The sequence below is a fragment of the Salvelinus namaycush genome, chromosome 3, assembly GCF_016432855.1.
Source record: "Salvelinus namaycush isolate Seneca chromosome 3, SaNama_1.0, whole genome shotgun sequence".
Lineage (NCBI taxonomy): Eukaryota > Metazoa > Chordata > Actinopteri > Salmoniformes > Salmonidae > Salvelinus > Salvelinus namaycush.
The window spans coordinates 4,121,405-4,193,493 of NC_052309.1; positions in this window are offsets into that span (position 1 = coordinate 4,121,405).

The following is a 72,089-nucleotide window of genomic DNA, read 5'->3' on the forward strand; positions in this document are numbered from 1 at the left end:
GACGTTGCTCTTTTATCCAATAGTTCCTCCCGGCTGTATGTCATAAAACTTAAGATTTCCAGTAACAGTGTAAGAAATAATACATAAAAAAACAAAATAGTGCATAGTTTCCTAAGAACGCGAAGCGAGGCGTCCATCTCTGTCGGCGCCGGATGTATTCTCACGTCCAGTTTCTTGTTTCTGGTCTATCTTCTCTTGTATTTCAACATTTGACACTTTCCGTTTCTCTGTGGACTTTATCCTTCGAAAAACTAAATAAACTTACATTTGAGAACGTGGCTTATAAAGTTTCTTCACAAATTTCCACATTTGCCTGTCAGAACTTCTTAGTAACCATGTATTTAGAATAAATACACTAATTACATATGATCATGGATGTAGAATAGCAAATATATACTTGTCATTTTTTTTGCCAAGCAAGTAGAAACCTGCAAAATAACTTACAATTTTGACAACACTTGTTATTCTTAGATTTAACAACACTCAATAAAACATGCCAGCCAGAAAGCTATTTTATTAAATGATCAGTAAAAGAAAGATGAATCATGCTGCTAAACCATTAGCTTGAAACATTAAAAAGAAATCATGAACATGTTACAGCTAAAGCATTGTTTAGTTGAATGAAGCAAAAGTTATTGTGTGACATTTTTTTACGAGTTTAATTTGTTTTAACCTGTCTAGCCCCTGGGTTCCGCTAGCGGAACCCCCCCCACATTCCACTGAAAAGGCAGCGAGCGAAATTCAAAAATATTTTTTAGAAATATTTAACTTTCACACATTAACAAGTCCAATACAGCAAATGAAAGATAAACATCTTGTGAATCCAGCCAACACGTCCGATTTTTTTAATGTTTTACAGCGAAAACACCACGTATATTTATGTTAGCTCACCACCAAATCCAAAAAAGCACAGACATTTCTTTCACAGCACAGGTAGCTTTCACAAAACCCCCAAATAGAGATATAATTAATCACTAACCTTTGAAATTCTTCATCAGATGAGTCATATAACATCATGTTACACAATACATTTATGTTTTGTTCGATAATGTGCATATATATATATATAAAAAATCGCAGTTTACATTGGCGCGTTACGTGCAGTAATGTTTTGATTCCAAAACATATGGTGATTTTGCAGAAATACTCATAATAAACATTGATAAAAGATGCAAGTGTTATTCACATAATTAAAGATAAACGTATCCTCTATGCAACCGCTGTGTCAGATTTCAAAATAAACTTTACGGAAAAAGATTAATCTGAGAACGGCGTTTAGAGCACAATCCAGCCAAAGAAATAGTCGCCATTTTGGCGTCAACAAAAGCTACAAAAACACTATAAATATGCACTTACCTTCGAATAACTTCATCAGAAGGCACTCCCAGGATTCCCAGATCGACAATAAATGACTGAAAAGTTCCATTAAGCCCATCATTTAGCCACTTGTTGTTAGCATGTTCAGCCCAGGAATCCATTTTCATGACGCACGAACAATCCCTCCAGACAAAAACTCAAAAAGTTCCGTTACAGGTCGTAGAAACAGGTCAAATGATGTTTGCAATCCATATTTAGTATGTGTTTTACATTAATCATCAATAAGGATCCAACCGGAGAATTTCATTGTCTGAAGAAAGAGCATTGGAACGAGAGCACTCTCTCTCCCTCACGCGCAAAACCAGACTGAGATTTCTGACGACCACTCACTAAAACAGCTCCTATTAGCCCCTCCTTTATAGTAGAATCATAAGACTAAAATCTAAAGATGGTGACATCTAGTGGAAGCCCTAGGCAGTGTTTGTTCAGTCATATCTAGAAAATCGAGTTCTCATTTCCTGTTTTGACCTCTTCTCAGGTTTTTGTCTGCCAAATGAGTTCTGTTATACTTACAGAAATAATTCAAACAGTTTTAGAAACTTCAGAGTGTTTTCTATACAATAGTAATAATAATATGCATGTATTACCTTCTAGGACAGAGTAGGAGGAAATTTCGTTTGGGCACGCAATTTGTTCAAAGTCGAAATGCTGCCCCCTATCCCGATGAAGTTTTAAGCACTATTGAGCAACCACAGTAATATACCGAGCAAGGTCATTCTATTTTTTTAGAGGGGAAATTAGGGGTTAAGAATGGCTACCACACTGAGGTGCTTTTAGTTTTTTGTACCTCGCATAATTTTGCATGCAAATGAATATGAAAACCAGTCACAACAGCAGCTTGGCATTTATTGAGATGACTCATGTACTGAAGGCAGCTCTGCAGAGTGGTCTCTAGCTGGCACAGCCACAAAGTCATAACATCTCATTTGAAACCTAACCTTAACCCTACTCTTAACCACACTGCTAACCCTAGTGCTTAACCTTAACCTTAAATTAAGACCAAAATGCTCATTTTCGTTTTCATGAATTTTTACAATTATTGCCAATTTTGACTTTGCAGTTGGCCTTTCTAGAGGAAACCGCTCAGTTTTGCCTAACCTTAACCTTAAATTAGACCAAAAAGACCATTTTCGTTTTCATGAATTTTTACAATATCGTCAATTTTGACTTTACCCTTCTAGCAGAAATCGCTCAGTTATGCCTCCAGGGCAAAACTCATGCCAGTAAACGTTAACCTGCGTCAGAACATGACAAAGAACAGCCACACCTACAGTATACCCATACGGCTGTACTTCTGTATGCAACACCACATACTCCTGTTGTTCAGTGTGTTTTCTTGCTAGAAGACTGTGTCAAGTAGCACAGAATATACATTTGCTGAACCTTGCCTTTATGTGGTAAGTATCAACATATTTTTGTTTAAACGTTTCACACATTTCACGATCAACTCTCAGTTGATCAATGTGGACTCATTTAAAGGAAAGACATGAATTAACTTCAATTTCCTCATGCAAAAGGTTTTTGAAAGAAACTGCTTAGAAATGCCTGAAATACCTTAGGACTGCTTTCAGAGTAAAAAAACGAATCAGTCATTTTTAAGAGATACGCAACTTTATGTAATGTGAGTATAAAAAGATATATTTGTTTTATATAAGTAGCAACATTAATTAAATTATCTTTGTTTAGGGTTAAGCTTGGGCTAAATTGATTCAGATTTGGATTAATACCTTACAAGGTGAAAATTAAATGCAAAAATTCCTGCAAATTAGATAACCAAAATTGAGTAATGTAAGAGATTTGCAAACTTTGGTTGCATTCGTAAATTCATTCTAGAGTGTCAGAGTGCGCTCTGGGCGTTTGTAAATTTAGAGCGTTGTCAGATTGTCTGTTTGTAAATTCAGAGCATTTTGCTCTCTGAGTGTTGGAATAGGGTTGATCCGAGTGTTTTGACCTCATAACGGCAGTCAAGCACACAAGCTAACTGGCTAAAGTTGGCTAGCTTGTTAGCTACTTATAGACACAAATAAGAACATTTTACTCGCCCTTGTAGAGCTGCTAGGGTGTTTTCATGTTATCAAGAGGGTTCGTGACTGCAACTGTGTTACTGGCAACAATTTAATTCAGTTTTATAGCAGATGTTTACTTATACCTGTCATAACAACGAAGTTTAGGTTGTTCGTAAATTCTTCAATTATTCTGCGCTCTGGCACTCAAACCAGTAGATTGCCAGTGTGAATTTACGAACGCCCACTTTATGTAATGTGACTATAAACATAATTTTGTGTTTCAAAGTGGCTGTATGAATTAGGGTTTAACTTGGATAAAATTGAATGCAGATTTTGATTAATATCTTGTTAAGTGATAATTCAATGCTAAAGTTATTGCAAATGACATATGGAAAAGTGATGAATGTTTTACAGATATTACAAAGCTGTTCTACTATAGAAATACATCTCCTCTGTACTGGTGCGTTGGTGAAACATACGATATATATACATATTTTTTATGGCCAAATCACCTTTAAGTAACGTCGAACCAAATATTGAGTTGATATCATTTGATATCAGTGGATTTCAGGTGATTTGGGGATCATAATTTTTTTTCACAGTTGCTAAATTACTGTTTTTTCCAGGCCCATACTTTCAGGGTGAGGAATCAACAAAAAATTAAATACTGAAGTTCCCCTTAAAACAATTTCATATGTTAGCTTAGTAGCTTTTGTAGTACTCAATGGTACCGATATTTGCATTTTCACTCTTCATGTCGAAATACTCCTAAAGTATCAAATAATTTATTTATATATTAGCGAAAATGCTAATATAGGTACCATTGACTTGTATTGGATTTGTGACACAAATACTACAAACATAGCATTTGAAACAGGGGCCAGGTAAGCAAAACCAAAGCATGGGTTGCTGTCGTACCTTTTCCATAAACTGCTTACAGGGTAAGGAAACCAATATGTCAATTTGTAATTTGGGTGAAGTATCCTTTAGCATTAAGGGGGATTCTAAAACAAATAAAAGCACATCTATGTAGAAACAGCACCATCTAGTGGTCAGAACCTGGTAATATCAGCATGTAGGATAGGACACCAACTTACCAACTTCAATGACTCATTTCTCTAAACAGTGGGAAAAAAACATCACAACATTTCTGAGAACACATAGTGGTTTCCAGGAAATGGGTCTCCCTAGTGAGGGAGGTGATTCTTGTGTGTCTCTAGCTGAGACCTGGGCAGAGATATGTGATGTAGTGTGTCCTCTGCAGGTTGGCCCAATACCCCTAGTATTAGCGAGTGCAACAATATTAGCCGGCTAGTTATTCGGTTTCAAAACAACACTATAAGTCAGTTTGCCCAAATACTTATGACTTCTTCAAATGGATGGACTAGATACATAATTTGCTTTCATTTCTTAACTGTAAAACGTATTATGTGAAGGCTTGCAAATTTGACTAATCAAAGCAGTATTACAATATGACCGCACAAAACTGTCCAATCATCGCACTACAAAAAGAGGCCTCATAATTGTAAGCACACGCTGACTACTTCCTGCTGACCCCTTGCCAGGTCCCCCTCGCAAAAAAAAGGACAACTAAATGTAATTTTTCTGAGACCTATAGACTACTGTTGAATGTCTGAAAGTCTAAGGAGTTTGATAAAACATTGTCCAAACACATCCATAAATCGATTACTGATTTAGAGGATTAACCAATCTTCTTTTATTGTTTTCTTAAAGGGGAAGTTCAGTATTTTACAAAATAATGGGCCAGGATTTTTTGATTTTTTTGGCGAAGAAAAGAAAATACCCTTGAAAGAGGCGGTTTGGAAGAGATGGAGGATGCAGAGTAAATCTGTTTTTTCCTAGAAGGGATAAAGCTTTTGTCAAAAATATATTTTTCTTAGCAGGTTAGGAGGAGTAGGTTAAGGTTGGGAAAAGGGTTAGGGCAGGGGTGAAACTAATTTCATGGAGGGCCTCCGTGGAGGGAGTTTTATACGTGGTGTATTAGGAAAATTATCTGCAACAAGACTGATCACGTTAATCTCTCTCTCTCTCTCTCTCTCTCTCTCTCTCTCTCTCTCTCTCTCTCTCTCTCTCTCTCTCTCTCTCTCTCTCTCTCTCTCTCTCTCTCTCTCTCTCTCTCTCTCTCTCTCTCTCTCTCTCTCTCTCTCTCTCTCTCTGTCTCTCTCTCTGTCTCTCTCTCTCTCTCTGTCTGTCTCTCTGTCTCTCATTTTAACAGTATAAGACAAATGATGCTTCATGTGTTGTCATGTCAAATAATCCTGCATGTTCAATAATATGAGAAGATAAGTAGTAGAATCATGATTTGTTTTTAAAGAAAATCAAAGTAGAATGCAGGTCTAGATTGCAAATCTATTGGTGTAAAAACAATGATAGACTTGCATTCAGATGAACAGTTTACTCATGTGAGAATAAATATGTCTGTGCGTCTAACTACTCTTTGAAATTTGATGTGATAAATTCCTGCTAACATCCTACAATAACAAAATGGTTGGGATTCACAAGAACATGAGCACTTGATTTTCTCTTGAAAATGAAGCTTAAATACTGTATGGCATGTGCTTTTGTTGTTTTAATAAATCATCATGTTAACCTTTATAGTTCCACTTACATCTTTTGGAATAAAGGTAACGGGATATTTCCGACCACACATATGTGAACTGTACTATGCTTCTCTCCCTTCATAGTGACGTCTCATGGCATCATTTGATTTCGTCAGAGACAAATTAACTGAGTGGAACCACAGGGACTTGATTCAGAGGTTTGAAGGTGAAGACATTTGTGATGTATTATTATACATTGTATAATACATTGTGTAATAATACAATTATTTATTGACTGATTTGATTAAAATAATGTATGTATTGTGCATTGTATTATTATAAATGAAAGTAAAGATATCACCTCAATTGTAAACATGTATGTTTATTTGTTAATTTGATACAGTCATTCTTATTGTCTGATATTAATATGCCTAAAATGCATGTTTCCTGATTTTCAGATGAAGAAATTGATGAAGAAGGTTTCCTCTCCCTTGAGGAGACTGACCTCATGAAGTTGATCCCAAAAGCAGGACCAAGGTGTAGATTTAGAAAAAAACACAACAAATATCTGAAGGTACTTTACAATTTATCAGTACTGCATCAGTAGTGCAGAATAAACAGTTTGCATTTAGTTCTCAGCTGTGACATTGTACTCTAACATGTCCACTGTACTGGCATATATTTTCAGTTTACAAATGTCTTAGAATAACAGGAGATTTTGTGTTCCATTTTGTGTTACACATGTAGGATCTTAATTTGAGTCAGTTTGCAACAGCAGGAAAGTAATCCTATCGCAACAAGAAATGTGAATTATTGTGTGATTTATAAATAATGGGCATTTTTGTAGGGGTTGATACATTTTCGAAAGGGAAAATCAAATGTGAAATTTCAAAGTGGAAATTACAAACTTCAGAAGCTTTTTTAAACCTCAAATGCACTACACGTTTTAAATGTCCTGCATTGCAGAATGGAATGCCTGACTGAAATACGGAACAAATCGACCTTTGTTGTAAATTAGTGGTGTTGGAATTTTTAAAATAAAATGCGGGTCATGATTGTTTGGTTGCGGGATGTGGGACAAAAGGCCAACATGCGGGACTGTCCGGAATAATCCGGGACATGTGGTCACCCTAACTGAGAGTCATCTAATGTTTTTTAACTCCAGAAACGGCAGCGACACAATGATGATATGAACATTCAAGAGGCCACGTCGTTGTCAGCCACCATTAAGGTCTCCAAGAGTTCCTCAGGAAATGTACCATCTTTACCGTCCTATATACCCATTTACTGTACATGAAACTGTACTGTACTGTACACTAGCCCTAAAGTACAATAATTAACTAAACCAAATGCATAGTTTTTTATTTAGATCAGCATACAGACCTTTATATTTGTCACCCTACAACCCAACACGGCTTCTGTCTCCAGGTTACTGGTGAGATGGTCAATGAAGAGCCTCGTCAAAAAAACATCCTAAAACCTCTCAGAAATCAACCTCCTAAATGCTCAGAGACTGAAAGGTAAGCAACACATCATTCCTTTATTCATCACTGACTACATACTGTATATTGCCCCGTTGGCGTGGACAAAATGACAATTGTTGTGACTGTCACCAGGTCATTGGATACACATTTTGGTACACTTGAAGGAAGTGTGCCCACAACGGACATGTTTGGAGTGGGAGAAACAGTGTATGACCATGTGAGTAAAATCTATAACTCATGTGTCTGTGGTCACAATTAAGGCAGTGCTCAGTGGTGATCCCAAGGCATCACCTCTTGGGACATTTCATGCCATTTAACAGACATGGACTATCATACACTAGGATTAGTATAACAGAGCACTCCAGAGGGACTAAGATAATAACAATGAAATGCATTTATCAAGCGTTTTATATTTCAGTCATTTGGCAGACACTCTTATGCAGAGCGACTTACAGGAGCAATTAGGGACACGGTCCTCGCTCAAGGACAAGTGCTTCTTCACCTAGTCGGCTTGGGGTTTCAAACCAGCAACTGTTCGGTTAATCGCCCAACACTCTTAACCGCTAGGCTACCTGCCACTTTCTCATAGTCGCAACACTATACAACATAGCAAACATCTACTGTCATCTAATCTATAAACAACATCAGTCAAAGGTTATCAGTGAAAACAACATTCAGGAAGAGACTAAAATTATTCAAGAAAATGCGTCTCAAACTAAGGCAATTATGATAAGTTTTGTGGAATGATTCCTTTAATAACCTGTTGATTATCTATATGTTTTTCAGAGTGAACCCTCAACCAGTAAGAAACCCTCTCTTCAAGTGAATATTTCAGGTGAAAAGCACAGATGTTTCAGATTTACACATACAGAAAAACAACACAAAAATACCAGTTTTAGAAGATGACAATGCGAAACATCTAAAGTGATATATATATATATTTAAATCACTTAGTAAATCATAAGTCGTACTATTGAATTATATATACTACCCCTTTGTACCGTTTATCATAAGCATGCAGTAAGTAGACAATCTGAAATGCTTTTTCACCGACTGATGCAAATCATTTGCATAACATCATTGGCTATAACGAGATTGGAAGATCTGTTACTGCTGCTGGATGGTTTGTGTATTCATTAATAAAATATGTTTCCAATTGTTTCCAGGCAAAAGAAAATCTGATGAGACCGATGCAAATAAGCAAACAAAGAAACATCAACGTGGTGCCGCAGTCAGAATAACTGAAACACTTGGTAGGTGGATGATGGTGTTGATATGAACCACAATCATTTGAACCCTTTACAGTTGTGGGAATTGACCTCCATGCCTAGGGCTAAACTGAAATGTTCTTACAGAAGAAATATGGAAAGCAGATGCATAACCATGGTAGCAATTAAAAGGGAACAGTTTGGAGATGATGGGAAAGGTATAGACTAAAGGTGATAACATCACAGTACACTTGACACATGACTGAATCCAAACATTACACTGATAGATTTTTGGTGCATTTTATATTTACTGTACTTTTTGCTGCATTTATTGATAATGAAATATAAAATATAATCTGGATACATTTAGTAACATGACAAGAATAATTTGGGGTAGGGACAACATAAGACAAAAAACATTACAAGGCTTTGAGTGAGAGGACTAACTGGCATCTCCATAAAACTTCTCCGGGATCGGTGTCCCTTCCACGGGACGGTTGAGCTAATGTAGGCTAATGCGATTAGCATGAGGTTGTAAGTAACAAGAACATTTCCCAGAACATAGACATATCTGATATTGGCAGAAAGCTTAAATTCTTGTTAATCTAACTGCACTGTCCAATTTACAGTTGCTATTGCAGTGAAAGAATACCATGCTATTGTTTGAGGAGAGAGCACAATTTTGAACATGAAAAGTTATTCACATTTGGGCAGTCTTGATTCAGAAGTTTGAACAGAAATGCAATGGTTCATTGGATCAGTCTTAAACTTTGCACATACACTGATGCCATCTAGTGGCCAAAATATCAAGTGCACCTGGGCTGGAATAATACATTATGGCCTTTCTCTTGCATTTCAAAGATGATGGTACAAAAAAATACAAAAGAACGGTTGTTTTTTTCTTTGTATTATCTTTTACCAGATCTATTGTGTTACATTCTCCTACATTCCTTTCACATTTCCATAAACGGCAAAGTGTTTCCTTTCAAATGGTACCAAGAATATGTATATCCTTGCTTCAGGGCCAGAGCGACAGGCAGTTAGATTTGGGTATGTCATTTTAGGCGAAAATTGAAAATAAGGGGTAATCCTTAATCCTACAGTTGACTGTAATTTTTCAGATGTTTTCAGACCTCAAAAGTGGTGTTATAGAGTCCAGTGCTCTACTCTTGTAGCCATCTCTCTAACAGTAATAAATGTATGGTTATTTCAGTGGAGTACTCCTTTAACTCAACACATAATGTAAAAACATCAGCACACAACAACATTTTATCTCAGTTTTTGATATAGTAGATCTGAATGCCACTGTGCATTCCTCTCATTATTTCCCTGTAATATCCTTTCCATCTTTATAAACACATGTTGACACAACAAGATTATAGCTGGTTGGTGACCTGTGTTTAACTCTGCCAGAAATTGAAACCAAGACAGAGGTGAAGAAGATCATGCAACGTGTCGAAAGCAAACTTGATGATCTGCCTTCTACGAAACTCATTGACTTCCTCAGGTAAGCATTTTTAAATGTGAAGAGAAAACACATGGAGAAAGACTCATACAGGCCACTAAATTGCTTTAATTGTTTTCGTTTTTCATTTCTAACAGAGGTAAAATCCAAACATTGGAGAAAGACAAAAAAGAGATAGTGGGTGTTTTTGGGAAGACTGGAGCTGGTAAGAGCTTCTTGATTAACACCATCTTGGGTGAGAAGAAACTGCTGCCCTCTGGAAACCAAGGGGCGTGCACCTCGGTCATGATTCAGGTGGAGGCCAATATGACAGACTCTAAATACATCGCGGAGATTGAGTTTATCACAGAGAAGGTAATAGCACCTGTTTTATCACAATGTTTTGAAAGTGGTGTCATGATAAATAGTACAATTAATGGAAGGCTTCTTTGAAACATATCAAGGTAACTAAAACTTAGATCTGAATCAAAGTCCGTCATTGACCCAATATACACCTTGTATTAAAAGAAACAACAATATAAGAAACAACAATACAATGCACCTTAACATCATTGCACACCACGGCACATGTTTGGGGGGAGGGGGTTCCTGGTAGAAGCGCTGGTCCCCTTACATTTTTATTCCAGGTTGCACATCAAAATATTTCAGGGCATATCCGATGGTTTGCTGTGCCATTCAGTCATGAAGATGTCTTAAATTCAAGGGAAAAGTGAGATCCGAACACAGTGCAGACACAATCCGTCCAAATTGCAAGCGTTTTAGTACCAGGTGTAATTGCAAGTAATACCAGGTGTAATTGCAAGTAATACCAGGTGTAATTGCAAGTAATACCAGGTGTAATTGCAAGCGTTTTAATACCAGGTGTAATTGTAAATAAATGCAAGGCCAGAGTTCAGAATGTAATCCTATCCCAGCTGTTTGGATAGGGATAATGCAAGGTGTAAATTGGGTCAGAGTGTACAGTTTCTTATATGTGTTTTGGATGCTCAATTGAGTGTGTTCCAGGTGTTATACAATAGATACTGTAGATAGATTAGTAGTAGGTCACAAATAGACACTACACTTTCACTTCCACACCTCATCCCTAGGCGCAGTAGCAACCGTGTCCAGGTGATGTTCCAGGCTTGTCGATTGACTCATGGGCATGCCAATCTAATTAGCATAATAAAAAACACATCAACATCTGTCTGTTTAAGCTAAAGATATCTGGTTTTGTGCATGGGCTGCGTCTCAATCCACCACATCCGCCGATGTCGACCTTCCGCATCTTCGGTGGAAGGAGGCAGAGCTACATCAGTGTTTTTCAGACCAGAAGACATTCTGAAAATAAGACATCTAGCATTTATGCTAAAAACTCGGGGGTGTTCTCTGGTTTGCTCTACGACCACCACAAGATTCACGGGACTCATCTGAAGTCAGTACAGTGAAGGTGCCAACTTCGGTCTGTAGAGTCGAAAGGGTTTAGGCTACAAATTAATATGACCCCACCATCGAAAGCTGAGACTATCATGAACACATACAACATATACAACGACACCCACAAGCTTTACAAGACTTGTCTGAAGGTAACCCGGTACTGGTTTAAAAAATTTATGGAAGTAAGTTTTGTTGCAAATATATTTCATATATATATATATATATACACTACCGGTCAAAAGTTTCAGAACACCTACTCAGTCATTGATTTTTCTAAAATGCTAATATTTTCTACATTGTAGAATAATAGTGAACACATCAAAACTATGAAATAACACATATGGAATCATGTAGTAACCAAAAGAGTGTTAAACAAATCAAAATATATTTCAGATTTGAGATTCTTCAAATAGCCACACTTTGCTTTGATGACAGCTTTGCACACTCTTGACATTCTCTCAACCAGCTTCATGAGGTAGTTGAAATGCATTTTAATTAACAGGTGTGCCTTCTTAGAAGTTAATAATGTGGAACTTCTTTCCTTCTTAATGCGTTTGAGCCAATCAGTTGTGTTGTGACAAGGTATGGGGAGGTATACAGAAGATAGCCCTATTTGGTTAAGAGACTAAGTCCATATTATGGCAAGAACAGCTCAAATAAGCAAGAGAAACGACAGTCCATCAGTACTTTAAGACATGAAGGTCAGTCAATACGGAAAATGTCAAGGACTTTTCAAGATTCTTCAAGTGCAGTCGCAAAAACCATCAAGCGCTATAATGAAACTGTCTCTCATGAGGAACGCCAAAGGAATGGAAGACCCAGAGTTATCTCTGCTGCAGAGGATACGTTCATTAGAGTTACCAACCTCAGAAATTGCAGCCCAAGTAAATGCTTCACAGAGTTCAAGTAACAGACACATCTCAACATCTGTTCAGAGGAGACTGTGTAAATCAGGCCTTCATGGTCGAATTGCTGCAAAGAAACCAGTACAAAAGGACACCAATAATAAGAAGAGACTTGCTTGGGCCAAGAAACACGAGCAATGGACATTAGACAGGTGTAATTTTGTCCTTTGGTCTGGAGTCCAGATTAGATTTTTGTTGGTCTTTGTGAGACTCGATGTGGGTGAACGAATGATCTCCGAATGTGTATTTCCCACCGTAAAGCATGGAGGAGGTGTTATGGTGTGCGGGTGCATTGCTGGTGACACTGTCTGTGATTTATTTAAAATTCAAGGCACACTTAAGCAGCATGGCTACCACAGCATTCTGCAATGATATGCCATCCCATCTGGTGTGGGCTTTGTGGGACGATCATTTGTTTTTCAACAGGGCAAAGACCCATCTCCAGGCTGTGTAAGGGCTATTTTACCAACAAGGAGAGTGATGGAGTGCTGCATCAGATGATCTCGCTTCCACAACCCCCTGACCTCAACCAAATTGAGATGGTTTGGGATGAGTCAGACCGCAGAGTGAAGGAAAACAGCCAACAGCATATGTGGGAACTCTTCAAGACTGTTTGAAACTCATTCCAGATGAAGCTGGTTGAGAGAATGCCAAGAGTGTGCAAAGCTGTCATCAAGGCAAAGGATGGCTATTTGAAGAATCTCAAATATATATATATAGGTGTCCTAAAATTCAACATCAAATAGCTAATTGACCTATGGTATGACCATCTACAACAATTCCATATGGCCTTGGACCCCTAGACATTGCAGTGCTAGTGTAGCGTTAGAAGTAGGCTGGCTAGGTTGTTTCGTAACACAAAGAGATACAGTATGTATTACACATTTGTTGTGGTTTGACATTTTTATTAGGAATGGAAAGAGGAGCTATGGTCCATCTTCAGAGACAGACCTTATGAGGATGGAAATGATGAAGACCAGGAAAGGGATGATGATGATGATGACGATGATGAAAAGATATCAGCTTTGTATGGAAAAGATGGACGTGGGGCAACCTTAGAAGAATTAATGGACAGGAAGCACTTCAGAGAAATTCCAGAGTTTCGTTTATCAGTGAAGAAAATATTTCTATGTGATACAGTAAGTGACATTGTCATGCTAGTTCACTTCCGTGAAGATTTTGTGCTTTTGTAAAAAAAAATATTTTGGTTAAAAAAACATTTTAGGTAGGCAACCAGACTGATTACAAATCTGTTAGGTTCTTTGATCTTTGTCGATGCGTTATTTTAAGAAAAACCCTTATTTTTTTCATCATTGCATGTAATGATTCTTTATTACAATTGCAGGCTGAAGAACTCTCTGAAAAGATAACTTGTTACACACGGAGTGACACACAGAGTGATACATTTAAAAGACAGTATTGGCCACTTGTGAAGTGTATAACCATCAAGGTGCCAAACTCCAAAGACCTGCTGGAGCATGTTGTGCTGGTTGATCTTCCAGGCAATGGAGACAGCAACAAGAGTAGAGATGAGATGTGGAAATCGGTAATTATTTACAATTCTTATTGATGATGATCCCATGATCTGTTTAGAATTGTATTCATCCAACTTCTAATTTGGTTGATGTTAGATCAACATCATAGGTTAGTATCAATATCATAGGTACAGGTCCAAATGGCTGGCTATATCTATGTACTTTAGTTTATTTATACTACATACATATTATATAATCATAGCTGCGGGAAGTAGTTTGGTATGCAGAAGAAAAGAAATCGCCCGCGATGAAGACGTCTATGTCGGTCCCTAATACAGGACTAGTAAAGGCCCAGTGCACTACTTTGGTGAATTCTTTTTCTTTAAATACTTTGCAAATGCAACTTGTTTCAAAGTGAAAGCTGAAATGGTCTTTTTATTTCTTACCCATTTTAGTAGACACTCTTATACAGAGCAACTTTCAGTAGTGAGTGCATACATTTTCATACTGGTCCCCTGTGGGAATCAAATCCACAACCCTAGCAGTGTAAGCACCATGCTCTTCCACATCAAATCAAATCAAATGTTATTTGTCACATACACATGGTTAGCAGATGTTAATGCGAGTATAGCGAAATGCTTGTGCTTCTAGTTCCGACAATTCAGTAATAACCAACGAGTAATCTAACCTAACAATTCCACAACTACTACCTTATACACACAAGTGTAAAGGGATAAAGAATATGTACATAAAGATATATGAATGAGTGATGGTACAGAACGGCATAGGCAAGATGCAGTAGATGGTATAGAGTACAGTCTATACATATGAGATGAGTAATGTAGGGTATGTAAACATAAAGTGGCATAGTTTAAAGTGGCTAGTGATACATGTATTACATAAAGATGGCAAGATGCAGTAGATGATATAGAGTACAGTATATACATATACATATGAGATGAGTAATGTAGGGTATGTAAACATTATATTAAGTGGCATTGTTTAAAGTGGCTAGTGATACATGTATTACATAAAGATGGCAAGATGCAGTAGATGATATAGAGTACAGTATATACATATACATATGAGATGAGTAAATTAGGGTATGTAAACATTATATTAAGTGGCATTGTTTAAAGTGGCTAGTGATACATTTTTACATAAATTTCCATCAATTCACATTATTAAAGTGGCTGGAGTTGAGTCAGTATGTTGGCAGCAGCGACTAAATGTTAGTGGTGGCTGTTTAACAGTCTGATGGCCTTGATAGAAGCTGTTTTTCAGTCTCTCGGTCCCTGCTTTGATGCACCTGTACTGACCTCGCCTTCTGGATGATAGCGGCGTGAACAGGCAGTGGCTCGGGTGGTTGTTGTCCTTGATGATCTTTATGGCCTTCCTGTGACATCGGGTGGTGTAGGTGTCCTGGAGGGCAGGTAGTTTGCCCCCGGTGATGCGTTGTGCAGACCTCACTACCCTCTGGAGAGCCTTACGGTTGTGGGCGGAGCAGCTGCCGTACCAGGCGGTGATACAGCCCGACAGGATGCTCTCGATTGTGCATCTATAGAAGTTTGTGAGTGCTTTTGGTGACAAGCCGAATTTCTTCAGCCTCCGGAGGTTGAAGAGGCGCTGCTGCGCCTTCTTCACAACGCTGTCTGTGTGGGTGGACCAATTCAGTTTGTCCGTGATGTGTACGCCTAGGAACTTAAAACTTACTACCCTCTCCACTACTGTCCCGTCGATGTGGATGGGGGGTGCTCCCTCTGCTGTTTCCTGAAGTCCACAATCATCTCCTTTGTTTTGTTGACGTTGAGTGTGAGGTTATTTTCCTGACACCACACTCCGAGGGCCCTCACCTCCTCCCTGTAGGCCGTCTCGTCGTTGTTGGTAATCAAGCCTACCGCTGTAGTGTCGTCCGCAAACTTGATGATTGAGTTGGAGGCGTGCATGGCCACGCAGTCGTGCGTGAACAGGGAGTACAGGAGAGGGAGAACGCACCCTTGTGGGGCCCCAGTGTTGAGGATCAGTGGGGTGGAGATGTTGTTTCCTACCCTGACCACCTGGGGGCGGCCCGTCAGGAAGTCCAGTACCCAGTTGCACAGGGCAGGGTTTGATGACGAGTTTGGAGGGTACTATGGTGTTAAATGCTGAGCTGTAGTCGATGAACAGCATTCTCACAAAGGTATTCCTCTTGTCCAGATGGGTTAGGGCAGTGTGCAGTGTGGTTGCGATTAAGTTGTCTGTTGACCTATTGGGTCGGTAAGCAAATTGGAGTGGGTCTAGGGTGTCAGGTAGGGTGGAGGTGATATGGTCCTTGACTATTCTCTCAAAGCACTTCATGATGACAGAAGTGCTTTAGCTCAGTTACCTTAGCTTTCTTGGGAACAGGAACAATGGCGGCCCTCTTGAAGCATGTGGGAACAGCAGACTGGGATAAGGATTGATTGAATATGTCCGTAAACACACCAGCCAGCTGGTCTGCGCATGCTCTGAGGACGCGGCTGGGAATGCCGTCTGGGCCTGCAGCCTTGCGAGGCTGAGCAACATCAAAACATCACATCATCACAAACCACTTGATGTCTCAATGTAGTCCATTAGTGTATTGTGCATTGTTTTTCTTCATGGTGATGGAAAGTCTACAGGTACAAACCTAGTTGACCAGCCTCTGCTTAATACAATAATGAACATTTTCATTAAGTGGTTTGTAAGGATGGTAAATTAATACTGCACACAATGTGGCTGTTTTCCATGTTAGTTGATAAAAAAAGTGTACTTTTTTTGTTGATGTGGATGCTTTCTGTCTTTGTGTAACGCCCATCGGAAGAAGTGGACCAAGGTGCAGCGTGGTACGTGTTCATGATTCTTTATTGACTCAGAACACCAAACAAAACAACAAAAGAATATCTAACGTCACGTTCTGTAGGCTTCACAGAGCTAACAAAAAACAACATCCCACAAAACTAAGCTGGTAAAACAGGCTGCCTAAGTATCATTCCCAATCAGAGACAACGATAGACAGCTGTCCCTGATTGAGAACCATACCCGGCCAAAACATAGAAATAAAGAACATAGAGTTTCCCACCTGAGTCACACCCTGACCAACCAAACATAGAGAATAAAAAGGGCGTGACACTTTGCCCATAACTTTGCACCTTTTGATGTAAATATTTGAGGACAGGGTTTTGTTCTTTCTGGAATCCATGAAAATGACAATAGCAGAGAAAATGACGGGGCAATAACTCTTACAATTCCATCTAAAATCCTGTAAGATACTGTTATTAATTAAACACAAATTCAACAACTACCTAAAACAGAGGTGCTGAAAAAATTGTTTTGCCTGCACTATAGATGTCTATATAGGTCCACTAATACTAGTAAACGCCCAGTGCACTATTTGAGTGTATTTTTATTAAATACATTTTTAATAAAAAATTAAATTTTTCAGGGGATGCTGCAGCACCCTTAGCACCTCTACTCCCCGCGGCTATGTATGTAGGCCTATAAAAGCTATGTATGTAGGCCTATAAAAGCTATGTATGTAGGCCTATAAAAGCTATGTATGTAGGCCTATAAAAGCTATGTATGTAGGCCTATAAAAGCTATGTATGTAGGCCTATAAAAGCTATGTATGTAGGCCTATAAAAGCTATGTATGTAGGCCTATAAAAGCTATGTGTGTAGGCCTATAAAAGCTATGTGTGTAGGTCTATAAAAGCTATGTGTGTAGGCCTATAAAAGCTCTGTGTGTAGGCCTATAAAAGCTCTGTGTGTAGGCCTATAAAAGCTATGTGTGTAGGCCTATAAAAGCTATGTGTGTAGGCCTATAAAAGCTATGTGTGTAGGCCTATAAAAGCTATGTGTGTAGGCCTATAAAAGCTATGTGTGTAGGCCTATAAAAGCTATGTATGTAGGCCTATAAAAGCTATGTATGTAGGCCTATAAAAGCTATGTATGTAGGCCTATAAAAGCTATGTATGTAGGCCTATAAAAGCTATGTATGTAGGCCTATAAAAGCTATGTATGTAGGCCTATAAAAGCTATGTATGTAGGCCTATAAAAGCTATGTATGTAGGCCTATAAAAGCTATAGCCTATAAAAGCTATGTATGTAGGCCTATAAAAGCTATGTATGTAGGCCTATAAAAGCTATGCATGTAGGCCTATAAAAGCTATGCATGTAGGCCTATAAAAGCTATGCATGTAGGCCTATAAAAGCTATGCATGTAGGCCTATAAAAGCTATGTATGTAGGCCTATAAAAGCTATGTGTGTAGGCCTATAAAAGCTATGTGTGTAGGCCTATAAAAGCTATGTGTGTAGGCCTATAAAAGCTATGTGTGTAGGCCTATAAAAGCTATGTGTGTAGGCCTATAAAAGCTATGTGTGTAGGCCTATAAAAGCTATGTGTGTAGGCCTATAAAAGCTATGTGTGTAGGCCTATAAAAGCTATGTGTGTAGGCCTATAAAAGCTATGTGTGTAGGCCTATAAAAGCTATGTGTGTAGGCCTATAAAAGCTATGTGTGTAGGCCTATAAAAGCTATGTGTGTAGGCCTATAAAAGCTTTGTATGTAGGCCTATAAAAGCTATGTATGTAGGCCTATAAAAGCTATGTATGTAGGCCTATAAAAGCTATGTATGTAGGCCTATAAAAGCTATGTATGTAGGCCTATAAAAGCTATGTATGTAGGCCTATAAAAGCTATGTATGTAGGCCTATAAAAGCTATGTATGTAGGCCTATAAAAGCTATGTATGTAGGCCTATAAAAGCTATGTATGTAGGCCTATAAAAGCTATGTATGTAGGCCTATAAAAGCTATGTATGTAGGCCTATAAAAGCTATGTATGTAGGCCTATAAAAGCTATGTATGTAGGCCTATAAAAGCTATGTATGTAGGCCTATAAAAGCTATGTATGTAGGCCTATAAAAGCTATGTGTGTAGGTCTATAAAAGCTATGTGTGTAGGTCTATAAAAGCTATGTATGTAGGCCTATAAAAGCTATGTGTGTAGGTCTATAAAAGCTATGTGTGTAGGCCTGTAAGAGCTATGTGTGTAGGCCTGTAAGAGCTATGTATGTAGGCCTATAAAAGCTATGTGTGTAGGCCTGTAAGAGCTATGTATGTAGGCCTATAAAAGCTATGTGTGTAGGCCTATAAAAGCTATGTATGTAGGCCTATAAAAGCTATGTATGTAGGCCTATAATAGCTATGTATGTAGGCCTATAATAGCTATGTATGTAGGCCTATAAAAGCTATGTATGTAGGCCTATAAAAGCTATGTATGTAGGCCTATAAAAGCTATGTATGTAGGCCTATAAAAGCGATGTATGTAGGCCTATAAAAGCTATGTATGTAGACCTATTTAAAGCTATGTATGTAGACCTATTTAAAGCTATGTATGTAGACCTATTTAAAGCTATGTATGTAGCCCTATAAAAGCTATGTATGTAGGCCTATAAAAGCTATGTGTGTAGGCCTATAAAAGCTATGTATGTAGGCCTATAAAAGCTATGTATGTAGGCCTATAAAAGCTATGTATGTAGCCCTATAAAAGCTATGTATGTAGGCCTATAAAAGCTATGTATGCTATGAATAATATATTGTGTATATTATACCTATACTGTTGGATCTTTTTAAGTTAATGTTACACTTCTACAGTTTGTTGGAAACTGCTCTGCTGTGTGGATTGTAAGCGACATTGCACGAGCATCTTCAGAAAAGGAATCATGGGATATTTTAGACAGCACCGTTAGCCTCATCGGGCCTGGTGGAGAATGTCGAAGCATCAGTTTCATCTGCACCAAGACAGACGACATTGAGGAAAATCAAAAGGCAAATGCACGTACCTCTATTTTGCACAGAAATGAAACAACCAAGAGGCAAGTGAGGGACAAATTCAACAAACAAAAAGAAGTCAAGGTAAGTCCCAACTGACATAAAGGAATCTTTTGTGACTTGTCAACATGCTCATACTGTGTGTTGTAGTGGTGAAGATGTAGGAATTCCATGAGAGCAAGATTACATTGTACACTAAAGCTTTTGATCAGACATTTTCGTTGTCTAATATACAAAACAAACAATTGAGTAATAGGTGCTTATTTTTATTTACAATAAGTTAAGACAGTTATTCTAATCTGGTATTTATCAGTCATATTCTTCAAAATCTTTAAAATATATTTGATTACTTTAAATTAGTTGAAGCACATCTCCTTGAGCTCCGCATGAGCACAACGAATATTCATTTTTAGACCTTGCAAAAGGTCAGTGTGTGGACATTATTTAATTGGCTGTCATTGTCTCATTAACACCTTTCAGAAACACTTCAGTGGGGGAAAGGATTTCCTTCAGGTGTTTACTGTGAGTTCCAAGGAATACCAAAAGGAAAAGCATTTGCAACAAGAAGAGACAGGTACGATAACTAAACGTGTTTTTTTGATTCTCCGACATACACTATTAGAAAAAAGGTGCTTAGTTGAACAGTACAGGGTTCTTCGGTTTGTCCCCACAGGGCAACTATTTTTGGTGCTTGGGAACCGTTTGCAGAGGGTTCTGTCTAGAACCCTCTATGTAGGGTTCTTCAAAGAACCCCTGTATATGGTTCTACCTAGAACCCTCTTTGTAGCGTTCTTCAAAGAACCCCTGTATGGTTCTACCTAGAACCCTCTATGAAGGGTTTTGCCTAGAACTGTCTATGAAAGGTTCTACTGACAACCCTTCTTATCTTTGGAGGGTTCGTGCTAGAACCCTCTATGAATAGTTCCACCTGCCTTATTAGCATTTAAATGTTATTATTTTTGACAATACATTCCACATATCACAAAGCCTTTCTTTGAGGGCCTAGTTATACCCTAACACAGTGGTGTTTGGAATATCCTGGTTTACAGGCCACATCAGGCCTTCAAGTCACATTATGCTGGCTTGCAAAGTAATGTGTAATTCCTATTGGAATCCAGCCAGAGTAAGGATATCCAACAAGTGGAATTGTCACCTGCAACCTGCATTCAGAATGACTGCCAGGGTAGAGAAGATTGAATACTGAGACTCCCTCAATCATCTAACCTGGAACAACCATCTCAGTAACGGGTGCAATACATCCATCAGATTGGATAAGTTTAGAAAACAGTATGTTATTTATCTTTGTGTAGCACACAATTTATCAACCAATCAATGTACATGCAGAGAAAAACACATATTACTGTAAAACAAACAATTCTGAAAATCTCCCTGCAATAGAGCATGCTGGGAAATATTATATATGGTCTATGTAGAACCCTTCTTGCCTTCCAAAGAATCATTTTTTCTTCCAGAGAATCATCTAAGAACTCTTTCTTCTAAAAACTGTTCTTAGGATGTTAAAGGTTCAAGGTAGAACCACTTGCCTTACAAAGAACCGTTGTCTTCCAAAGAGGGTTCTTATGCTCAAACGGTTCCTGGATAACCCTATCCCTCTGCAAAGAACCCTTTTGTAAAACTTTTTTCTAAGCCTTCAGAGACAGATTACATCTAATTGTGTCCTGTATTTACATGCCTATGCTCTCTTTGAGATGATTTGTGTGTTTTGTAATGCAAAGTGCTTGACATAGCAACAAACTTCACCCAAGCAGAATACCTATTTCAATATGACCTGTAGTATCTGTCAAATTGAAACATGCAATATGTCCTGGTCAAGAACAACTCCAAGTGTAACCTGGACAATATGTCAATAATAGTCAATAATGCAGGTTCTTGTTTTATATCAAATATCGTGGGTAGTGTGTATGCATACAACATGCTAAGCTATCCTCATGTCCTCTTAAAAATGTCACTCTATTGTAAGAAGACTCATCTTCTAGGCAAAGAATATATTGCACTTTTGACTCATACTAAGTACTGATTCCTAACTTGAGATCTGCAAACATAACTACCGTAGGCTTATGGCCTTAATCAATCATTTTGTTAATCAAACTGAAACAGAAATAGGAAAACAAAATAATCAAGACTTGAATCCAGGGTCAATAATAGCATGAAAAGAACACTGACACCAACCAAAGGTAGAAATAAATATTTTGTTTTTAACTGATGTTTCAGAAATACCCAAACTTCAGGAATTTCTCAGAAATCTCAATGATCGTAGTACAAAGACTTCAGATTATGTTTCTGGAGCCTATGGGATCTTCTCTCTGATACAAGGAGCCAAAAGCAGTGACATGGTATTGTACTTAAGGCAGAACAAAGTATTTCTCTCAGAAAACATATTCCTTACATGTGAATCAATGTATTATATTGATTATGTTGAGTTTGAATTTCAGACAGACAGCAAAGAAGAGGTGTGCCAGGTTCTGGAACAGAGGCTCAAGGATGAGCTCAAGTCCATTGGTCAAACTATGGATGAGGCTTATGAGACTTTTGAACGATGCCTTTCAGAAGGAGTTCGACAGTCTGAAGAATCATGCGAGAAATTAATGAACAAAGTGATAGCACCAGTAAGCTATAAAAAAAGTATATACATTTTTAAATGGGAGCTTTTCCATTGACACCCTATATCAACGCTAGCCATTTTGTGGTAGCGCCAGGGAAGCTGAAAATCAACTTTTTGTAACTCACATTGGCGTGAGATAGATTCAGTGAAGTACAGTGCATTAAGAAAGTAATCAGACCCGTTCCCTTTTTCCACATTTTAGAAAATTTCTTAAATAAAAATGTTCCTCATCAATCTACACACAATACCCCATAATGACAAAGCAAAAACAGGTTTTTAACATTGATGCACATTTAAAAAAAATCAAACGTAAATACCTTATTAACATAAGTATTCAAACCATTTGCTATGACATTCGAAATTAAGCTCAGGTGTATCCTGTTTCCATTGATCATCCTTGAGATGTTTCTACAACTTGATCCACCCGTGGTAAATTCAATTGATTGGACATGATTTGGAAAGGCCCAAACCTGTCTATATAAGGTCCCACAATTGACAGTGCATGTCAGAGCAAAAACCAAGGTCGAAGGATTTGTCCGAACAGCTCCAAGAACGGATTGTGTCGAGGAACAGATCTGCGGAAGGGTACCAAGAAATGTCTGCAGTATTGAAGGTCCGCAAGAACACAGTGGCCTCCATTATTCTTAAATGGAAGTTTGGAACCACCAAGACGCTTCCTAGAGCTGGGCTGCCCGGCCAACCTGAGCAATCGGGGGAGAAGGGCCTTGGTCAGGGAGGTGACCAAGATCCCGATGGTCACTCTGTTCCTCTGGGGAGATGGGAGAACCTTCCAGAAGGACAACCATCGCTGCAGCACTTCACCAATCAGTCCTTTATGGTAGAGTGGCCAAACCGAAGCCATCCTCAGTAAAATGCACATGACAGCCTGCTTGGAGTTTGCTATAAGTAACCTAAAGGACTCTCAGACCATGAGAAACAAGATTCTCTGGTCTGATGAAACCAAGATTGAACTCTTTGGCCTGAATGTCAAGCATCACATATGGAGGAAACCAGGCACCATCCCTACGGTGAAGCATGGTGGTGCCAGCATCATGCTGGGGGGATGTTTTTCAGCAGCAGGGACTGGGAGACTAGTCAGGATCGAGGGAAAGATGAACGAAGCAAAGTACAGAGAGATCCTTGATGAAAACCTGCTCCAGAGCACTCAGGACGTCATACTGGGGCGAAGGTTCACCTTCCATCAGGACAACGACCCTAAGCACACAGCCAAGACAACGCAGGATTGGCTTCAGAACAAGTCTCTGAATGTGCTTGAGTGGCTCAGCCAGAGCCCGGAATTGAACCCAATCGAACTTCTCCGGTGAGACCTGAGAATAGCTGTGCAGCGCCGCTCCCAATTCAACCTGACAGAGCTTGAGAGGGTCTGCAGAGAAACTCCCCAAAACAGTTATGCCAAGCTTGTAGCGTCATAGCTTGAAGACGCAAGGCTGTAATCATTGCCAAAGGTGTTTCAACAAAGTAAAGTAAAGGGTCTGAATACTTACAGTACCAGTCCAAAAGTTTGGACACACCTGCTCACTCAAGGGTTTTTCTTTATTTGTACTATTTTCAACACTATAGAATAATAGTTAAGACATCAACACTATGAAATAACAGATATGGAATCATGTAGTAACCAAAAAAGTGTTAAACAATCAAAATATTTGCCTTTGCACACTTTTGCATTCTCTCAATCAGCTTCATGATGTAGTCACCTGGAATGCATTTCAATTAACAGGTGTGTTTTGTTAAAAGTTACATTTCTTTCCTTCTTAATTCGTTTGAGCCAATTAGTTGTGTTGTGACAAGGTAGAGGAAATTACCAAGTCCATATTATGGCAAGAACAGCTCAAATAAGCAAAGAAAAACGACAGTCCGTCATTACTTTAAGAGATGAAGGTCAGTCAATCTGGAAAATTTCAAGGAAGACCCAGAGTTACCTCTGCTGCAGAGGATAAGTTCATTACAGTTACCAGCCTCAGATATTGCAGCCCAAATAAACACTTCACAGAGTTCAAGTAACAGCAACATCTCAACATCAACTGTTCAGAGGAGACTGTGTGAATCAGGCCTTCATGGTCGAATTGCTGCATAGAAACCACTACTAAAGGACACCAATATTAAGAAGAGACGTGCTTGGGCCAAGAAACACGAGGAATGGACATTAGATGGTGGAAATCTGTCCTTTAGTCTGATGAGTCAAAATGTGAGATTTTTGGTTCCAACCGCCGTGTCGTTGTGAGACACAGAGTAGGTGAATGGATAATCTCTGCATGTGTGGTTCCCACCGATAAGCATGGAGGAGGAGGTGTGATGGTGTGGGGGTGCTTTGCTGGTGACAATGTCTGTGATTTATTTAGAATTCAAGGCACACTTAACCAGCCTGGCTACCGCAGCATTCTGCAGTGATATGCCATCCCATCTGGTTTGCGCTTAGTGGGACTATCAACAGGACGATGATGCAACACACCTCCGGGCTGTGCAAGGGCTATTTGACCAAGAATGAGAGTGATGGAGTGCTGCTTCAGATGACCTGGCCTCCATAATCACCCAACCTCAAACCAATTGAGATGGTTTGGGTTGGGTTGGACCGTAGAGTGAAGGAAAAGCAGCCAAAAAGTGCTCAGCATACAGTTGGTCGGAAGTTTACATACACCTTAACCAAATACAATAACTCAGTTTTTCACAATTCCTGATATTTAATCCTAGTAAAAATTCTCTGTCTTAGGTCAGTTACGATCACCACGTTATATTAAGAATGTGAAATGTCAGAATAATAGCGGAGAGAATGATTTATTTCAGCTTTTATTTTTTTCATCACATTCCCAGTGGGTCAGAAGTTTACATACACTCAATTGGTATTTGGTAGGATTGCCTTTAAATTGTTTAACTTGGGTCAAACTTTTCGGGTAGCCTTCCACAAGCTTCCCAAAATAAGTTGGGTGAATTTTGGCCCATTCCTCCTGACAGAGCTGGTGTAACTGAGTCAGGTTTGTAGGCCTCCTTGCTCGCACACGCTTTTTAAGTTCTGTCCACATATTTTCTATAGGATTGAGGTCAGGGCTTTGTGATGGCCACTCCAATACCTGGACTTTGTTGTCCTTAAGCTATTTTGCCACAACTTTGGAATTATGCTTGGGGTCATTGTCCATTTGGAAGACCCATTTGCAACCAAGCTTTAACTTCCTGATTGATGTCTTGAGATGTTGCTTCAATATATCCACATAATTGTCCTTCCTCAGGATGTCATCTATTTTGTGAAGTGCACCAGTCCCTCTTGCAGCAAAGCACCCCCACAACATGATGCTGCCACCCCTGTGCTTCACGGTTTTTCCTCCAAACATAACGATGGTCATTATGGCCAAACAGTTGTATTTTTGTTTCATCAGACCAGAGGAAATTTCTCCAAAAAGTATGATATTTGTCCCCATGTGCAGTCTGGCCTTTTTTTGGCAGTTTTGGAGCAGGGGCTTCTTGCTTTCTGGGCGGCCTTTCAGGTTATGTCGATATTTTGGACTCGTTTTACTGAGGATATAGATACTTTTGTACCTGTTTCCTCCAGCATTTTCACAAGGTCCTTTGCTGTTGTTCTGGGATTGATTTGCACTTTTCGCACCAAAGTACATTCATTTCTAGGAGACAGAACACGTCTCCTTCCTGAGTGGTATGACGGCTGCGTGGTCCCATGGTGGTTATACTTGCGTACTATTGTTTGTACAGATGAACGTGGTACCGTCAGGCTTTTGGAAATTGCTCCCAAGGATGAACCAGACTTGTGGAGGTCTTCAATTGTTTTTCTGCGGTCTAGGCTGATTTCTTTTGATTTCCCATGATGTCAAGCAAAGAGGCCTTGCGTTTGCAGGTAGGCCTTAAAATACATCCACAGGTACACCTCCAATTGACTCAAATTATGTCAATTAGCCTATCAGTAGCTTCTAAAGCCATGACATAATTTTCCGGAATTTTTTAAGCTGTTTAATGGCACAGTCAACTTAGTGTATTTAAACTTCCAATCCACTGGAATTGTGATACAGTGAATTATAAGTGAATTAATCTGTCTGTAAACAATTGTTGGAAAAATTACTTGTGTCATGCTCAAAGTAGATGTCCTAACCGACTTGCCAAAACTATAGTTTGTTTTAACTAGACATTTGTGGAGTGGTTGAAAAACGAGATTTAATGACTCCAACATAAGTGTATGTAAACTTCCGACTTCAACTGTATGTGGGAACTCCATCAGGACTGTTATAAAAGCATTCCAGGTGAATCCTGAGAGAATGCCAAGAGTTTTAAAAGCTGTCATCAAGGCAAGGGTTGGCTACTTTGAAGAATCTAAAATATCAAATATATTTTGATTTGTTTAACACTTCTTTGGTTACTACATTATTCTACTGCATGTGTTATTTCATAGTTTTGATGTCTTCACTATTATTCTACAATGTAGAAAATAGTAAAAATAAAGAAAATCATTTGAATGAGTAGGTGTGTCAAAACTTTGACTGGTACTGTATGTAAATGTCATATTTCCGTTTTTTTTATTTTTTAAATTGCCACATTTCTAAATAGCTGTTTTTGCTCTGTCAATATAGACCATTGTGTGTAGATTGATGAGTGGGAAAAAACTATTTAATCCATTTTAGAATAAGGCTTTAACGTAACAAAATGTTGAAAAAGTTAAAGGGGTCTGAATACTTTCCGAATGCACTGTAAATGGGAGAGTAATCTCTCGTGGGCAGACCCACGTAACATAACTGTTATTGGCAGCCTCTGTCAACAGAGTGTGGGATGCGACATCTAAAGAGGAACTTTGTTCCAGTAATCAGATTTTTTGTCACTGGTCATTTGGACTAATCATGATTTCCAAGGTGCTCGCATCTTTCACATTTGGGAAGGGGAGGGGACATTTGGCCCATGGACTTGCCCGTAACTTGCAAAGGAAGGGGGTTGGAGCTATCACTCTGCTTCCACTGGTTCAATCTACACTATGTGCAGGCTCTGAGCAAAGACCAACACACAAGAACATTTTGGCCATGAGGCCCTCTTTGCCGACGATTGTACCTCAACGGATCTACCTCAATGCCTCTGAACTCCGGAATGTCGACCAAGTCACATACCTGGGGAACACCATCTCTGAGGATGGCTCACTCAACCAAGAAATAACAAGCAGAATCCTGCTTAAGCCAATCATTGGGAAGACTGAGGAACAGAATACTCAACCATCACACCATCCCTCTTTCCACAAAACTGAAAATCTATACTATGGTAGTGATCACAACCCTGCTGTATGGCTGTGAAACTTGGACCCTGAACAGTCACCACATCAAACAGATGGAAACATTCCATATACAATCTCTGAGATCTATTATGTGTCTCCGGTGGCAAGACAAGGTCTTCAACCTGGAGGTAATGCAGAGAGCAAACAGCATAAAGACACAGCTCCGATGGACTGGCCACACCATCAGGATGCCCCAACACCAAAGGATTTTATTTGGCGAGCTGCAGCAGGGGCATTGAAAGATACGTCAGCCCAAAAAGTGTTTCAAAGACAACCAGCAACAGGCAACTTCGAGAGGGAAAGAAACAATCATCTAACTGAAGCCAGAGAAAAGTGTCATTACTGCACAACAGGGCCAACATCACCAACAGAAGAACTTGTCTGTCCCTCATGTCTCAGAGTCTGCATTTCAAAAGTTGGACTCCTGAGCCACTCAAGAACCCACAATAAACCAAAGTGACGTGCACAAGATGTCATTATCCTAACCGATGGACTCCCAGGGAGAGAGAGAAATGGGAGAGTGGTACGTTCCTATAAACATGAAATGATCGTGTGTTGAGTCTCTCGATTTTCACATATCTCTGGCGATAGCATGAATTGGCTCCCACAGATATAGGCTTGCACAATAGTGGAAAAGCAGCTATTGATAGATACTTATCCATTATAGATGTTGAATGCTGTGCTGTTAAAAACATTGAACATATTTCAATTTTTTATTCCTAGAGAGGGAAAAAAGGCAGTGGATATCATAAAGTAGTGAAGACTTTGTGCAAGAATGGCGGCGTTTACAAACCAAAAGGGAAAAGGCAAAGGAGAAGGGAAATAAACCTTAATGAGAGTTTAGCCTCATGTATGATCAAGCTCATTGATGAAGAGTTTAAGACATATTTCCCGTAAGTAATTTAATCATTATTAGGAGAAAAATGTAAAATCAATAATTAATACTGGAATTGAATCAACTTGGAATTCAATTAAATCTGGTAACCATATGTCACGCCCTGACCAGAGTTTGCTTTGTATGTTTCTATGTTTTGGTTGGTCAGGGTGTGATCTGTGTGGGCATTCTATGTTGTTTGTCTGGTTTGTCTATTTCTATGTTTGGCCTGATATGGTTCTCAATCAGAGACAGGTGTTTTGCATTGTCTTTGATTGGGAACCATATTTAGGTAGCCTGTTTTGTATTGTGGGTTGTGGGTTATTGTCTATGTCTATACGTTGGTTGCTTGTGTCTGCACTTTCGTTATATAGCGTCACGTTCGTTTTTGTTGTTTTGTAGTTTGTTTAAGTGTTCTTTGTTTATTAAATTAAGTATGTATTCTAACCACGCTGCGTTTTGGTCCGATCCTTACTCCTCCTCAGACGAGGAGGATTACGACGTTCGTGACACCATACTTCTGATTTGGACATATTGTGTTTCAGAAATGAGGGCAAACGTGGCCCAATCAGGGAGCAGATTGAGACATTCACCCTTGACACGAACAGCTTGGTTGGGGAGCACCCAGAAGTGTCACTGCATCTGATATTCCTCAAGACAGAGGTAGGTTTTCTTTTTAATATCTGGAAAAGCAACATTGACATACACAACTGATTTTGCCTGTGCTTAGCTGTACTCCATTTCTTTTTGTCCTAAAAACTCCCTAGTTCTTTCCGATGACAAGCATACCCATAACATAATGCAGCCACCACTATGCTTGAAAAGATGAAGTGGTACTCAGTTATGTGCTATGTTGGATTTGCCCCAAACATAACGCTTTGTATTCAGAACAAAACGTTAATTTCTTTTCCACATTTTTTGCAGTATTACTTAAGCGCCTTGTTGCAAACAAGATGCATGTCTTTGAATATTTGTATTCCTTTTTTTCACTCTGTCATGTGGAGTAACTACAATGTTGGTGATCCATCCTCAATTTTCTCATATAACAACTATTCAACTGTAAATGTTTTAAAATCACAATTGCCCTCATGGTGAAATCCTGAGCAGTTTTCTTCCTCTCTAGGAAGGACGTCTGTATCTTTGTAGTGCCTGGGTGTATTGATACACCATCCAAAGCCTAATTAATAACACCATGCTCAAAGGGATAGTCAGCGTCTGTTTTTTGTTAGACCTCTGGATGCTGTTTTCCATTGTGCCCTTAGATTCATTACTGTGTATTGTATCAAAAGGTGGGTTGGACCTCTCTGTATGTAAGAAGAGATCAGCATTCCCTTCTGTTTATTTACAAAGCACTCATGCAGAAACTTCCAGCATATCTGATTTCACTCATTAAGGTTAAAACAATAAAATACAGCACAGGAACACAAGATTGGATAGCACTAGATTTACAAAAGTAGTTTAAGAACTAGGAAAAAACTACTTAGATTTTCATGCTCAGCAGAAGTGGAATATAATACAAAATGAGCTCAGGCTTGAACGCCTTGTGCCTTTTAAATTAGTTTGAACCATTGTTTGAGGAAATGCTTAAGGAGGAATATACTTGTTTCTGATGTCTGCTTGTGTGCTTGTTGCTAAATGTATTTTTTAAATCTATTTAAACAGGGCACACTTGCGAAAGAGAACGTTTTTTAAATGTGTTTTCCCTGAATAAATATAGGTAAAGGAAACCACCTAAATGCAATTTTGTAATTTGGGTGAATTATCCCTTCAACTTAAATGAGGGGTCTTCTTGATCATGTTTTTCTATCTGAAAGGAAACTGAATTGAAGGCAAAACTAATCTGTGACCTCCGTGAGAAAAAGAAAAAAATCTACTCCACTTTAACCGAGTCAATCAAGGACACCATGCATCGATGCTATATAAGTAAGTCTTAAAATGAAAATGTATTATCTGAGATAAAGTGTTGTGACCTAGTCATGAAAATGATAATGATATTTGTGAAGTAACACGTTTTCAAACATACTGTATAGTGCATTCGGAAAGTATTCAGACCCCTTCCCTTTTTACACATTTTGTTACATTACAGCCTTATTCTAAAATGGATGAAATAAAAACATGTCCCTCATCAATCTACACACGATAGCCCATGATGATAAATAAAAAACAGAAATACCTTATTTACATAATTATTCAGACCCTTTGCTACCAGACTCGAAATTGAGCTTAGGTTCATCCTGTTTCCATTGATCATCCTAGGAGATGTTTTTACAACTTGATTGGAGTCCACCTGTGGTAAATTCAATTGATTGGACATGATTTGGAAAGGGACTATATATAAAGTCCCATAGATGACATGGCATGTCAGAGCAAAAACCAAGACATGAGGTCGAAGGAATGGTCCGAAGAGCTCCGAGACAGGATTGTGTCAAGGCACAGATCTGGGAAAGGGTACCAAAAAATGTCTGCAGCATTGATGGTCCCCAAGAACAGTGGCCTTCATTATTCTTAAATTTAAGAAGTTTGGAACCACCAAGACGCTTCCTAGAGCTGGTTGCCCAGCTAAACTGAGCTATCGTGGTAGAAGGGCCTTGGTCAGGGAGGTGACAAAGAACCCGATGGTCACTCTACAAGAGCTCCAGAGTTCCTCTGTGGAGAATGGAGAACCTTCCAGAAGGACAACCATCTCTGCAGCACTCCACCAGTCAGGCCTTTATGGTATAGTTGCCAGACGGAAGCCACTCCTCAGTAAAAGGAACATGACAGCCTGCTTGGAGTTTGCCAAAAGGCACCTAAAGGACTCTCAGACCATGAGAAACAAGATTCTTTGGTCTGATGAAACCAAGATTGAACTCTTTGGCTTGAATGCCAAGCATCACGTCTGGAGGAAACCAGGCACCATCCCTACGGTGAAGCACGGTGGTGGCAGCATCATGCTGTGGGGATGTTTTTCAGCGGCAGGGACTGGGAGACTAGTCAGGATTGAGGGAAAGATGAACAGAGCAAAGTACAGAGAGATCCTTGATGAAAACCTGCTCCAGAGCGCTCAGGACATCAGACTGGGGCGAAGGTTCACCTTCCAACAGGACAACGACCCTAAGCACACAGCCAAGACAATGCAGGAGTGGCTTGGGGATACGTCTCTGAATGTCCTTGAGTGGCCCAGCCAGAGCCCGGACTTTAACCGAATCGAACATCTCTGGAGAGACCTGAAAAAAGCTGTGCAGGGACGCTCCCAATCCAACCTGACAGAGCTTGAGAGGATCTGCAGAGAAGAATGGGAGAAACTCCCCAAATAGAGGTGTGCCAAGCTTGTAGCGTCATACCCAAGACGCCTCGTGGCTGTAATCGCTGCCAAAGGTGCTTCAACAAATTACTGAGTAAAGGGTCTAAATAATTATGATAATGTGATATTTAAGTTTCTTCATTTTTAATATATTTGCAAAAATACCTAAAATCCTGTTTTTGCTTTGTCATTATGGGGTATTGTGTGTAGATTGATGAGGGGGGGGAAACAATGTCATCCATTTTAGAATAAGGCTGTAACATAACAAAATCTGGATAAAGTCAAGGGGTCTGAATACTTTCTGAATGCATTGTATGTAGAATGTGCAGTGTTAATAGCAGATGATGTCGTACAATGGTTATGGAAACAATATGATGACTGTGTTTCAGGGTCATCAGAGCATGCAGGAAAAGATTCTCTGAAAAGGATGAAAGATGAGCTACATCATCACATGAAGAATAACAAGATTTTCCAGAAGGCTAAGAAAGATATGCTGGGTGGTTTAATAAACCTGAAGGTTTGACACATTCAGGGCCGGATAGCATATGATAGCAAAATGTGTAGAATGGCTGGAAATTTGCATTGAAACTGTTAAATGTTCTCTCAGCTTCATGGCAAAATGTGTAGAATAGCAGGAAATTATCACAAATATATTTAATCCACATGGAAAAATGTGATCAACAGCATGACCTGAGCTATAAAACAACACGTTTTCCTCTGTCCCATTGCAAGGAAATTAGCTTTAAAACTGCAACATTTTCTCTTAGCCTCATAACAAAGTGTAAAATAGCATTATAAAACTACACATTTTTCTCTCTGCATCATGGCAAAATGTGTTGAAATGCAGTATGCAGTAAGTTAGCTAGTTAGTTAGTTAGTTACAAGCCCTGGACACATTATACAGTATAGTTAGAAACATGTATTAAAGTGTCACTCCACAATGATACAACACTACAAAATACAGATTTGTTTTTATCACATTGTGGACCACTCAAATTTCATTTTGAGACACTAAAAACAATCATAGTCAAACGTGGTACAGGCATAATCTACAATGAATTGAATAATCTATACACGTATGCATGAAAAAAGTAAAGTGAATTAAAGGACAATTAGGCACTGAAAAATAAACGTATTTGTTGGAGGATAGGGTGGCAGACTATGTCTCAGGCATTTACATTATTGTTACCTGATAAAATGTCACATAATGTATTTTCATCAAGACTGTTAAAATGTTCATTTTGGTTGGACAGCTGACAAAAAAGATCATCCATAATTTCGTTGAATAACCCACAGTAAAGCAAGGCATGACGTTCAGTTTCAATGGAATGATTGTTGCAAAAAGTATATACACATTAATCTAGGGGAGTGTTTTGTATCGACCAGTCTCAATAGCGAGATGGGCCACTCCATATCTACATTTTTCAAGAGTTTCGATATTGATTGGATAAAACAGTACATACATAGGGTTCTGTCCCAAAAGTGCATTTAAAAAGACAGTAGGTGCGCAGTTTGTTACTTTCAGGTTTGTTTATCAGTCGGTACCACTTTAGTTGGTACTTTAGTTGGTATCAGTCGGTACCACTTTAGCTCTCTAAAATAATTCAAAAGCATTATGGTCATTTCTAGAATACAGTCTGTCTGTATCAGAGTCATACAGATGGAGTTAAAAAAGGATTTGACATGGTAAATAAATATTTTCTTTACAGTAGCAACATTGCAAGCCCTTAATAATATACTTTTACATAGATGTTCATTTGGCATGGTGCAAAAATGCATAGCCACTGGTGATGCCATATAGGTTTTCAGCCCATATCACCTTGAATAGCAGCATTTGGCATGTATGTTACCGTTCAAATTAAATTCAGTTGTGTAATGTCTGTACATGTAACAACCCTATTGTCATTCTGCTTTCACACAGCAGGTTATGGGTGCATTTTCAGATGGGTTAAGTTTAGTAATCTTCTTGGGATCTGCATGTTTCCACAGGTCACCATAGCAATTATGATCGCACTTGCTGAATTCAAATATTTGCGGCTTGAACGCAAACCAAAATACCCTCAAGAAGAACTTAGTTTATGAACACCCAGTGCACAGCATTTAGACTTGGTTGTGGTAAAGCACAATCATCACTTAATGTCAGAGTGGACTAAATAATAATTTCTGTCCTGTATTAGGATCACATCATGATGCAGCTGAAGTGTAAACTACAAGAATCAATGGATCTCTCACTGAAGACCCCCAACAGCTCGTTCCTCCCAGGTAAATGAAATGGACCAAATGCTTTACCTATTCCAATATAGTTTAAATCAAGTCAAGTACTTGTCAGAACAAGTCTGGAAACCATGTCCACTTTATCTTGAGCTGCATTTAGCTCGTGTCATAAGTAAATGTGTATACCCTACTTACATTTCAGATCAGAACCACAATATTTGAAGGAAGATGCATCATTTGATTTTTCAGCAAAACTTATTTTGGTGTACAGCTGAGGGGTGGGGCTCGGGAAATGTAACCCATATGTAACCCAGAGCACTCTCAATGAAAGGATTGACAATCCATGACATGCATTTAATGGTTTTAAAGTAACAGTCCAGTTTTTCCAGATTTCTATGAAACATGACCTGTAATCAATGACAATAGGAGTGAAATATTTTTTACTTAATTTAAAAAAAAATGAATATGTTAAAAGCAGCTTTTCTGTGTTGGAATGGGCATATACTGGTCATTAAACATATTCATGTCACGCCCTGTCCTTAGAGAGCCTTTTATTCTCAAATTGGGTTAGGTCGGGTTGTGACTAGGGTGTGTACTCTAGTTTTGTTATTTCTATGTTGGCCTGGTATGGTTCCCAATCAGAGGCAGCTGTCTATCGTTGTCTCTGATTGGGGATCATATTTAGGCAGCCTTTTTCCCACTGGGTTTTTGTGGGATCTTGTTTGTTTGTGTGTAGTTGCCAGTGAGCACTGCATTTGACTTCACGTTTCGTTTTGTTCTGTATTGTTTTGGTGAGTTTTATTTAATTAAACATGTGGAACTCTTCGCACGCTGCGCCTTGGTCCGTTAATTCTACAAACGATCATGACAATTCATGCCAATAGGCACCCTGAATGACCTACTTGTCACGGCCGTCGAATGAAGTAGACCAAAGCGCAGCGTGGTGAGCGTACATATTCCTTTTTATTAGGATGCCGCCGACAAAATAATAAACAATACAAAAACAACCGTGAAGTTTAAGGCTATAGTGACACAAACAAAGACAACTTCCCATACTGAAAGGAGGGAAAAGGGCTACCTAAGTATGGTTCCCAATCAGAGACAACGATAGACAGCTGTCCCTGATTGAGAACCATACTCGGCCAAAACATAGAAATACAAAATCATAGAAAACAAAAACATAGAATGCCCACCCCAAATCACACCCATACCAAACCAAATAGAGACATAAAAAGGTTCTCTAAGGTCAGGGCGTGACAGTACCACCCCCCAAAGGTGTGGACTCCGGCCGCAAAACCTGAACCTATAGGGGAGGGGCTGGGTGGGGATCTATCCGCGGTGGCGGCTCAGGTGCGGGACGCAGACCCCGCTCCACCACTGGCTCACCCCACCTTGGTGGCACCTCTGGTGCGGGGACCCTCGTTGCCGACCCCTGACTGGGGACCCTCGTTGCGGGCCCCGGACTGGGCACCCTCGTTGCGGGCCCCGGACTGGGCAGCCTCGTTGCGGGCCCCGGACTGGGCAGCCTCGTTGCGGGCCCCGGACTGGGCACCCTCGTTGCGGGCCCCGGACTGGGCACCCTCTTTGCGGGCACCGGATTGGAGACCGTCGCTGGAGGCCCCGGACTGGAGATCGTCGCTGGAGGCTCCGGACTGGAGACCGTCGCTGGAGGCTCCGGACTGGAGGCCGTCGCTGGAGACTCCGGACTGGAGACCATAGTTGGAGGCTTCGTGCCATGACTCCTCACTGGAGGCTTCGTGCCATGAATCATCACTGGAGGCTTCGTGGCATGAATCATCACTGGAGGCTTCTTGCCATGGATCATCACTGGAGGCTTCGTGCCATGAATCATCACTGGAGGCTTCGTGGCATGAATCATCACTGGAGGCTTCTTGCCATGGATCATCACTGGAGGCTTCGTGCCATGGATCATCACTGGAGGCTTCTTGCCATGGATCATCACTGGAGGCTTCTTGCCATGGATCATCACTGGAGGCTTTGTGCCATGGATCATCACTGGAGGCTTTGTGCCATGGATCATCACTGGAGGCTTCATGCCATGGATCATCAATGGAGGCTTCTTACGATGGATCATCACTGGAGGCTTCGTGCCATGGATCATCACTGGAGGCTTCGTGCCATGGATCATCACTGGAGTGAGGAGACGTATGGGCAGTCTGGTACGTGGAGCTACCACAGGGCTCACCAGGCTGGGGAGACATACAGGAGGCCTGGTTCTGGCAGCAGGCACAGGACTCACCAGGCTGAGGAGACATACAGGAGGTTTTGTCCTTGGCAGAGGCACCGGATACACTGGGCCGTGGAGGCGCACTGGAGGTCTCGAGCTTAGAGCCTGCACAACCCGTCCTGGCTGGGTGGTTATCTTCGCCCTGCAAATCTGCGCCCATTGCCTGAAAAATATGAACTTAGTTTGGCCACTTTTCAGCATATTACAAATCTTCGATGTACTTGTTACAGTGTATACTTGTTACAGTGTATACAAGAACCAGAGCGCATGACTTGAAAACCCCCCACAATTTAAATGAACCCCCCACACAAACCCCCCTAAAATGGTTTCCTCCCTGTTTAGCTTTTGTGCTACGGTTAGGCTAGGCAGTATGCTTGTATTTGGGGTGATGATCTGCGAGGTGATAACATTTGACCTGCTTTGTGATTTGTCAAAAATTGTAAACGACTTATCAAGTCCATGGGGGGTAGAAATGGGGGAAGGTATCATGGGGGATATGATGCAGGAAATATTACTATGATGGGGGACTTATCAATCAATGAGAGGCAACACAGGAGAAGTTTATAAGATAAATACAAATAAAAGCCCTGGAAAGGGGGGTCTGTGCTGGCAACCCATAGTTACAATCTGATGCCGCATTCAAAACAACTGGGAACTTGGAACTTGGAAATCTCTGAGTTCCGACTTCAGTGCGTTCAAGACAACTGGGAACTCTGGAAAAAAACTAGCTCCGACTCTGAAAAATAGTTTTGAATGGTCATCCAACTCCGATTTCGAACTAGGGCCTCTTTCTAGAGCTTTGACTTTCCTACCTGAAGATCACTGACGTTATGATTTGACCTTGTATTTTTCAGAGTTCCCAGTTGTCTTGAAGCACCATAACTCAGTCAAATGAACTGTCCCTTAACCTTGTTTTGTTATAACATCTTTGGTCTGACGGACATTTACGTGACAACCAGAATGCAATGTATGATGTCAACAAACATGGAGCCACACATAGCTGGCAAATAGCTTAGCATTAGCATGATCAGTACAACCCTCAAAAAAGTATTAAATTGTCCATTAAAATCTATGCAAGAATCTAAATGCATTATTTGTTAATACATGATGTTCCATGCATACATACAGTATGCTACAGTAGAAACGAAAACACAATATGAAGAAAATGAGGCACTTACTTTGATAGGAACGCACACATCTGTAAGGAAAATAACAATGAAGACAATGCGGGCGCCAGACAAAAAAAATGTGCTGGGGGAAAAGTTTGTGCAAGGCCTGTTCTGACTAGAGATGCACAAATGTCTGCATACTTGATCTTCGGAAACACGGGGGAAGTGCTTGGGTTCTCATCGAAGAGAGAAGTTTGTACGGTTCAGTAAAGCCTCAAACATAAATTGTCCGCAACAGTGAAATGGGCTACTTCTACGTGAATTAATGAGGCGGAACACACAAACTGTTGTTAGAAAAGAAAACTTTATAGAAAATAATTTGAAATGTACAAGTTGAAAGATAGCCAATAGATAATTAGCAGGCAGCGTGCCTTGGTTTGAGGGCAGCACAGGTTAACTGGCCTGTTGCATAACAATCACATGTTGGAACAGTGGGTGCATTCTGACATCACACGCATTAATTTAAAAAAACTCACGCTGGGGCAACCATTAGAGATATTTGGAACTCACACGTGAAAAGGTAAAAGATTTCTTTAAACAGCCACTACAAACATCAGCTAACTTTAGCCACCACAAGCTAACAATCAATAGAAGTGATGGAGCCATTTGAGCATCTTTTGTTATCTTAAATGGCCATAACACCTTTAAGTAACATCAAACCATCACAGCACAGTTGAACAATATATGGCACATAGAAATCCAATATGGATGGTGTTAAGAGATAGATGGGAGGGGTTGAGTGGAGCTGAAGGGTGGGACTAATAGCAACAGGATAATAAATGTAAAATATACTGTGTCTGTAAAATGTATATAGGTTCAGAACTTTTGTGAAATAGCACAGTTAAATGTAAATAGAAATCAAACTGGATGGACATCAGAAATAGATGGGAGAGGTGGAGGTTAGATATAACTATTGTAAATAGATTGTGTCCGTGAAATTTATATAATATGTATAAGCTGGTAGTAGAAGACTTAGTGTTGTTGTTTTATTAGTTTACTCCAATTAGGGGAGGGGTGGTAGGGTTTGTGGGAAATAATACAAGAAAATCTATGTTAAAAAGACGTGTGTGTGTGTGTGTATGTATATATATATATATATATATATATATACACTGCTCAAAAAAATAAAGGGAACACTTAAACAACACAATGTAACTCCAAGTCAATCACACTTCTGTGAAATCGAACTGTCCACTTAGGAAGCAACACTGATTGACAATACATTTCACATGCTGTTGTGCAAATGGAATAGACAACAGGTGGAAATTATAGGCAATTAGCAAGACACCCCCAATAAAGGAGTGGTTCTGCAGGTGGTGACCACAGACCACTTCTCAGTTCCTATGCTTCCTGGCTGATGTTTTGGTCACTTTTGAATGCTGGCGGTGCTTTCACTCTAGTGGTAGCATGAGACGGAGTCTACAACCCACACAAGTGGCTCAGGTAGTGCAGTGCTTACAGCCCAACACCGTGCAGGACGTTTGGCATTTGCCAGAGAACACCAAGATTGGCAAATTCGCCACTGGCGCCCTGTGCTCTTCACAGATGAAAGCAGGTTCACACTGAGCACATGTGACAGAGTCTGGAGATGCCATGGAGAACGTTCTGCTGCCTGCAACATCCTCCAGCATGACCGGTTTGGCGGTGGGTCAGTCATGGTGTGGCGTGTCATTTCTTTGGGGGGCCGCACAGCCCTCCATGTGCTCGCCAGAGGTAGCCTGACTGCCATTAGGTACCGAGATGAGATCCTCAGACACCTTGTCAGACCATATGCTGGTGCGGTTGGCCCTGGGTTCCTCCTAATGCAAGACAATGCTAGACCTCATGTGGCTGGAGTGTGTCAGCAGTTCCTGCAAGAGGAAGGCATTGATGCTATGGACTGGCCCGCCCGTTCCCCAGACCTGAATCCAATTGAGCACATCTGGGACATCATGTCTCGCTCCATCCACCAACGCCACGTTGCACCACAGACTGTCCAGGAGTTGGCAGATGCTTTAGTCCAGGTCTGGGAGGAGATCCCTCAGGAGACCATCCGCCACCTCATCAGGAGCATGCCCAGGCGTTGTACGGAGGTCATACAGGCACGTGGAGGCCACAAACACTACTGAGCCTCATTTTGACTTGTTTTAAGGACATTACATCAAAGTTGGATCAGCCTGTAGTGTGGTTTTCCACTTTAATTTTGAGTGTGACTCCAAATCCAGACCTCCATGGGTTGATAAATTTGATTTCCATTGATAATTTTTGTGTGATTTTGTTGTCAGCACATTCAACTATGTAAAGAAAAAAGTATTTAATAAGAATATTTCATTCATTCAGATCTAGGATGTGTTATTTTAGTGTTCCCTTAATTTTTTGAGCAGTGTATATGTATATATGTATGTGTATATATTCATATATATATGTGGGTATGTGTATGCAAAAAAAAAATATATATATTTATATATATATAACCAAATACAGAGTTGATTTTTAGTTAAATTCAGGTGATTTGGCCACTATCTAACATCAAGTTCTAAAATCCTGAACTTCCCCCTTAAAAGTTGCTGCTTGTCCTGAATCCTTTCTCTTATGCAGATGATGTCACTGTGGAGTATAACAAGATGAAGATGTACTATGAGAAACTGATGGGTTGCTCTAGTACAGTACAATTCACTCCAAGACTGGATTTACACACAAAAACTACCACATTTGAGTCGCAGTCTGAGAATGGAAGGAAGCGTGTGCAGGTATGTTTGTGGGGAGTTGATTAACCATATTTCAACCACAATTCAGTCTGAGAGTATTTGATACCATGTACTAGAGTTACCTGGTCTTCCTTTTTCTGTTACAGGTGTCAACAGGTGTAACAATGTTAAATCCTGAGATTGTCAAAGAACTTACAACACATAACCACAAGCCTACTTATAGGTAACTATTGATCACTGAAACGTCCACTGCTTTATCATGGCCTTTTCCTATGGTCATGTTTACCACTAATCAGTTCCACACAGAATCTACAAAGACATTAAGTCAGGAGTGCTTGACTCTTTTGATATATAAAATGAGTTTACATCTGTCACCTCTGCCCTTCGTCTGCCTCGCAGGCTCCAATGCCCCAAGGCAGGTCTTTTCCAGTGCAGTTCCACTGGACTGGTGTTTCTGATGAAAGGGAAAGGAGATGTGGTTTACAAGGTGACTCAATGGGACAGCAGACTCCTGGGCTCCAGGATACCAGCAGGACCCCTATTCAGAATTGACTGTCCTGAGCAGTCTGTCCGCCAACTGCATCTCCCACACTGTATGTGTGATGGTAAGTGATGCATCGCTGTATGTGTGATGGTAAGTGATACATAACTGTATGTGTGATGGTAAGTGATGCATCACTGTATGTGTGATGGTAAGTGATACATCACTGTATGTGTGATGGTAAGTGATACATCACTGTATGTGTGATGGTAAGTGATGCATCACTGTATGTGTGAAGGTAAGTGATACATCACTGTATGTGTGATGGTAGGTGATGCATAACTGTATGTGTGATGGTAGGTGATACATAACTGTATGTGTGATGGTAAGTGATGCATCACTGTATGTGTGATGGTAAGTGATACATCACTGTATGTGTGATGGTAAGTGATACATCACTGTATGTGTGATGGTAAGTGATACATCACTGTATGTGTGATGGTAAGTGATACATCACTGTATGTGTGATGGTAAGTGATACATCACTGTATGTGTGATGGTAAGTGATACATCACTGTATGTGTGATGGTAAGTGATACATCACTGTATGTGTGATGGTAAGTGATACATCACTGTATGTGTGATGGTAAGTGATACATCACTGTATGTGTGATGGTAAGTGATACATCACTGTATGTGTGATGGTAAGTGATGCATCACTGTATGTGTGATGGTAAGTGATGCATCACTGTATGTGTGATGGTAAGTGATGCATCGCTGTATGTGTGATGGTAAGTGATGCATCGCTGTATGTGTGATGGTAAGTGATACATCACTGTATGGGTGATGGTAAGTGATGCATCGCTGTATGTGTGATGGTAAGTGATACATCACTGTATGTGTGATGGTAAGTGATGCATCACTGTGTGTGATGGTAAGTGATGCATCACTGTATGTGTGATGGTAAGTGATGCATCGCTGTATGTGTGATGGTAAGTGATGCCTCACTGTATGTGTGATGGTAAGTGATGCCTCACTGTATGTGTGATGGTAAGTGATGCCTCACTGTATGTGTGATGGTAAGTGATGCATCATTTCTAATAATACAATAATAAAATGGGTATGACATGACACTACCTCTGAATAATACATTCAATAATAATACATACTTTGGATGAGACTTACAGTCAATTAAAGCATTATTTACAGTCAATGAAAGCATTGTTCTTATTCTGCAGAGAAGGATGACAATTTGTCCCTGGCCCATGTTACTGATGGAAACATGGAGATTGTTCAGCCACTCAAGACGACTGCTACACACGTGATTGTAAACATCACACACCTCTCCCTCTTTGGCCTCATCAGGGATGTGTTCTCCTTCCTCCCGGTCCGAAGCCAGGTGCTGCTGTTCCTCCGACCACAAGGGAACAGACACCAGAAGCGCAAACTGAGTGTTATGTTGTTGCCCAATAATGTGCCACTTTGTGAGGTAATATTTACAGTATCAATGAATTAATTCTGCAGACTACAAGAGCTGTTTTGTAGACTGAAAGAGTCAAGCTGCAGGGCCTTCAGAAAGTACTCACACCCCTTTTTTACTTTCTGTTGTTACAGCCTAAATTGAAAATGTATTAAATTGAGATTTAGTGTCACTGGCCTACACACAATACCCCATAATGTCAAAGTAGAATTATGTATTATTATTAGTTATTGTTTTTACAAATGAATTATCAATGAAAAGCTGAGATGTCTTGAGTCAATAAGTCTTCAACCACTTTGTTATGGCAAGCCTAAATAGGTTCAGGAGTAAAGATATACTAAACAAGTCACATAATAAGTTGCATGGACTCGCTCTGTGTTAAACATGATTTTGAATGACTACATTATCTCTGTACCCCACGCATATAATTATCTGTAATTAATTGTCATCGGCAAGAACTAGGGAGAAACGGAATAGAGCGAAGCACAGGCAAAATCCTACAGGAAAACCAGGTTCAGTCTGCTTTCCAACAGACACTGGGAGACAAATGTACTTTTCAGCAGGACAATAATCTAAAACACAAAGCCAAATATACACTGGTTGCTTACCAAGACAACATTGAATGTTCCTCAGTGGCCTAGTTACAGATTTGACTTAAATCAGCTTGAAAATCTTTGGCAAGACTTGAAAATGACTGTCTAGCAATAATCAACAACCATGTTGACAGAGATGGAATAATTTATTTAAGAATAAGGCGTCACTGCAGTACCTGGTTGGAATCCAGGCTGTATCACATTGGGAGTCCCATAGGGCGGCGCACAATTGGCCCAGCGTCGTCCGTGTTTGGTCAGGGTAGTGTGGTGGTTTATTTCTTTACTATCAAATGAGGAGAGACAAACTCATCACACAAGTCAGAGTTATACTTAAACTAAATATTTAATAATAAGAGCTTTGCAATAGCAATGACTTTTAAAATAGCAATGACTTTCAACGATTCACCATTTCTAATGAACCGTTGAGAGTGTCAAGACAAAAGTACAAAGGTCTTTTATAGCCAAGCTACACCCCTTTCAACCTACATGACGAACAACAGATACATAGAATGTGTCACAAGGTTAAGACTCCAAACTGGAACCATCTCTCCCTGGTATGGTATATAGCAGAAACATTAACTCATGTTCTCTGGAATGCTCTTTAGGTTTTAACACCCAAAGACATCGTAAATCTCCTCTGTCAGTGTTATCTCATAGAGGCCCATCCTCAGTAGAACACACACACACAATAGTTAACAGAAAACTCTATTCTGTAGAATAAAACAACCATTATAATGCAATACAAGCATTATAACACAATCTTGCAATTTCCATGACAGTAGGCCGTCATTGTAAATAAGAATTTGTTCTTAACTGACCTGCTTAGTTAAATATTAAAATAATAATGTGCAAATATTGTACAATTCAGGTGTGCAAAGCTCTTAGAAACTTACCCAGAAAGACTCAGAGCTGTAATCACAGCCAAAGGTGATTCTAACATGTTAATACTTATGTAAATACTTATGTACTTATGTAAATTTGATATTTAATTTAATATTTAAATATTAAATATTAATTTAATTTTCAATACATTTGCAAAGATTTCTAAAAAAATGTTTTTACTTTTTCATTGTCGGGTATTGTGTGTAGTTGGGTGAGAAAAGGAAAACAATTTGTAATTCAAGCTTTAACACAATGAAATGTGGAATAAATCAAGGGGTATGAATACTTTTTGAAGGCACTGTAGCCATTACTTGATTTCTGTTAGTGTGAAGGTTTCAGTTTACCGTGAAGTAATGCACCTTTATTCTTTGAAGGTGGAACATCAACAGAAGGGGAGTACTTTCATTAAAATCAGCTCCAACTGCACATTGACTCCTAGAGGAAAATATGGTCTCTGCTGTGAGCTGGTGGCAAATTCTACCATACAGCCAAAAGTAAGCATGGCCATCACATACAACCATACTTTCCTATATAATTATTCCTTTGTAATGTGCTATTGCTGGTTTGATGTGTGGTTTTTATGTGCATGTGCCTGACACCATGAAGTTCCCACAAGAAAAAACATGTGCTATATGGCCCCTCAATTCTAGCTCTCTGTTACTGTCTATATTTGGCTAATAATCTTTTTCATTTTGTGTTTCAGAGTGGGCAGTTTGACTATGACTATAGCACGAACTTCCAACCCACATTTGAGGTGTTTTTAGACTGTATGTCGGGTGCAGAGAACATCAGACTGAGTCTTTTAGACAGAGGAAGTAACAACCAAAGAGTGTGGGAGTATCTAGTTCCAACAGGTTAGATCAAATGCCAGTTTGTTATGAACCTGTACACCCCTCACCCCAACACATTTAAACTGTATTCAACACACTGTACACCCCTCACCCCCTACTTATTTAAACTGTATACAACACACTGTACACCCCTCACCCCCTACTTATTTAAACTGTATTCAACACACTGTACACCCCTCACCCCTACTTATTTAAACTGTATACAACACACTGTACACCCCTCACCCCCTACTTATTTAAACTGGTATTCAACACACTGTACACCCCTCACCCCACTACTTATTTAAACTGTATTCAACACACTGTACACCCCCACCCCCTACTTATTTAAACTGTATTCAACACACTGTACACCCCTCACCCCCGACTTATTTAAACGGTATTCACACACTGTACACCCCTCACCCCTACTTATTTAAATTGTATTCAACACACTGTACACCCCTCACCCCCTACTTATTTAAACTGTATTCAACACACTGTACACCCTCACCCCCTACTTATTTAAAACTGTATTCAACACACTGTACACCCCTCACCCCTACTTATTTAAACTGTATTCAACACACTGTACACCCCTCACCCCTACTTATTTAAACTGTATTCAACACACTGTACACCCCTCACCCCTACTTATTTAAACTGTATTCAACACACTGTACACCCCTCACCCCTACTTATTTAAACTGTATTCAACACACTGTACACCCTCACCCCTACTTATTTAAACTGTATTCAACACACTGTACACCCCTCACCCCCTACTTATTTAAACTGTATTCAACACACTGTACACCCTCACCCCCTACTTATTTAAACTGTATTACACACACTGTACACCCCTCACCCCTACTTATTTAAACTGTATTCAACACACTGTACACCCCTCACCCCCTACTTATTTAAACTGTATTCAACACACTGTACACCCCTCACCCCCATTTAAACTGTATTCAACACACTGTACACCCCTCACCCCCTACTTATTTAAACTGTATTCACACCTGTACACCCCTCACCCCCTACTTATTTAAACGGTATTCAACACACTGTACACCCTCACCCCTACTTATTTAAACTGTATTCAACACACTGTCCACCCCTCACCCCCTACTTAATTAAACTGTATTCAACACACTGTACACCCCTCACCCCATACTTATTTAAACTGTATTCCACACACTGTACACCCTTCACCCCCTACTTATTTAAACTGTATTCAACACACTGTACACCCCTCACCCCCTACTTATTTAAACTGTATTCAAACACTGTACACCCTCACCCCCTACTTATTTAAACTGTATTCAACACACTGTACACCCCTCACCCCCTACTTATTTAAACTGTATTCAACACACTGTACACCCTCACCCCTAACTATTTAACTGTATTCAACACACTGTACACCCCTCACCCCCTACTTATTTAAACTGTATTCAACACACTGTACACCCCTCACCCCCTACTTATTTAAACTGTATTCAACACACTGTACACCCTCACCCCCTACTTATTTAAACTGTATTCAACACACTGTACACCCCTCACCCCCTACTTATTTAAACTGTATTCAACACACTGTACACCCCTCACCCCCTACTTATTTAAACTGTATTCAACACTGTACACCCCTCACCCCTACTTATTTAAACTGTATTCAACACACTGTACACCCCTCACCCCCTACTTATTTAAACTGTATTCAACACACTGTACACCCCTCACCCCTACTTATTTAAACTGTATTCAACACACTGTACACCCCTCACCCCCTACTTATTTAAACTGTATTCAACACACTGTACACCCCTCACCCCCTACTTATTTAAACTGTATTCAACACACTGTACACCCCTCACCCCCTACTTATTTAAACTGTATTCAACACACTGTACACCCCTCACCCCTACTTATTTAAACTGTATTCAACACACTGTACACCCCTCACCCCTACTTATTTAAACTGTATTCAACACACTGTACACCCCTCACCCCCTACTTATTTAAACTGTATTCAACACACTGTACACCCCTCACCCCCTACTTATTTAAACTGTATTCAACACACTGTACACCCCTCACCCCCTACTTATTTAAACTGTATTCAACACACTGTACACCCCTCACCCCCTACTTATTTAAACTGTATTCAACACACTGTACACCCCTCACCCCCTACTTATTTAAACTGTATCAACACACTGTACACCCCCCCCTACTTATTTAAACTGTATTACAACACACTGTACACCCTCCCCCGACTTATTTAAACTGTATTCAACACACTGTACACCCCTCACCCCCTACTTATTTAAACTGTATTCAACACACTGTACACCCCTCACCCCCTACTTATTTAAACTGTATTCAACACACTGTACACCCCTCACCCCCTACTTATTTAAACTGTATTCAACACACTGTACACCCCTCACCCCCTACTTATTTAAACTGTATTCAACACACTGTACACCCCTCACCCCCTACTTATTTAAACTGTATTCAACACACTGTACACCCCTCACCCCCTACTTATTTAAACTGTATTCAACACACTGTACACCCCTCACCCCTACTTATTTAAACTGTATTCAACACACTGTACACCCCTCACCCCTACTTATTTAAACTGTATTCAACACACTGTACACCCTCACCCCCTACTTATTTAAACTGTATTCAACACACTGTACACCCCTCACCCCCTACTTATTTAAACTGTATTCAACACACTGTACACCCTCACCCCTACTTATTTAAACTGTATTCAACACACTGTACACCCCTCACCCCCTACTTATTTAAACTGTATTCAACACACTGTACACCCCTCACCCCCTACTTATTTAAACTGTATTCAACACACTGTACACCCCTCAACCCCTACTTATTTAAACTGTATTCAACACACTGTACACCCCTCACCCCCTACTTATTTAAACTGTATTCACACACTGTACACCCCTCACCCCCTACTTATTTAAACTGTATTCAACACACTGTACACCCCTCACCCCTACTTATTTAAACTGTATTCAACACACTGTACACCCCTCACCCCCTACTTATTTAAACTGTATTCAACACACTGTACACCCCTCACCCCCTACTTATTTAAACTGTATTCAACACACTGTACACCCCTCACCCCCTACTTATTTAAACTGTATTCAACACACTGTACACCCCTCACCCCCTACTTATTTAAACTGTATTCAACACACTGTACACCCCTCACCCCCTACTTATTTAAACTGTATTCAACACACTGTACACCCCTCACCCCCTACTTATTTAAACTGTATTCAACACACTGTACACCCCTCACCCCCTACTTATTTAAACTGTATTACAACACACTGTACACCCCTCACCCCCTACTTATTTAAACTGTATTCAACACACTGTACACCCCTCACCCCTACTTATTTAAACTGTATTCAACACACTGTACACCCCTCACCCCTACTTATTTAAACTGTATTCAACACACTGTACACCCCTCACCCCCTACTTATTTAAACTGTATTCAACACACTGTACACCCCTCACCCCCTACTTATTTAAACTGTATTCAACACACTGTACACCCCTCACCCCCTACTTATTTAAACTGTATTCAACACACTGTACACCCCTCACCCCCTACTTATTTAAACTGTATTCAACACACTGTACACCCTCACCCCCTACTTATTTAAACTGTATTCAACACACTGTACACCCCTCACCCCCTACTTATTTAAACTGTATTCAACACACTGTACACCCCTCACCCCTACTTATTTAAACTGTATTCAACACACTGTACACCCCTCACCCCCTACTTATTTAAACTGTATTCAACACACTGTACACCCCTCACCCCCTACTTATTTAAACTGTATTAAAACACACTGTACACCCCTCACCCCCTACTTATTTAAACTGTATTCAACACACTGTACACCCCTCACCCCCTACTTATTTAAACTGTATTACAACACACTGTACACCCCTCACCCCCTACTTATTTAAACTGTATTCAACACACTGTACACCCCTCACCCCTACTTATTTAAACTGTATTCAACACACTGTACACCCCTCACCCCACTCCTATTTAAACTGTATTCAACACACTGTACACCCCTCACCCCCTACTTATTTAAACTGTATTCAACACACTGTACACCCCTCACCCCCTACTTATTTAAACTGTATTCAACACACTGTACACCCCTCACCCCCTACTTATTTAAACTGTATTCAACACACTGTACACCCCTCACCCCTACTTATTTAAACTGTATTCAACACACTGTACACCCCTCACCCGCTACTTATTTAAACTGTATTCAACACACTGTACACCCCTCACCCCCTACTTATTTAAACTGTATTCAACACACTGTACACCCCTCACCCCCTACTTATTTAAACTGTATTCAACACACTGTACACCCCTCACCCCTACTTATTTAAACTGTATTCAACACACTGTACACCCCTCACCCCCTACTTATTTAAACTGTATTCAACACACTGTACACCCCTCACCCCTACTTATTTAAACTGTATTCAACACACTGTACACCCCTCACCCCTACTTATTTAAACTGTATTCAACACACTGTACACCCCTCACCCCCTACTTATTTAAACTGTATTCAACACACTGTACACCCCTCACCCGCTACTTATTTAAACTGTATTCAACACACTGTACACCCCTCACCCCTACTTTAACTTATTTAAACTGTATTCAACACACTGTACACCCCTCACCCCCTACTTATTTAAACTGTATTCAACACACTGTACACCCCTCACCCCCTACTTATTTAAACTGTATTCAACACACTGTACACCCCTCACCCCCTACTTATTTAAACTGTATTCAACACACTGTACACCCCTCACCCCTACTTATTTAAACTGTATTCAACACACTGTACACCCCTCACCCCTACTTATTTAAACTGTATTCAACACACTGTACACCCCTCACCCCCTACTTATTTAAACTGTATTCAACACACTGTACACCCCTCACCCCCTACTTATTTAAACTGTATTCAACACACTGTACACCCCTCACCCCTACTTATTTAAACTGTATTCAACACACTGTACACCCCTCACCCCCTACTTATTTAAACTGTATTCAACACACTGTACACCCCTCACCCCCTACTTATTTAAACTGTATTCAACACACTGTACACCCCTCACCCCCTACTTATTTAAACTGTATTCAACACACTGTACACCCCTCACCCCCTACTTATTTAAACTGTATTCAACACACTGTACACCCCTCACCCCCTACTTATTTAAACTGTATTCAACACACTGTACACCCCTCACCCCCTACTTATTTAAACTGTATTCAACACACTGTACACCCCTCACCCCCTACTTATTTAAACTGTATTCAACACACTGTACACCCCTCACCCCCTACTTATTTAAACTGTATTCAACACACTGTACACCCCTCACCCCTACTTATTTAAACTGTATTCAACACACTGTACACCCCTCACCCCCTACTTATTTAAACTGTATTCAACACACTGTACACCCCTCACCCCCTACTTATTTAAACTGTATTCAACACACTGTACACCCCTCACCCCCTACTTATTTAAACTGTATTCAACACACTGTACACCCCTCACCCCTACTTATTTAAACTGTATTCAACACACTGTACACCCCTCACCCCCTACTTATTTAAACTGTATTCAACACACTGTACACCCCTCACCCCCTACTTATTTAAACTGTATACAACACACTGTACACCCCTCACCCCTACTTATTTAAACTGTATTCAACACACTGTACACCCCTCACCCCCTACTTATTTAAACTGTATACAACGCACTGTACACCCCTCACCCCCTACTTATTTAAACTGTATACAACACACTGTACACCCCTCACCTCCTACTTATTTAAACTGTATTCAACACACTGTAAACCCCTCACCCGCTACTTATTTAAACTGTATTCAACACACTGTACACACCTCACCCCCTACTTATTTAAACGGTATTCAACACACTGTACACCCCTCACCCACTACTTATTTAAACTGTATTCAACACACTGTACACCCATCACCCCCTACTTATTTAAACTGTATTCAACACACTGTACACCCCTCACCCCCTACTTATTTAAACTGTATTCAACACACTGTACACCCCCCACCCCTACTTATTTAAACTGTATTCAACACAATGTACACCCCTCACCCCCTACTTATTTAAACTGTATTCAACACACTGTACACCCCTCACCCCCTACTTATTTAAACTGTATTCAACACACTGTACACTCCTCACCCCCTACTTATTTAAACTGTATACAACACACTGTACACCCCTCACCCCCTACTGATTTAAACTGTATTCAACACACTGTACACCCCTCACCCCCTACTTATTTAAACTGTATACAACACACTGTACACCCCTCACCCCCTACTTATTTAAACTGTATTCAACACACTGTACACCCCTCACCCCCTACTTATTTAAACTGTATTCAACACACTGTACACCTCTCACCCCCTACTTATTTAAACTGTATACAACACACTGTACACCCCTCACCCCTATGTATTTAAACTGTATTCAACACACTGTACACCCCTCACCCCCTACTTATTTAAACTGTATTCAACACACTGTACACCCCTCACCCCCTACTTATTTAAACTGTATTCAACACACTGTACACCCCTCACCCCCTACTTATTTAAACGGTATTCAACACACTGTACACCCCTCACCCCCTACTTCTTTAAACTGTTTTCAACACACTGTACACCCCTCACCCCCTACTTATTTAAACTGTATTCCACACACTGTACACCCTTCACCCCTATGTATTTAAACTGTATTCAACACACTGTACACCCCTCACCCCCTACTTATTTAAACTGTATTCAACACACTGTACACCCCTCACACGCTACTTATTTAAACTGTATTCAACACACTGTACACACCTCACCCCTACTTATTTAAACTGTATTCAACACACTGTACACCCCTCACCCCCTACTTATTTAAACTGTATTCAACACACTGTACACCCCTCACCCCCTACTTATTTAAACTGTATTCAACACACTGTACACCTCTCACCCCCTACTGATTTAAACTGTATTCAACACACTGTACACCCCTCACCCCCTACTTATTTAAACTGTATTCAACACTGTACACCCCTCACCCCCTACTTATTTAAACTGTATTCAACACTGTTCACCCCCTACTTATTTATACTGTATTCAACACACTGTACATCCCTCACCCCCTACTTATTTAAACTGTATTCAACACACTGTACACCCCTCACCCCCTACTTAATTAAACTGTATTCAACACACTGTACACCCCTCACCCCCTACTTATTTAAACTGTATACAACACACTGTACACCCCTCACCCCCTACTTATTGAAACTGTATACAACACACTGTACACCCCTCACCTCCTACTTATTTAAACTGTATTCAACACACTGTACACCCCTCACCCGCTACTTATTTAAACTGCATTCAACACACTGTACACACCTCACCCCCTACTTATTTAAACGGTATTCAACACACTGTACACCCCTCACCCGCTACTTATTTAAACTGTATTCAACACAATGTACACCCCTCACCCCCTACTTATTTAAACTGTATTCAACACACTGTACACCCCTCACCCCCTACTTATTTAAACTGTATTCAACACACTGTACACCCCCCACCCCTACTTATTTAAACTGTATTCAACACAATGTACACCCCTCACCCCCTACTTATTTAAACTGTATTCAACACACTGTACACCCCTCACCCCCTACATATTTAAACTGTATTCAACACACTGTACACTCCTCACCCACTACTTATTTAAACTGTATACAACACACTGTACACCCCTCACCCCCTACTGATTTAAACTGTATTCAACACACTGTACACCCCTCACCCCCTACTTATTTAAACTGTATACAACACACTGTACACCCCTCACCCCCTACTTATTTAAACTGTATTCAACACACTGTACACCCCTCACCCCCTACTTATTTAAACTGTATTCAACACACTGTACACCTCTCACCCCCTACTTATTTAAACTGTATACAACACACTGTACACCCCTCACCCCTATGTATTTAAACTGTATTCAACACACTGTACACCCCTCACCCCCTACTTATTTAAACTGTATTCAACACACTGTACACCCCTCACCCCCTACTTATTTAAACTGTATACAACACACTGTACACCCCTCACCCCCTACTTATTTAAACGGTATTCAACACACTGTACACCCCTCACCCCCTACTTATTTAAACTGTATTCAACACACTGTACACCTCTCACCCCCTACTTATTTAAACCGTATACAACACACTGTACACCCCTCACCCCTATGTAATTAAACTGTATTCAACACACTGTACACCCCTCACCCCCTACTTATTTAAACTGTATTCAACACACTGTACACCCCTCACCCCCTACTTATTTAAACTGTATTCAACACACTTTACACGCCTCACCCCTACTTATTTAAACTGTATTCAACACACTGTACACCCCTCACCCCCTACTTATTTAAACTGTATTCAACACACTGTACACCCCTCACCCCCTACTTATTTAAACTGTATTCAACACACTGTACACCTCTCACCCCCTACTGATTTAAACTGTATTCAACACACTGTACACCCCTCACCCCCTACTTATTTAAACTGTATTCAACACTGTACACCCCTCACCCCCTACTTATTTAAACTGTATTCAACACTGTTCACCCCCTACTTATTTATACTGTATTCAACACACTGTACATCCCTCACCCCTTACTTATTTAAACTGTATTCAACACACTGTACACCCCTCACCCCCTACTTAATTAAACTTTATTCAACACACTGTACACCCCTCACCCCCTACTTATTTAAACTGTATACAACACACTGTACACCCCTCACCCCCTACTTATTGAAACTGTATACAACACACTGTACACCCCTCACCTCCTACTTATTTAAACTGTATTCAACACACTGTACACCCCTCACCCGCTACTTATTTAAACTGCATTCAACACACTGTACACACCTCACCCCCTACTTATTTAAACGGTATTCAACACACTGTACACCCCTCACCCGCTACTTATTTAAACTGTATTCAACACAATGTACACCCCTCACCCCCTACTTATTTAAACTGTATTCAACACACTGTACACCCCTCACCCCCTACTTATTTAAACTGTATTCAACACACTGTACACCCCCCACCCCTACTTATTTAAACTGTATTCAACACACTGTACACCCCTCACCCCCTACTTATTTAAACTGTATTCAACACACTGTACACCCCTCACCCCCTACATATTTAAACTGTATTCAACACACTGTACACCCCTCACCCGCTACTTATTTAAACTGTATACAACACACTGTACACCCCTACTGATTTAAACTGTATTCAACACACTGTACACCCCTCACCCCCTACTTATTTAAACTGTATACAACACACTGTACACCCCTCACCCCCTACTTATTTAAACTGTATTCAACACACTGTACACCCCTCACCCCCTACTTATTTAAACTGTATTCAACACACTGTACACCTCTCACCCCCTACTTATTTAAACTGTATACAACACACTGTACACCCCTCACCCCTATGTATTTAAACTGTATTCAACACACTGTACACCCCTCACCCCCTACTTATTTAAACTGTATTCAACACACTGTACACCCCTCACCCCCTACTTATTTAAACTGTATACAACACACTGTACACCCCTCACCCCCTACTTATTTAAACTGTATTCAACACACTGTACACCCCTCACCCCCTACTTATTTAAACTGTATTCAACACACTGTACACCTCTCACCCCCTACTTATTTAAACCGTATACAACACACAGTACACCCCTCACCCCTATGTATTTAAACTGTATTCAACACACTGTACACCCCTCACCCCCTACTTATTTAAACTGTATTCAACACACTGTACACCCCTCACCTCCTACTTATTTAAACTGTATTCAACACACTGTACACCCCTCACCCCAACACATTTAAACTGTATTCAACACACTGTACACCCCTCACCCCCTACTTATTTAAACTGTATTCAACACACTGTACACCCCTCACCCCAACACATTTAAACTGTATTCAACACACTGTACACCCCTCACCCCCTACTTATTTAGACTGTATTCAACACACTGTACACCCCTCACACCCTACTTATTTAGACTGTATTCAACACACTGTACACCCCTCACCCCCTACTTATTTAAACTGTATTCAACACACTGTACACCCCTCATCCCAACACATTTAAACTGTATTCAACACACTGTACACCCCTCACCCCTTACTTATTTAAACTGTATACAACACACTGTACACCCCTCACCCCCTACTTATTTAAACTGTATACAACACACTGTACACCCCTCACCCCTACTTATTTAAACTGTATACAACACACTGTACACCCCTCACTCCTACTTATTTAAACTGTATTCAACACACTGTCACCCCTCACCCCCTACTTATTTAAACTGTATACAACACACTGTACACCCCTCACTCCTACTTATTTAAACTGTATACAACACACTGTACACCCCTCACCCCTACTTATTTAAACTGTATTCAACACACTGTACACCCCTCACCCCCTACTTATTTAAACTGTATTCAACACACTGTACACCTCTCACCCCCTACTTATTTAAACCGTATACAACACACAGTACACCCCTCACCCCTATGTATTGAAACTGTATTCAACACACTGTACACCCCTCACCCCCTACTTATTTAAACTGTATTCAACACACTGTACACCCCTCACCTCCTACTTATTTAAACTGTATTCAACACACTGTACACCCCTCACCCCAACACATTTAAACTGTATTCAACACACTGTACACCCCTCACCCCCTACTTATTTAAACTGTATTCAACACACTGTACACCCCTCACCCCAACACATTTAAACTGTATTCAACACACTGTACACCCCTCACCCCCTACTTATTTAAACTGTATTCAACACACTGTACACCCCTCACACCCTACTTATTTAAACTGTATTCAACACACTGTACACCCCTCACCCCCTACTTATTTAAACTGTATTCAACACACTGTACACCCCTCATCCCAACACATTTAAACTGTATTCAACACACTGTACACCCCTCACCCCTTACTTATTTAAACTGTATACAACACACTGTACACCCCTCACCCCCTACTTATTTAAACTGTATACAACACACTGTACACCCCTCACCCCTACTTATTTAAACTGTATACAACACACTGTACACCCCTCACTCCTACTTATTTAAACTGTATTCAACACACTGTCACCCCTCACCCCCTACTTATTTAAACTGTATACAACACACTGTACACCCCTCACTCCTACTTATTTAAACTGTATACAACACACTGTACACCCCTCACCCCTACTTATTTAAACTGTATTCAACACACTGTACACCCCTCACCCCCTACTTATTTAAACTGTATTCAACACACTGTACACCCCTCACCCCCTACTTATTTAAACTGTATTCAACACACTGTACACCCCTCACCCCTACATATTTAAACTGTATTCAACACACTGTACACCCCTCACCCCTACTTATTTAAACTGTATTCAACACACTGTACACCCTTCACCCCCTACTTATTTAAACTGTATTCAACACACTGTACACCCCTCACCCCCTACTTATTTAAACTGTATTCAACACACTGTACACCCCTCACCCCTACTTATTTAAACTGTATTCAACACACTGTACACCCCTCACCCCTACTTATTTAAACTGTATTCAACACACTGTACACCCCTCACCCCCTACTCATTTAAACTGTATTCAACACACTGTACACCACTCACCCCCTACTTATTTAAACTGTATTCAACACACTGTACACCCCTCACCCCCTACTCATTTAAACTGTATTCAACACACTGTACACCCCTCACCCCCTACTTATTTAAACTGTATTCAACACACTGTACACCCCTCACCCCCTACTTATTTAAACTGTATTCAACACACTGTACACCCCTCACCCCTACTTATTTAAACTGTATTCAACACACTGTACACCCCTCACCCCAACACATTTAAACTGTATTCAACACACTGTACACCCCTCACCCCCTACTTATTTAAACTGTATTCAACACACTTTACACCCCTCACCCCCTACTTATTTAAACTGTATTCAACACACTGTACACCCCTCACCCCCTACTTATTTAAACTGTATTCAACACACAGGATACAATCAATCTGTTTCGATTTTCTCCAGATTTCGAACCACCTCAATTCAATCTGATCAACCCTAGTCCAGGTAGGGTTTTGTTTTCTCTTTCATTGTCTGTGGCTAAATGTCTGATATGGAATGTGTTTGAGTCTTGTCTTATGCAAAATAATCAATCATTGTTATTGTTACGTACATCATCAAGTGATCAGTCGTGTTAAGAGAGACACATTCAGGTCATTAGATATGTGTTGTTGTATTTAGTGTCTTGTAATGTACATCATCAAGTGATCAGTCTTGTTAAGAGAGACACATTCAGGTCATCAAATATGTTTTGTTGTATTTAGTGGCTTGTTATGTAGAACACAGTTGTTCTTGAGGGTTTTAGTTAATTATGGCTCTAATAATATGACCACTTTCTGACATGAATCTCAGGTGCTGAGACTGAACTGAAGCAGCTCTCGGGTGAAGCGTTTGTGGATAAGCATATGGCTGCTCTCATTCAGAGGGTCACGATGGTGCTGCATGTAGCAGATGACCTGCTTGTGGAGGAGATGATCCCAGATGAATTGTACTCAAGAATCCTCATGGCTTGGCCCAGTCAGGAACAAATGAGACTACTGTTTGATGCTGTACAAGCAGGAGGAACAAGAGTGAAATCTGCCTTCTACAAAGCTCTCCTTAACCATGAACCTCGTCTTGTCCAGGACCTGGGTAAGATCAAACTCCTCCTGTCCCTTGTAGCTCAGTTGGTAGAACATGGTGCTTGCAATGACAGGATAGTGGGTTTGATTCCCAAGAGCACCTATTCGTAAAAATATATGCAGAAATATATTTAGTCCTTTTGGATAAAAGTGTCTGATAAATATCATATATTTTATTATTATTGCTCTCCCACTATTAGTTCCTGAAACATGGAGGGACATTAGAACGGCCCCTGTAATTGCAAAGCTTCCCAAAATAACCATCATATTTCAAATAGACGGCCCTCACTTAGGGCTTGTACAGACAGAATACATTTTGTGGATAGAGAGTATATTGTTCCTATAGTGTGTATTCCAATAGTGTGTATTCCAATAGTATGTATTTTTGTGTGTGTATTCAGTGTGTATTCCCATCGTGTGTATTCAGAGGGTGTATTCCCATAGTGTGTATTATTATGTGTGTATTCAGAGTGTGTATTATTATGTGTGTATTCAGAGGGTGTATTCACATAGTGTGTATTAGTATCTGTGCGTTCAGAATGTGTGTTATCATAGTGTATTCATATGTGTGTATTCAGAGTGTGTATTAACCATAGTGTGTATTATTATGTGTGCATTCAGAATGTGTATTCTCATCGTGTGTATTCCCATAGTGTGCATTATTATGTGTGTAGTCTTATGTATTTTGATGGGAAGTATGTACATTTACAGTAACATTTCTAATCCCATTCTTCTACCAATGGCAGCAGCAGCTTCCCTCTGATGAATGTGATGGCGTGGGTTGGTCCTCGACCGCTGGACAAAGGGCAGCAAGCGGTCCCTCTTCCAGAGCAGGATGTCACAATACTACAGTCACTATGATCCTAATCTGCATTGGAGTGTTGGGAGATAAGACTGACAGCAGGACGTCTATGATGATTTAAAGTTAAAGATGATATAAGTTAAAGCTGTTATAGTCCTGTGTTTGTGCTAACATTCCACTACTTTCCACTTCTTGTCATACAGCCAGACTGTTTGGCATGACAAGAATCAATCAAAATCAAATCAAAGTTTATTTGTCACGTGCACAGGATTCACTGTGTATGATTGTGGGTGTGCGTGAGTGTGTATGGGTGGGAATATGTGGAGTGGTGTGCGTAGACAGCCAGTGATTGCAGGTAGACAGTCATTGATAAGCTGTTCAGCAGTTTTAATGCTTCAGAGTTCGCCCCCAGTGATGAACTGTGCAGCCTTCACCACCCTCCGTAGAGCCTTGTGGTGGAGAGGGGTGCAGCCTTCATCACCCTCCGTAGAGCCTTGTGGTGGAGAGGGGTGCAGCCTTCACCACCCTCTGTAGAGCCTTGTGGTGGAGAGGGGTGCAGCCTTCACCACCCTCCGTAGAGCCTTGTGGTGGAGAGGGGTGCAGCTGCCGTACCAGGCGGTGATACAGCCAGTCAGTATGCAGCTCAATGGTACATCTGTAGAAACCGGTGATGATCTGAAGGGCCATACCAAGTTTTTTTCAGCTGCCTGAGAAAGAACAGGCGCTGGCGTGCCTTCTTGATAAATGCACCAAGGAGTGGCATGTTACCACGAACACACCAGATTTCTTCATGCTAGTAGTGTGTCCTAGTGTTTACAATAATATGTAACCATGTTCATTTTTAAATGTCTTTTGTCTTCGTAATTCGATTTTTTTCTCTGTAATAGGGTGGTACATTTCCTCATTACTCTCATTTACTTATGTTAATGTACTGAATATAAATTACTATTTTAATGTTGAAATGTTGACATTTAACACCATTCAGTTTCTACAAATGTGTTGAACTATAAGGGTGCAGAGTCATGTTATTAATAGTCACATTGTATGTTTCTGACTGGCTACTCTGTTCTCTGGTGGTACTGTAGCCTACACAGGTCCATATAGAGATAGAAGGAAAATACATATCCTTGAGGAAAAACTTTAACCTTGGGATGGTCCAATTGTTGCTGTTTACCAAAGTTTCCATTCTATTTCTCTGGAATGTTGCCTTACTCTACATTTGGAATAGCAAGCCTCTATGGAAACGGTGTAGTAAAACATTATATGCAGTTTTGAGTTTTGTCATATTTTTTGGGGTTTAGTGAATTAGTCTGAATTTTCATATCTTATCAAAAAGTCCTTTATTACACAGATGTTTACTAAGTTTGTCTGCTTTTGAATGGAGGCATATTCTTTGAGCTACTACAGTTTATTAATCATGTGTTGGTTTATTTTTCATTAATTCAAAGGATTGATGTGGTATTGTTTATGCTTGAATTATTGATTCATCCTTTTAAACATGCTTTTATTTTCAGAAATAATAGCTGGATGTGTTTCTTTCCAGTTGACCATTTAACCAAAATGTGTCAATGTGATGTTGATATAACCTAATAGTTATATTTAGTCATTTTGTAATTTGTTGATTATTGTTATGTCCATTGTGGGGGAAAGAGGAAGTTTGAAAATCATGTCCTGTTATGGGTTTATTTCTCAATAAATTTCTCAATAAATAATGACTATAAATCTGTCATAGAGCACGTCTCTGTCATAGAACACGTCTCTGTCATAGAACACGTCTCTGTCATAGAACACGTCTCTGTCATAGAGCACGTCCCTGTCATAGAGCACGTCCCTGTCATAGAACACGTCTCTGTCATAGAGCACGTCTCTGTCATAGAACACGTCTCTGTCATAGAACACGTCTCTGTCATAGAGCACGTCCCTGTCATAGAGCACGTCTCTGTCATAGAGCACATCTTTGTCATAGAGCAAGTCTCTGTCACAGAGCACGTCTTTGTCATAGAGCACGTCTCTGTCATAGAGCACGTCTCTGTCATAGATCACGTCTCTGTCATAGACCATGTCTCTGTCATAGAGCACGTCTCTGTCATAGAGCACGTCTCTGTCATAGAGCACGTCTCTGTCATAGAGCACGTCTCTGTCATAGAGCACGTCTCTGTCATAGAGCACATCTCTGTCATAGAGCATGTCTCTGTCATAGAGCACGTCTCTGTCATAGAGCACGTCTCTGTCATAAATAAATTAGAAGACAAGTGTAGATGGGTATTTGACATTGTAACAGCTACTACAGCAAAGGCAAAATATAGGCATCACAGTATGCTTGTGTGTGTGTGTGCCTGTCTGTTGTGACTGTGTGCTCATTTAACAGAGAAACTGAAGGAGGGGGGCAGTCACAGAGTCATGTCTATTTCTCAGGACCAAAAGAAGAGTGTTAACTCCATTGGGAAACAGTAATCTACACTGAGGTTATGAGTGGAGGAGTGACAACACCTGTCAGAAGACAATCCGCAGCCCTGAATAATGAAACTTAATGGAGCTTATTTCCTTTAATTTGGTAATGTTTTTCAGTTTTCATGTAAAACCTTGAAGTCCATCTCCCTATTACATATTGGTCAGTGTTATCCGGGATCCTTGGGATGTCCCTACCCTAAACGCTAACCTTACCTTAACCCTAACCTTAAACATTTTTTATTTAAACTTCAATGGGGGTCCCAATGAACCCGAATAGCTCACTCCAATACATATTCCACTAATCAAGGCCTCTAGCTACAAAGTATTTGCAAGTTAAGCAGCCTAAATACCTAGCTAGCAGCAATTAAAACCTAATTATCTTAGCAAAAGAGTGCACAGCAGTGTTCAAACCTGAGGAATACAGCAACTTGTCATAAGTTTGTAATAGTAGAAAAATCTATGGAATTATAGTAACAATTCATTGGGTAGGGTGTGTCCTAGTTGGAGAGCACTGGACAGCACCATTAGAGTGGTTTCAGAGGGAGGTTTGAGGAACTAGCAGCGTTGGTGGTTGTTGTTGTGCTGGTGGAACCATATTGGAACATGGGGCTGATAGAAGGGTCAGGGGTCATGAAAGAACCTGTTATCCCAGGGAGTTCTGCTTCTTCAGTCTGTCTGAGCGCCTCACTCTGTCCTCAGGGGTCTTTCTGTATCAGCTCCTGACAGCAAGCAGAGACTTCAAACAGAGAGAGAGAGAATGATAGTGAGAGAGAGAGACCTGTACTGACATCAACTACACTCATATGCAGATGTCTATGCTTATATGTAGATGTCTACAGTTATCACTGAATCAACAGTATTTTAGGACCTATATGGGAGGCAGTAAGGGACAAGTAAGGAACACTGTTGTGTGCATAGCCTGTTGGTGAGTTAAAGAGTCAGTAGAGGGCAGCACTGTTAGTGTACCTGTTAGTGGGAGGGCTCTTTGGGTTGTGCTGTACTTTCCTGGCTTGTCCTGGAGACTCACCCACCCTGAGAGAACAGAACGATACACATCAGAATAATTATGATTTTATCTCAGTAATGTCAGCCAAACATGAGTACATGAATTCTCCTGACAGAAATATACTATATGTTTAATATTTTATCATCTCCTGGTACAAATTCAACTTAGGCATCTGGTTTGATTACAGATCCACCATCTAACCAGTCCCACAGGACTCCACCCCCTCACCTCTTCTTCCTGTCCAGTTACCTCTGTGTGGCAGCAGACAGCACTCTGTCATTAGAGCTCCTGGCTGTCTCCTATGGACCACACATTACAGATCCACCATCTAACCAGTCCCACAGGACTCCACCCCCTCACCTCTTCTTCCTGTCCAGTTACCTCTGTGTGGCAGCAGACAGCACTCTGTCATTAGAGCTCCTGGCTGTCTCCTATGGACCACACACACACAAAGCCAGCAGATTCTCAGATACAGTTACACATCAGAATCCTCAACTGTATGTTTTAGGCCAGGGTCAGAATGTTTTAAGCCAGGGTCAGTATGTTTTAGGCCAGGGTCAGTATGTTTTAGGCCAGGGTCAGTATGTTTTAGGCCAGGGTGAGTATGTTTTAGGCCAGGGTCAGTATGTTTTAGGCCAGGGTCAGTATGTTTTAGGCCAGGGTCAGACCTAGATTGTGTGACATATAAACCAATATTTTTCCATGGGGCTCATACGTTGAAGAACAATAGAGAGAAAGCAGAGTTTTTACATATGTTTTGGTACATCAAAAGTTTGTACATCTCTGCTTTGAAAAGTCCCGCCCAGAGTTGAAATGCCTCACATTTTGGCACACAGCAATCAATTCAAATCAAATTGTATTTGTCACATTTATATATAAAAACATATTTTACCTTTATTTAACTAGGCAAGTCAGTTTAACCTCTAACGAGCCTCAACCCCGGATCCGGGATCACCCCCCACCCCCCCCCCCACACTGATTAGCATCGCTAGCATAGCGTCACAATTAAATAGTAGCATCTAAATATCATTAAATCACAAGTCCAAGACACCTAATGAAAAGATACAGATCTTGTGAATAAAGCCACCATTTCAGATTTTTAAAATGTTTTACAGGGAAGACACAATATGTAAATCTATTAGCTAAACACGTTAGCAAAAGACACCATTTTTCTTTGTCCACCATTTTTTTTCAACACCAGTAGCTATCACCAATTCGGCTAAACTAAGATATTGATAGCCACTAACCAAGAAAAAACCTCATCAGATGACAGTCTGATAACATATTTATGGTATAGGATAGGTTTTGTTAGAAAAATGTGCATATTTCAGGTATAAATCATAGTTTGCCATTGCAGCCACCATCACAAATCTCACCAAAGCGACTAGAATTACTACAGAGAGCAACTTGTATTACCAATTTACTCATCATAAAACATTTCTTAAAAATACACAGCACATAGCAATGGAAAGACACAGATCTTGTGAATTCAGACAACATTTCAGATTTTCTAAGTGTTTTACGGCGAAAACACAATAAATCGTTATATTAGCATACCACATATGCAAACGTTACCCCAGCATGAATTCAAGCCAAAGAGAGCGATATCGTATCATCGCCAAAATATATTAATTTTTTCACTAACCTTCTCAGAATTCTTCCGATGACACTCCTGTAACATCATATTACAACATACATATAGAGTTTGTTCGAAAATGTGCATATTTAGCCATAAAAAACCGTGGTTATACAATGAAAATAGTAGCAAAACAAGCCTGGAAATGTCGGTCGCCATCTTTGAGTGATCTAGTTTAATCAAAAGCTAATCATATACTTGACTAAAAAATACAGGGTTGACAGGAATCGAAAGACAAATTAGTTCTTAATGCAATCGCTGATTTACATTTTTTAAATTATCCTTACTTTTCAATACAGGTTGCGCCAAGCGAAGCTATACAAAACAAAATGGCGCCATAAGCGTTTAACATTTTTCGACAGAAACACGATTTATCATCATAAATTGTTCTTACTGTGAGCTGTTCTTCCATCAGAATCTTGGGCAAAGAATCCTTTCTTGGGTCTAATCGTCTTTTGGTCGAAAGCTGTCCTCTTGCCATGTGGAAATGCCCACTAACGTTCGGCATGAACTGGAAACGTCCCCAGCGGTTCAAAGTGTCTCAGAAATAAATGCCTCAAAATCGCACTAAACGGATATAAATTGCTATAAAACGGTTTAAATTAACTACCTTATGATGTTTTTAACACCTCTAACGAGTAAAAACATGACCGGAGAAATATTACTGGCTAAACTAAAACTTGGAAGGAGGCGAGTCCGATGTCCTTCGCGCGCAAGGCGCAGGCAGCAAAGGGAAGCTACTTCCGGTATTTGCTGTTTTATACAGCCCCTGATTGCGCAATCGACTCCATTCAAAGCGTCATCACGCACTGACATCCAGGGGAAGACGTAAGAATTGTCTGTTTCTTCATAGCATTTACACGGACCTTTAAACTGACTCCAGATCAGTGGCCAAAATGTTTGAAATCTGACTCCCTATCATGAAAAGTGCTGTAGATTGAGTTCTGTTTCACTCAGAGACAAAATTCCAACGGCTATAGAAACTAGAGAGTGTTTTCTATCCAATAATAATAATAATATGCATATTGTACGAGCAAGAATTGAGTAGGAAGCCGTTTAATCTGTAGAGGAAATTATGCTAATGTGAAACAGCACCCCCTATAGTGGCAAGAAGTTAAGAACAAATTCTTATTTACAATGACGGGCCAGGAACAGTGGGTTAACTGCCTTGTTCTGGGGCTGTCACGTCCTGACCTTAGTTCCTTTTTTGTGTCTCTATTTTAGTTTGGTCAGGGCGTGAGTTAGGGTGGGTTGTTTTTCTATGTGTTTGGCCTGGTGTGGTTCCCAATCAGAGGCAGCTGTTTATCGTTGTCTCTGATTGGGAGCCATATTTAGGTAGCCTGTTTTCCATTGTGTGTTGTGGGTGATTGTTTCCTATGTTAGTTTCTGTTTCACATTTCAGGACTGTTTCGGGTTTTCGTTATCATTCACTTTGATATTTTTGTATTTTGTCGTGTTCAGTTTTATTAAACTATAATGGACACTTACCACGCTGCGTATTGGTCCGATCCTTCATACTCCTCGTCTGAAGAGGAGGGAAATCGTTACAGGGGCAGAACGACAGATTTTTACCTTGTCAGCTCAGGGATTCGATCTAGCATGTGCCAAATACAACAGGTGTAGACCTTACCGTGAAATGCTTACTTACAAGTCCTTAACCAACAATGCAGTTTTAAGACTTAAGAAAAAATATATTTTTAAAAACACAATAGAATAACAATAACAAGGCTATATGCAATGTGCAGGGGTACAGGTTAGTCGAGGTAATTGAGGTAATATTTACCTAGTTAAGGGGTAAAGTGACTATGCATTGGGGGGGGGGGGGGGTCAAAGCAAATAGCCCAAGTAGCCATTTGATTAATTGTTCAGCAGTGTTATGGCTTGGGGGTAGAAGATGTTAAGGAGCCTTTTGGACCTAGACTTGGCTCTCCGGTAGTCTCCAGTCTCTGACTTGGTTGGCCGCATGGCAGGAAGCTTGGCCCCAGTGTTGTACTGGGCCGTACGCATTACCCTCTGTAGCGCCTTACGGTCGGATGCCGAGCAGTTGCCATACCAGGTGGTGATTCAACCGCCCAGGATGCTCTCGATGGCGCAGTTGGTGCAACTTTTTGAGGATCTGGGGACCAATGCCAAATCTTTTCAGTCTCCTGAGGGGGAAAGGGGGTTGTCGTGCCCTCTTCACGACTGTCTTGACGTGTGTGGACCATGATAGTTTGTTGGTGATGTGGACACCAGGGAATTTGAAACTCTCGACCCACTCCACTACAGCCCCATCGATGTTAATGGGGGCGTATTCGGCCCTCTTTTTCCTGTAGTCCACGATCAGCTCCTTTGTCTTGCTCACGTTGAGGGAGAGGTTGTTGTCCTGGCATCACAATGCCAGTTCTCTGACCTCCCTATAGGCTGTCTCATCATTGTCGGTGATCAGGCCTACCACCGTTGTGACATCAGCAAACTTAATGTGTTGGAGTCGTCCTTGGCCACGCAGTCATGGGTGAACAGGGAGTACAGGAGGGGACTAAAGATGCACAAAGGGAGTTGTCAGGGGTCAAATAACTGTTACAACACAGAGACACCACTATCCACACTAAGGGAACAACTGGAGCCCACCAAAATCTTCAGTACCACACCATCACATCCCCTCATCAGCAGTACCAGTGCTTCTCATAGTGAACCTCTGGAACTCACACAGACTCAGCACAAGATAATCAGACCCAGTACAACTTCTCCTCCCACACCAGCACATTTTCCTCATCAGATAGGTCTGACCAGACCTCCCCGAGATCCTCACATGCCAGCCTTAGAGCACCAGTGCCAGCGGCGCCATCCTGGGACCCTCAGGAGAGAGGAAGACAACAAAAGACCACATGTGGTCTTCCCCCCAGTCCATCCAAATACCATCGCTCCAAACATCACAACCCACAACAGCAGCACACAGGCAGAGCACCCTACGGCCTTCATTTTATGTGACTTGTTGTGAATGGTCTTTGCTCTGATGACCTGAGACCTGTCCCCAAGCCTCCTAATAGGAAAGAGAGGAGAGCTCAAGACGATGAAAGGAGAAGACCGGAAGGTGGGAAAGGGGAACTCTCGGAGCGGAAGGACCTAATATGGTGCTACCAGTGGGAGTCAGAAACAACCCACATAGGGAAGTACCCCCGGTGAGCACACTCACGCCTGCCCATGAAGAAACCACGAAGCATGAACAGAAATGTGTGTGGGACGATCTGGAGGAACTGTATACAGAGCATACTGCTGCTTGGTATTCTGCCACATGTAGGCGCTTTGACCATGTCAGAAAGAGAGGAATCACTAATGGTCGACAGACCTTGGTATTTGATAAACAGGAGCCTGATAATGGACTCTTAACCATTAACACCTACAACAATGACACTGTAATGATTCAAGACCCAGAAGCAGCACTTATCCTCTATGTACATGAGTTTACATCACTGAAGAGCTTGCAGACACCTTGAAAGAGAATGGCACTCTAACTGCTACACTTCAATCAGAAGACCTGATGAGAAATCAGTTCATTCCAAAAGTCCCCCCACCTTCATATTTAACCAAGCCATCCTAGCAGACATGAAGAGTGACAACCTGTCCCACTCACGCCTGCCCATGAAGAAACCACAGAGCTAGAAGAGAGACGTGTGGGAGGATCTGAAGGAACTGTGTGATGATGTCATAGTTGATTAGGGGTCAGATAAGTGAAAAGTATATAAGCAGCAGTAATGTGAAGTCAGACAACTGGCCCCCAGCTCTTGACGACAGGATCGACTCGACTCTGTTAGCAGTGAACCCATTGACAGACACTAGGAAAGCTGCGTAAGTGTTCTAACTTTTACCTTTCATTCGCTATAAGTGCTGAAGTAATACATTGTTAAAACCTGTTTTTAACCACTCTGTAATTTATTATAGTTGTCGTACCAATTGAAATAACCTCAAGGGGTAAGACCCCAGGTGTAGTGGTGTGAGATCATATCCCGGGCAGGAACCGGTCAAAGCCTGGTTCCTGGGTAACTATTTGAAAAGGCTACGAGAGTCTAGTCCTCTATAATAAACCCTGCCTGAAGGGACCTTAGTCTCCACATGTCTTCGATTTGATATGGGGAGAGTATAACTGTCATAAGGTCTGATAGAAGGATAACCTTAAACACCTAGATAGCCTCCCCAGTACTAGAAACTGATTATGAACTGGGTGGGTCCAGCCCTGAATGCTCATTTTTTATTTTTCTACTCTAATTACATTGGTGACCAGTTTATAATAGCAATAAGGCACATTGGGTGTGAATATACTATACCACGACTAAGGGCTGTATCCAGACACTCCGCGTTGTGTCGTGCTTAAGAACAGCCCTTAGTCATGGTATATTGACCATATACCACACCCCTTCGGGCCTTATTAAGTATATCAGGATCCCACCAATAATCCCTCTATTAAACTATTGTCAAAGTGTGATAAGGCAAGTGATTGTCTGATAAGCTCTAAGAGTAAGCGCGTGATTATACTGCCGAACATAAAAACAGCCCCCGTCCTGGGAGTAATAACCTGCCAGGCAGTGGTGTAAAAAGTACCCAACTGTCATACTTGAGAATAAGTAAAGATATCTTCATTGAAAATGACTTAAATAAAAGTGAAAGTTACCCAGTAAAATGTGTTTAGTGAGTCTGCCAGATCAGAGGCAGTAGGGATGACCAGGGATGTTCTCTTGATAAGTGTGTGAATTAGTCCATTTTCCTGTCCTGCTAAGCCTTCAAAATGTAACGAGTACTTTTGGCTGTCAGGGAAAATGTATGGAGTAACCAGTACATAACTGTCTTTAGGAATGTATTTTAGTAAAAGTTGTCAAAAATATAATTAGTAAAGTAAAGTACAGATAACCCAAAAAACAACTTTTTATTTAAGTACTTTACACCACTGCTGCCAGGTAAACATACCTGTGAAGTGTAATTAGAGAGGCTTGGTAGCCTAACCTGGGCACGTCAGAAGGTGAGACTCCTAAGTGTCACTGATTCCCAGATAGACCACTGGGGTGTCCTGTGTATCTCAGCATGAATCCTGGCCTGTTAGTCGCTCCTCTAGAAGAGAGGTAGCTACAAACCCAAAGGCAGACAAGTTAGGCACTGGGGACCATGGTTCTCCTCAGTGTCAATTTGGCTCTGTAACATGACTATTGGTATACACTCTAGTTCACATGTGTCAAACTCATTCCACAGAGGGCCGAGTGTCTGCAGGTTTTTGCAAATCCCTTGTACTTCATTGATGAAATAAGGTCACTAATTAGTAAAGAACACCCCTCACCTGGTTGTCTGTATTAATTGAAAGGAAAAACCAAAAACCTACAGACACTAGGGCCTCCATGGAATGAGTTTGACACCCCTGCTCTAGTTGGTTGAGGGATAACCTGGGTCATGTTACAGGCAGAAGTCAAAGTAAGAAGCTTCCACTTGAGAGGACAACTAGATGATAACCAGCCAATATTCAGGTCACCAAGAAAATACATTTCTCTGTTAGCATCAGAAACCTTCTCTAACATCACATTCTTCAGATACAGTTGGTGGCCTATAGCAACACCCTAAAGAAGAGGCGTCAGCAACACCTCCACTGTAGACATTCCTGTCTTTTCTATAGATGTTATATACTTGTATTCCTACTGCTGTATCATCAAAGGTGCATCTCAGCCATGTTTCTGTCGAAATCTGATTGTTTTTTGCAAATGATTTTGATTCGACAACATTGGCTGTAGGGCAAACTGTTTTTCAAGGGAAGCGGGTGACAGCTATCAGCCCTCAACAAACTTTTATGATCAGTGGGTTTCCTGTAACGATCTGTGTATAGAACATTATCCTCACACAAAATCAAAAGATCAAGGAAACTGATTTTACCTGTGTCAGATTGCATAGTGAATCTCAGGTGCTCAGAACAAGAGTTAAGAAAAGCATGGAACGCCTGGAGCTGTTCGCATCACACCTCCTTAAAACAAAAATATCATCAGTGTACCATTTCCAAATAATAATGTTGGGCAAAAAAATGTTTTTTAAAGAATTGAGAATGGACTGTTTCTCCATGTAAACCACATACAAATTAACATAGTTAGGAGCCATAGGGGATCCCATAGCAGTACCCTTCCTCTGGATGAAGAAATTGTTTTGAAACTTGAAATAGTTATGTGTGAGTACTATTTCAGCCAATGTTACAACGCATGCACTGGAGGGTTGTTCATTTGGGTCAGATTGCAACAGAAAATGTTCCATGGCTTCAATACCGCCCTCATGTGGAATATTAGTGTATAACGACTCAACATCAAAAGTAATTTACAAAGTATTCTCAGGGAGAGGATCCAGAGATTCAATGATAGAGATCATACTGTTGGTGTCCCTTACAAAGGGAGCTGTTCTGCCAGTGGTCTAATAAAATAGTTTTAAAAAATCGATAAAGGGGCCGTTACTGCATCAATGCCTCGGAGGTTTTGTAACATTGTTATGTAATTTCGTCAAAGTATAGAAAGTAGCAATTTTAGGGTGTTGAATAGGCAAAAGTTGTGTTATTTTTGGGTGATTTGACCAGAACTTAAATACCAATCTAGGAATGTGAAGATAGTGTTCTGAAATTGGGAAGTGGAGTCACTTCTGAGTTTCTTGTAAAAGGTTTTGTCAAGCAGTTGTCTATGACACATTTACATAGACTGTCCTATCCAAGAGTACACAACCGATCCACCCTTATCAGCAGGGCGGGTCAGGACTGACGTATAGGATTGTAGATCTAACAAATATATTGCTTGATACATTTGAAACTCAGTCCCGTGGCTTCTGTGACCGTGTGAACGGTCTCCTCTGTCTATGGTAGTTGTTTTGTCTTACCCTTTCCGGTATGGCATCTCGTCGTATGCCTGCCCGCTGCCATCTCTGCGCTTGTGTCGGCCCAGTCTCTCGTCAGATAAAAAACTGCCACTGGAAGCGGATGAGGCACTGGTTGTAGAGCGTTAGTCAGACGGGAGTGGATAGAGGGAAGCGGCCTCCCTCCTGTGTCGGTCATGGAGAGGAGGAGCAGGACCTCTTGTGTCAGGGTTTCTCCAGAAGGCCATGTCTTTTTTGTCTTGGCTGAATATCTTGATTTTATGCTCCTTTATTTCTGTAGACAGCTTTTCTTTGAGCTCTTGGTTAGTTTTAATCAATTCATTGAATAGGCTATTGTCATTGACAGATCTTTGCAGAGCCGTGTGTTTCTCTTCAATCAATTAATTTCTCAGAAATTGCTAATACATTAATATGATCTAAGATTAGCTAATCTCATGAATTTTGTTTCTGGCTACATATATTTATCTTATTTAATATCGACAGGTAAGGGTGCTCTCGAGCGGCTAGATGTTCTCTACCATTTGGCCATCAGATCTGCCTCCAATGCTCCTTATAGGACACATCACTGCACTCTATACTCCTCTGTAAACTGGTGATCTCTGTATACCAGTCGCAAGACCCACTGGTTGATTCTTATTTATAAAACCCTCTTAGGCCTCACTCCCCCCTATCTGAGATGTCTTCTGCAGCCCTCATCCTCCACATACAACACCCGTTCTGCCAGTCACATTCTGTTAAAGGGCCCCAAAGCACACACATCCCTGAGTCGCTCCTCTTTTGAGTTTGCTGCAGCTAGCGACTGAAACAAGCTTCATAAAACACTCAAACTGGACAGTTTAATCTCCATCTGTACATTCAAAGACTCAATCATGGACACTCTTACTGACAATTGTGGCTGCTTCGCGTGATGTATTGTTGTCTCTACCTTCTTGCCTTTGTGCTGTTGTCGGTGACCAATAATGTTTGTACCATGTTTTGGGCTGCTACCATGTTTTAATTCTGCAATGTTGTGTTGCTACCATGTTGTTGTAGTAATGTTGTGTTGCTACCATGCTGTGTTGTCATGTGTTGCTGCCATGCTATGTTGTTGTCTTAGATCTCTCTTTACGTAGTGTTGTGCTGTCTTTCTTGTCGTGATTTGTGTTTTGTCCTATATTTTTATTTTTAATCCCGGCCCCCGTCCTCACAGGAGGCCTTTTGCCTTTTGTCTTTTGGTAGGCATCATTGTAAATAAGAATTTGTTCTTAACTGACGTGCCTAGTTAAATAAAGGTACACAAATATATATACATTTGAAGTTGGAAGTTTACATACACCTTTGCCAAATACATTTTAACTCAGTTTTTCACAATTCCTGACATTTAATCCCAGTAAAGGTTTCCTGTCTGTCACGCCCTGGCCTTAGTTATCTTTGTTTTCTGTAAAGTTTTGGTTAGGTCAGGGTGTGACAGGGGGGATGTTTGTGTGTATTTGTCTCGTCTTGGGTGGTTGTATGGTATAGGGGGTTTTGGTAGAGTGTATGGGTTTGTGTTGAGTGTAGGTGTCTAGGTAAGTCTATGGTTGCCTGAATGGTTCTCAATCAGAGACAGCTGTCATTCATTGTCTCTGATTGGGAGCCATATTTAAGGCAGCCATGGGCAGTAGGCTATTGTGGGCAATTGTCTATGTGTAGTGTTAGCACTATTTTGTTTGAATAGCTTCACGGTTGTTGTTATGTTTGATTATATAAGTATTTGTCTTCGTCTTCTTAATAATAAAGAAGGATGTATTGTTATCACGCTGCGCCTTGGTCCACTCTTCCTCAAAGTTACGACGATCGTGACACTGTCTTAGGTCAGTTAGGATTACCACTTTATTTTAAGAATGTGAAATGTCAGAA